Below are 72,089 nucleotides of genomic sequence, written 5' to 3'. Positions count from 1 at the left end.
AAGTGGGATGAAAAACACTGGGGTGTCTCTCAAGGGGGCGTGGCCAATGTAGTTAAGGGCGTGGCTTAAAAACACGTAAGCTAAAAGTTTGTGCTTAGCATAGTGTGCCGCCCGACTGGTATTTTGTTGTTTCTGTCATTGCATCCAGATATATAATACCGCAAGTAACATCATACTTACAACAAGTCATGACTATTGGCTTTGTCAATGGTTGTTAGTTGCATACACTAAATAAGCAGCAACTGTGGCATGTATATAATATTGAAAAAGCTTCCACATAAAGTATATAATATTGAAAAAGCTTCCATATAAAGCCCTGGTGACACCATGACAATGTTGCTACTCCTTAGTTCTGAAAAGAGAAGAGTAATCCAAAGAGAAAATAACTCTCCTTAAACGATTTCCCTTCCCCTATAACGCTCGATCAGTGGTTAGCGTTTCTTTAGGATTGGCTAGAGAGAACATCAGCTCTCTTACAAAGCCAATGTCTGTGCACACCCTCTAGAAAGACACTTACTAGCGGCTGAGGCTAGCTTAACTTTTCATTGGTTAAAAGTATGTAGCTTTCTGGTTGGTGGAATGAATTCCCTCACCAAGTGCACCTCCAGCAAGCAACTATATTCATCATTATTGCACCAGTACGCTTTGTGTGCAATGTGGAGGTCATGTTGTAGATATTTTATGTACAAGACCACAAGATTTCATTCCTATAGGAAATGTACTATAACACTCATTAGTGTATTATCACCCTTAAGCATTGCATCACTACCCACTGCACATCCTAAAAAAAATGCTATCACCCATCAACCCAGCACTACTACTCTTGCCACCAATATGTCAACTCCAAGAACAAAACCATCACAAAGGCCCACCACAACACTAAGACCCTCACCATCACACTACTACACCATAATCCTGCATCACAAGCCCAACTGCTGCACAACTTCTCTAAACCTGTATTATCAACCCCTACACCATCTTTGCATTGCAAAGAAAAAAAGGTTCACTTGCCAGTATGACACTAACTATATTTGACATCATACCCTTCGAGGAGACTTGGGTTACAGTGGCAGACTTATTAGTAAATGTCTATGCCTCAATTTACTGTAAAACCTTGCCCTCGCCACGTGGAAGCTATAGACGGGGCTAGCCGTATGAATCAAACTGGATCGGAACTGCGGTTTTGAGAGAATTTCTTGTGCCTCATCCTCTAATCTCGGAGCCCTTCTATCCTCTCCAAATGATTTAAAAATGTTATCCATCAACTTGTGCAATTCAGTATATGGCGGGTCAGACCAAGATGTTCTTAAGGATTTGAACATGTTAATGAATTGCTATTTCTCTCGTGCCTCCCAATATACAGGATCGCTTTTGATTGGGGATCCATTATACATCCTTGCCTTGCTTAGTCTGCTATTTCTAGAGTGCCCCCGATTTGGATTTGGTTACCAGCGACCACATGCATCTTAAGCACTCGCCTCAGAGCGACTTATTAAATAATTTGATTTTAGATTGTGTGATAAGTAAATAAGACTCTTTAAAGATGCAAACTGTGTGGTTTATTAAAGATGAATCATCCGAGTGGAAATGCGTGGCTCTCCCTCTGGCTGGACAGCAAGCAACTGCCAGAGAGTAGAACTATCAGCTATCAAGGAATGTAGAATGCACTGGGCACAGTGCTCCACAATCCATAGCTGACATACAAGATTACAACAGATTTCAACCTGATTAATTAGCTTTGCATGAGAGATGCCATTGTCGAAGGGAGCACACCTACGTTTAAAGGCTTGGGGGCAGGACCTATTGGTGATTATATCTTTGTCTCTCCTGGCTTATTTTCTCCATTGAGAACATATAGTATTTATTGGGATATTAACATTGACTGTAATCCCCTTCGGCCACTTTAAGTGGGATTCGAAGTGGGGGCCAGCCCATCCGCACATTGACCCCAGTCACTAATAATGATCAGGACCGAAGAGAGAAATGGACATGGATTATCCCAGAGGACATTAATTTTAATATGCCTACTATTGATCAGTCGGAAATTAAGATTTGTCTCGATGTGGATGCATCAGATAATCACATTCTTCTGCGTAGGCGAGTGGTCACGTATGCTCGCGACCGCTCGTGATGAGAAACTACCAGGCCGTGTTGAGAAAGCTGCCGCTCGAGTAAAAATCTCCACGAGTGGCAGAAAACTACAGCTCGCACTGTGCAAGATGCCTTTTTCAATGATTGCACAGTGCCAGTGATAGAGCGAGCAGGTCACCCGACTCTTTATTTTACCAAATTGTACGCACTTGGGCCCGTAACATGTTTATCACTGTACTCTTGTGAATCCGGCGAGCTTACACATCACTATCAGTAATTCTCGTGTTTCTTTACTATTATTTCCCGCGTACCTGATTTACCAATCCTTGTCACAGGTACCTATGTTCCCGATGAATCAGGAGCTTGCAGGGGTAGGAGATAAGGCTAACCCAAATACCTTGTACATTTGAATAACGATTTATACCTTTTGTAATAACCACAGACACCTGAAGGGTTTTAAAGACTTTATATAGTAAAAGTCAAATTTCATATGCCATGAGAATAAAGTTTATACAGATTTGAATATCAATAACTAGAATCAGGACTATAAGGTAACTATGAATGAGAGTGAGCACCATTGAGTGCGAGCAAACTACAGGAAAAGGGTAACAGGGAACATGCTATTCCGTTTACAGGCTTATACTAAGGCAGGTAAAGTGAGACCTTATTCTATCTACTAATTAAAGCCTAGATTCTATAGGTGGGTAAAAATAAATCACACTGATTAAGTAAACAGTTCATTAATATCCTACAGGTAAGGGGAAAAATGGAACATAACTTATTAAACAGTTTGCATGTAAAATCTTTTGGAAAAGACAGGGAGAATAACATAGGCAATGATGCTTTATTCAAAAGGAGAAAAGGAAAAAGTAAAGAGAGACGGACACCCACAGATATATATTTACCTAGGATGGGAACGAGGACTAACCCTGGCCACGGGTCAGTTGGGAAAACGGCGAGGACAAGGACCCTCTAGGACTTAGAATGCCAGTAGGCGAGCAGGTACAGCTCATGGACCGTCAATAAAGGATACCCCTCAGGATTTGGATCAGGACTGGGCTCATCAAAGGGTACGACCAACACCTGCAGCTTCGGATGCAACGCCTGCGCTACTCCCTCTCTGCATGGAATCTGCAAATAACCCCAATTGGCTTCTCGAATCTCCCAGCAAAGTGCTTCGCCAGCACTTAAACTATTCCACCCCAGTGAGTTTGTGGAAATTACGGACAGAGTGCTCCGCAGCTCTCTGCATCAAGCACCTATAGAGTTCGTAGGGTCGGTGACAGGTCAGCTACTCGGACAAGTCGGACAATTTCTCTATCTAAAATTAGGCTAGTTATACTGTTTTCGGGTCAGTGGGCCACCCACAAATGTTGCAATGACAGGATCCCCAACTTTGGATTGGACAAGAGAGGTGGTTAGGTCATTGTCACCACCTAGAATTCGGTGTTCTCATAATTAATATGTAATATTTTGAACCCACCCCTTACATTCCAGTTCCCATGGCATTTGGAAGGTATAGTACAATAGGACAAACATAAAATATAAACATTGTTTCAGTTTCAGGTACAGCTGAAATCTTCTCCTGGAGCAAGGGTCACTTTCCCAGGCGCATCTCAGCTCCGGAAGCCAGCTGGCTTAGTTCCACTCCTGCGCAATTCGTTTTCTCCCTCATCACGTGATTAGGGTGACATGGGTTTCAAAGATGGAGTGGCTCCCCTTCCCCAGGCCCACAAATACGCGGTACATGGAAAGTAAGCGAAAACAAACTAGAAACACAGAAAAAAATGATTACACTGTATACCGTGATTGGCTATACTACATCCCTTACTTCATAATATCTATAGCATTAGGATTTAGGCAGAAATAGACAGCTGTGCCAAAGCAGCGGCAGCAAGCAAGATGCATGTTAAAAACAAAGCGGTCATGTTTGCAATAATGCGCATGTGCGAAATAATCCATCCAGAACTACGAGTGCGTCACATCACATGGGTATGACCGACGCATGCGCAGACTGAAATCCAGCATAGCAGCGACCAGTCAGTGTGCAAGCTTTGTTAGGATTAGAAAACACATAAGCAAGCGTCTCTGGGACACCCGCGTGTAGTGTGAAAGTGCAATATTAATAACGGAACAGGTTGATTAATAACGTTATTGATTATGCGAGGTTCTTGAATTCAAGAAAGTCGCATTACGTGCGAATCCTTGCTCCATCCATCTCCTCTTTGATGATATTTACTATCATCACTATTAATGAAACAGATGCCAACTTTCTCTTTCAGATCTCATTCATTTCAATCTCCACAAACTTGTTATTGAGCCTTTTCTCTGCATCCTTATTAGGATGGGAATTCTTGACTCTTTTGTAAATTTGATTTCTCAGCTCTTCTAATTCCAGTTCATCAACATTCCTTTTCACTCCTCTCTTATTCACAGTATACTTCTTTCTGCATTTTTGACATTTGCAGCACATTATCATGATCAGCACAATCAAACTTATTCCAGCTATTGGCATCAGTATTTTACTCACAAGACTTCTACCTATGTTAGAAAACCAACTACCTATTGAGGAGAGACCATCAGTTAGTCTCTTCCAGGCACCATCAACCTCCAGTGGTTTGAGTTCCTTTTCCAAATTAGTTATGTTTCTCACATATTTCTTAATTTCAATGCTCTTATCCGGAATGTAAGTGCAACAATGTTGCGCTTTCAACATTCTACAGACTCTGCCCTCTTTTGCCAATAAGGTATCAAGAGCGAGGCGGTTTTGTAAAACCATTGATCTGATCGCAACCAATTCGGTATTGACCAGCAGCAATCCAGCAGCAGTGTCAGTTGATAACCGATCCACTACTGTAGACAATTTGCAAATTCGATGTGTATTCAGAACCACTCCCACTCCGGGTATCAATGCACTAAATATATCATTTATTATTTCTCCTACACTTTCTCTTCTACTGCGCACTAAACCATTAGTATTTTCATTGCTTCCAGCGGCGTCATTCACATGGCATATTTTCGGGAAGACAATGCCAAAATAGCAGCTTCCATGCCAGTGATCTGGCAATTTGAAATAAGCCTTGTTTCCACATATATAATAAATTCCAGGAAACACAGGTTCTGACCCATTTTTGAATCCCCAACCTCCAATTACCTTATAATTGTGTTCGCATTCACTGGAACCGATGAATACATTGTTATAATGGCTAGTCTTTTCTCTATGAAGACACAGTTTCCCCTTTCTTTCGAAATCCAGTAACAATGCAGGATTAGCTTCACCATTTGAGGTGCTTTCCATGTTTTCTGCCCATTTAGGAGTTCTCTTTCTTTTATGATTCGCCTTCCTTTGGAAACTGTCTCTTCTTTTCTCTGCCATTTTTAAAAACATTTTCTCTTGTTCATATAATGAACAGGTCAAATTATTTCTGTGTGCTTCATTTAAATCTATGTCACCTATAGTCAGAAAGTATTCTCCCATATAACGAGTCACATCACTTTTAGTATGTACAGTATTCAGGTTTCCCCGAATAGGAAGTTCAGAAAAAACTATGTCACAGTTTGAATAGTAATACTGTAGGGTGCTTCTGTAAAATAAGCTTGCTAAAATACTACAGGAAATTCCATAGGATAGGGGTAAATGGTGATAGGTCACACCTTCAGCTACAGAAGTGGGTAGCTTCATACAGACATAACAGTCTTCTATTTCCATAGCTTCTACATAGTGTACTAAAAGGTTTGCAAATACATTTAAATGTGTTCTGTTTTTGATTCTGTGATAATGTAGTCCTCCCTCATCTGATGCATCTAAGTCAGGTCTAGTTTGTTTCATGCTAAATGTATTCTCACGTCCTTCTACACTTCGTGGTGTTTCTTCTGTCAGTTGAATGTCTGAGTCCTCCGTCACTTGTTTAGTAGGATACAGGTTAGATTCTTTACTTAACATGAACAGGATTAAGACTGTTAGTCCTAATCATATTATCAATACTATTGCTACACTACATAAGCATATTTTACAGCATGTTTTACAGCAATTCCGTCTAGGTCTTCCATTCACATTTGAATCAGACATTGTGGCTTAAAAGAAGTTTTCCAACCCCTCTTTGTTACTTTACACAGGTAGCTTATGCAAGTTAACCTTCAGGTTGGGTCTTCTTCTTCGGAACCCTGATCAGTGACCAATTCTCCGTCACTTTCATCACTTATTTCGAGGTCTTCAAATTCTTCAAGCACTAAGTAAGTCCATTCAGGGCCTCGATAGTTTTCGTTTTGTCTTTTTATTCTGCTACTCCTTCTTTTAGGTTGGACTCCAGTTCTTTCTTTTTCACTGGCAGCCTTTTTCCGGTCTTCTAGTTTTTCCTCTACAGTTTTCAATCTTAGTTTCTGTCTTCCTATGTACCTGGGTACACACTTCTTCCTTTGTAGTCTTTTACCTGGCACTGTGATCTGGCTTTCTTCACGTGCTCTTTTATTTTCATTCAGTTGTGGTACATTTATTTCGACAGTGTTTTCGTCCCTTCCTGTCTGACTAGTTCCAGGTCTTACTTCAGTTTCTTCTGCCTGGTCTCTAAACTGGCCTTGTTCAGGTGTACTTTGGATTTGACTTTGACTTTCAACTATTTCAAACCCGGTCTCCTGAACACGTTCGTCTATTTCTATCTGTTCCTGTTCATTCACTTCGAGCCCTTGATTTTCTTCTGCATGAACCTCAGCCCAAATTTCTATCTGTCCCTTTTCAGTTTCTGGAGTCTTTGGAGGTGTGTTGATGACTTGGTCTGTCCCTATCTGACCTTGTTCTTCAGCAGGTCTGACATGAATTTCGATGACCTGATTATCTCTGTCAATTCCTGTCTCGTCCTCACTATCCCACTCTCTATCTAGGTAGGAGTACTTTCTGGTTCTTATTGGATCAAGAATAAGATCGTCTGCTGGGAACCATTCGTCCTGACTGGTACTCGGTTGTTCGACATCAGCTAGTTCCGGACCCTCATCTGGAGACCCCTCAGCTGCACAACCTTCACCCTCAGTCGCTTCTTCTCAGGCCACCCGCTTAGTATGACTGGCATGGATCCACTTTGGCACTCCTGCACACTTTACTGCAGTTGTGGTGACAAGGATCACTTGTCTGCGTTTTCCCCACTTTGGTGCAAGGCGACTCTTCCGGGTGTGTTTCTTTAACACAACCCAATCACCGGGTTTCAGATTATGGACTGGAGTTGTTGGCCAGGCGACGGCGTCCTCCCCAATCTGGTGAGAGATAGAACGCACTTGGTCACCCAGCTGCTTGCAGTATTCTAGTACCAAATCATCAGAAATACTTAGCAGTTTGTGTCCTGGTACCCATGCCTGTTGCATTACTCTCCCCATTAATATCTCCTGGGGACTTGGGCCTGTCTTTCGGTCTGGAATGCTTCTCAATCCCATCAGGACAAGGGGTAAAGCGTCTATCCAGTTCAATCCTGTAGAGTTACACATCTTTCCCAATCTTGACTTTATAGTGCCATTCACCTGTTCAACTACTCCAGAAGCCTCTGGATGGTATGCACAGTGTAGTTTCGGGGTAATTTTGAATGCTTTATAAAGTTCATTTAATATTTCATTGGCAAAATGCCCACCTCTGTCTGATTCAATCGTGTCTGGAAAACCGTACCTAGGTATCAGTTCCCTTAGTAACAGTTTGGCTACAGTAATAGCATTATTTTTCTTTGCTGGGTAGGCCTCCACCCATCTTGAGAATAGGCAGACTATAACCAAAATGTACCTATATCCTTTGCACATGGGTAACTGAATAAAGTCAGCCTGCAGTCTGATAAAAGGACCTTCAGCCTTTCCAATTGTACTTTGTAACACTACGGTTCTCTTCCCAGGGTTAAACTGCTGACAAATCAAACACCTCTGGCAAAGTGCATCTGCAATGTTCCTGAACTTTGAATTGTACCATACTTCTTTGAAAACACGGACCATTGCATCCCTCCCTATGTGTGTATCAGTCTGGCCATTGGAGCAACCATACTATCTGGCAACACAAGCAATGACACCATCTCTATTCCTGGGCCGGCAGCCATCTTTCTCCCATCTTCCCTGTTCTTCTGGTTCTGCGGCCATTTGCAACCCTTTCAGTTCCTCCCAAGTAGATACACTCTCAAACACCATAAGTTGGCAGCTGTTTCCGCCAATTTGATGTTTAGTGACATTTTGTGTCGTGAACAATATTGGGCAATTTGGTCAGCATATCTATTTCCAGCTGTCACATCGTCATTTCCAGATTTGTGAGCAGCACATTTCACCACCGCCAATTCTTTGGGTAACTGGATGGGTTCCAGTAGGTTCTGTACCACTTTCCCATTTCTAATAAGGGTGCTTGAGGAAGTCATGAATTCTCTTTGCAGCCATAACTGGCCGAAGTCATGCACAACCCCGTAACCATACTGGCTGTCAGTATATATGGTTACTCTTTTGTTTTTCCCTTGTTTACAGGCTCTAGCCAATGCAATCAATTCAGCTACTTGTGCAGATTTTATTTCACTTAAATAGGAGGCTTCTAGTGTCTTTTCCAGAGTGACTACAGCATAGGCAGCACTCCGACCCCCATCCTCATGTCTTAAACATGAGCCATCCACAAACATTTCAAGGTCTTCTATTGGCAAGGCTGTTTCTTTTATATCCGGTCGTGGTTTAGTGCTATATTCAGTTAGGTCAATGCAATTATGCTCAATTTCACCCTCAATTTCTGCACTTTGGGTGTTTGGTAACAAGGTTGCTGGATTTAGTATGTTACATCGGGAAATTATCACATTTTCTGCACCTATAAGAATTTTCTCATACTTAGTCAGCCGACTGGGTGTGAGATACTGAGTCTTGGTTCTGGTCAGCAGAATCACAACTGAATGTGGAACATATACAGTTACAGGATGTCCCATAACAATGTTTTTACTTTGTTCTAGACTAGTGCAAGTTGCAGCTACTGCTTTTAGGCATCCAGGCAATCCAGCAGCCACTGGATCTAAAGTAGCCGAAAAATAGGCCACTGGACGTCTGGTCAGACCATGTTCTTGTGTTAGGACTGAGAGTGCACAATTGTCGCGTGTATCACAAAACAGGTCAAAGTTTTTCGAATAGTCAGGCATTCCTAATGCAGGAGCTGAACACAGACAGTTTCGTAATTTTATCCAGGATGTCATACTTTCATCATCCCATTCAACTGGATCTTTTGCTCCTTTCTTGGTCAACTTTATTAATGGTTTTGCTAGAACAGCAAATCCCACAATCCACTGTCTGCAGTATCCTACAACTCCTAAGAACATTCTAACTTCTTTCTGGGTTCTAGGTAACTCCATGTCTCGAATTATTCTAATTCTTTCTGAAGTGACCTTCCGGATACCTTTTTCTATCTGGTGCCCCAGATATTTCACTGAGTTTTTACAGAACTGTAATTTGTCAGGTGATACTTTATGTCCTCCTTTGCCTAGATGATTCAACAATGCAATGGTATCAGTAACACAGTCGTTCCGACTTTTAGACGCCACTAGGAGGTCGTCTATATACTGGACCAAAACTGATTCTCTAGGCAAGATTAGTTATTCAAGACATCTTTTTAAAATCTGGTTGAAAATTGAAGGACTCTCTGTGTACTCTTGAGGAACACGATTCCAGACATAGACATGACTGTCAAATTCAAATGAGAAAAGAAATTTGCTGTCTGGATGCAATGGGATGGAAAAGAATGCGTGACATTAGTCAACAACGGTAAACCATTCAGCATTCCATGGAATTTGGTACAAGATCACTGCAGGGTTTGGCACAATAGGACAGCAAGGTACAACAATCTGGTTTACCTTTCGCAGGTCCTGCACTACCCTGTACTTTCCACTAGGCTTTTTAATTCCAATTATGGGTGAATTACAAGGACTGCTCATTACTTCCTGTATAATGTTAGCTTCTAGCAACCTTTTTACTTCAATAGCAACTCCGGCTTTCACTTCTGCATTCATTTTATACTGTTTGATATTTGGGTAAACTGCATTTGACTTAATGGCTATTTTAACTGGGTCTACATTTGCCTTTAATCCCACATCTTTCCCAGTGAAATCCCACACATCTGGTGTCACTTTCTGTTGGAGTTCTTCAGGTAAGTCCTGTATGGTCAGTTTCTTTATTTCTGAGTCAGGCCTTAGTAACATTAATTTGTAAAGTCCATATTCATCTGGGGTCTGAATTTCAGCACCTTTTGGTGTGCAAAAGATGGTGCAGTACATTTTGCACAGCAAATCACGTCCCAGCAATTTCACAGGACTGGAGTCACAGAAGACAAATCTGTGCATCTCTTTAAAGTTCCCTATAGAAATCTCCATTGGTTCAGTTACAGGAGTTCTAATTATCTGGTTTGACAAGCCCACTACTTGGATAGCTTCTCCCAAAAGGGGTAGGTTAGGAACGTCTGCTGTTCTCACAGTAGAACGGGTAGCACCAGTGTCCAACAGAAAGGTGACGTCATTTCCTTCAACCTTTCCTTCAATGTATGGCCCTGTCTGGTCTACCGGTAAGGAGGCGCCAAGCTCGCACTCCTCGCCACCCCCCTCAGGCCCGTCAGTATGGTTCGTCACAGAGGAATGTATCATTCAACAGAAATTGCGAGGTTGCTGCATTTCTATCCTCCCTTCCTTCCCATACCTCAATCTCTTCATTCTGCTGAGCCTTGTGTCTAAAATTTTGCCTAGGAGCACGAGGCAATTGATTCTGTTTTACCTGTTGCTGGGTTTTTCGTGGCCCCTCATTTTGCACCTGTGGATTTAAATCATTATTTTTCAGGTTACCATGCTGCAACATTGGACACTCGTCTCTCCAGTGCCCTACCTGACCGCACCCATGGCAGGGGAACTTCTTCTTGGCCTCTTCGCGACTCATTTTTACTCGGGGCTTCCCTCCTTCCCCAGAGTTGGTGTTCGGGTTATTATTATTATTCACTTTACCTAACTGTTTTTCCTGTTGTTCGGCCAATTTTACCTGAGCCCACATCACCTTCTCCTTTAGGGCCTTTCGCTTATTTTCCATCTCGTCCTCGCAGTACTTGGCGTACTTCAGGACCTCATCTATAGGTTTTCCCTGCCAACAGATTTTATTGTCTCTAATCCACTGTGAGATTTCAGGCCTCAATCCCAACACAAATCGGTAAATGAAATGAGTCATATCCTTCATTTCAATATTATCGATTCCACTGTAGGTCTTGAACACCTGCAACAGTCGCTCATAATAGGACTGCACAGTCTCATCACGATTTTGGGTAGTTCTATCTATACGGGTCCAATCAGTTTCTTTAGCTGGCACTTTCTCTTTTAAGTATTGTATTACTTTATCATATTTTCTCATTACCTCCGGTGAGAGAGCTCCGGTTCTGGAGTCTCTCTCATACTCTTCACTGGGCCAATCAACTGCCATTTTGCATTCTGTCCACAAATCTACAGGAACTACAATGTCAAAGAACCCATCTAGGTCTTTCAGGAGACATTTTTGGACCTTAACAAATCGCTCAACCTGCCTATACCATACCATAGGCTTCTCTCTTAATTTTGGGAAATCATTTGTGAAAGACACAATATCCTGTCGGGACCATGGAACATGCACATATTTCCCACCTGGTACTTCTCATGGGATATAATTTTTCTGTCTTGTCAACTTCTTGTAGGACATATTCAGAAGTCTTCGGTCTGGCCTTACTATCTTCCTTTTACTTTGCCCACCTGGTTTTCCACTTTTCTAAGTCCCCCCATTTCTGTAACAAATTCAACAATTCTTTTATCTGTACCTTTTTCCCTGACACATTCATGTTCTCCAGGTCTTTATCTGAAAATTCGGTTCTGTAGGGCTTTTGTAAGACTTTGGATTTGCTAACATCTATTTCCATACTGGCTGCAGTGTCCATTAGTTTCTCATGGAACACTCTGGTGTTTTGGGTAAGGCTTTTGCTTATAAACAGTAACTCCTCCTCATTAAGAGTGTTTAACCTGTCTAATCCCACATTTCCAGCTATAAGTTCCTCCATTTCTAATCTTAGTTTGTAGATATCTAAAGGTTTGGGCTGGGGAGTTTCCTTTTCTATTTCTCGGGTCCATCGGTCTAATTCCTCCGGAGTTACTACTGTGGCACTCCGGGTCCCTGAACCTGTTTCAATCAAGACTTCCTTTGCCCTAGTCTGAGGCCTCGTCCTGGGTATACTGCTTTCCGGCTCTCTTATGGGCAGATCCATTAGGGAAATCACAGATTAACATTCGCTTGCCTGGTCATCAACGATGAGAGGCTCTTTCCTGGGCTGCGCTACGGCAGGAGAAATAACTGGAGTTCTCGTACTAGCCTGTCTATCCCCATAAAGAGGGACAACGGGACCAATAGTTACTGGAATTGTCAGAGCTTCAGGACTGGGATTTATGTGTGCTATTGTCTGAATGAGTTCATTTTGCTGTTTAATTAAGGCTTCTTTTTCTCTTTTGTGCAAAACCTTTTTAATGGATGTGTCATGCAATACTTGCGGAAGTAAAGGTGGATACAGACTTGGGGCTGTTGGGACTGTCCTAACTGGTCTTTCATCACCGAATGGTCTATAATTTGGGACAGTGGTATCAGGTCTACAAAACCTGTCCCTATTGGTTTGCCTATTACCTATACCTGTTGTATCTGTCTCACTGGCCCGTCTACTTCTAGGACGTCTGAAAAATGGGTTTTTGGTACTTAGGGACCTTGTCTCCTCCTCATAAGGAGGTGGATTTTTCATAAATAAATCCTCCAGATACTCATCTTCTGAATCACCTGCAGCCATCAGGTGTCGGGTTTTCTCTGTGCATTTTCCTCCCACAGGTTCCTCTACCCCAAATACTGGAAACAGTCCCTCAACCATCATATTCTGTCTCCACTGTTTCATTTTTTTCTCCTTGGTTTCTCGCTGCAATTTGGGATACCATTTGCTTACTCCCTTATCCATTCGGGGTCTGTCTCGCTCTAGAGCCTCAATCTCCCATTCCTCTAAAGCCTCATATTGCGTTAATCTGGGTCTGGGGTGTAGGTCATTCATTCGGGTCCTCAAGTTAAACAGGATTCTACTCTTAAAAGTACCATCGAGAGGAAACGCTAGGATTCCGTCATCTTCGGTATACTTTACCCAATTCTCCAACCATACACAGGTAGGATACCCTTTGTCAAACATCATAAAGGATGCGGGAGTATTAGGTGGTGGAATGATTACACCCTCCCTAGTTCTGACGGGCTTGTCTTTCTTGAAATAATTCTTGATCTTTTCGGCAAATGACATTTTCCTCTTGCTTCCGTACATATTGTAAGGTCTACCTCTGAGCATCTGCTCTTTATGAAAACCTAGATTTTTCGGATCAGGTAAGAATTCGGGATACCACATACACCTCTCCAAGCTATCCTCAAGCTCCGAGTGTGTGATTTTGTTTATAAACGTGCTTCCAATGCTAGCGCGCCTTTCAATATTCAACAACCAATCAACACAGAGGTTGCAAATACTCTCGACCAATGGGTGCGCGGCCTTTTCGCGAGACGAGGTCTCAAACTCTGGCACTCACCCCTCCTTTACAATAATAACTTCGTTACACGCCCGCTGTTTCAGCAAATCTCAGCGCGGCACGGAGTAACGTCAGTGCAGCTTTGCGACCGACTCCCTCCTTCACAAGGTAACAGAAACTTTGAATTTTTCTTAAAGTGAAAGTGCTCAATTTAGTTAACAACGTATAACATTGGCCACTGTGCTCGAGTGTTTTAAAAAGAAAGAAGGTTTTGGTTTCGCTACAAGTAAACCACTTCTGTCTACTTTTAATTCACTACGGATAGACCCTTCTGCCTACCCTTCACACAAGCCTTAGAGAACCTGTTACTTCTTTTGACTCATCCACTCTTTCCGGGATATATACTAAGTCTAAAGTTTCACCAATGTACTCTTTGGCTCTCACTCAAGCTCCGATGAACCTACTACTCCTTCCTCGTGTGACCCTTACTAGGTAATATCACAACTGAAGTTTCATCAATGGACTCGTTGCTATCATTTATTCAATTATTCACTCAGGAAAAAATCCTAATTAGCGCTTCCGGTTCTACCTAACCATGCACTAATCTTCCTCGCAGCCAATGACCTTACAGCTTAAGTGGATTATGCTCACCACCCGCTATACTATTCCCCGGGGATTCCATACAACATTGAACAATCACTAACAATTTGTTAATCACATATAATATTATAGCAGCATTTCATAAAATATAATTTCAAAACATTTTATAACATTTTCAAAGCAAAAAAAAATGTTTTTAGCAGCAATAAATTTTTTGCAGCACATATTATAGATTCACGGTTTATTCATAAAATATCTTATCTGCCTATCTTAACTAGTCCTAACCATACTACTGCTACCAGAAAATTACTGATTGAGCGCGCAGGTCACCCGACTCTTTATTTTACCAAATTGTACACACTTGGGCCCATAACATGTTTATCACCGTACTCTTGTGAATCGGGCGAGCTTACACATCACTATCAGTAATTCTTGTGTTTCTTTACTATTATTTCCCACGTACCTGACTTACCAATCCTTGTCACAGGTACCTATGTTCCCGATGAATCAGGAGCTAGCAGGGGTAGGAGATAAGGCTAACCCAAATACCTTGTACATTTGAATAACGATTTATACCTTTTGTAATAACCACAGACACCTGAAGGGTTTTAAAGACTTTATATAGTAAAAGTCAAATTTCATATGCCATGAGAATAAAGTTTATACAGACTAGAATATCAATAAATAGAATCAGGACTATAAGGTAACTATGAATGAGAGTGAGCACCATTGAGTGCGAGCAAGCTACAGGAAAAGGGTAACAGGGATCATGCTATTCAGTTTACAGGCTTATACTAAGGCAGGTAAAGTGAGACCTTATTCTATCTACTAATTAAAGCCTAGATTCTAAAGGCGGGTAAAAATAAATCACACAGATTAAGTAAACAGTTCATTAATATCCTAGGAAAAATGGAACAGAACTAATTAAACAGTTTGCATGTAAACTCTTTTGGAAAAGACAGGGAGAATAACATAGGCAATGATGCTTTATTCAAAAGGAGAAAACAAAAAAGTAAAGATAGACGGACACCCACAGATATATATTTACCTAGGATGGGAACGAGGACTAACCCTGGCCACGGGTCAGTTGTGAAAACGGCGAGAACAAGGACCCTCTAGGACTTAGAATGCCAGTAGGCGAGCAGGTACAGCACATGGACCGTCAATACAGGATACCCCTCAGGATTTGGATCAGGACTGGGCTCATCAAAGGGTACGACCAACACCTGCAGCTTCAGATGCAACGCCTGCGCTACTCCCTCTCTGCATGGAATCTGAAAATAACCCCGATTGGGTTCTCGAATCTCCCAGCAAAGTGCTTCGCCAGCACTTAAACTATTCAACCCCAGTGAGTTTGTGGAAATTACGGACATGGGGGCACATGCATCAACCTATTTAGGAAGTGCAAACGGTGCGAATCGGTAAATTCGACCGTTTGCGCTTCCTAAATACGTTTTTGGGATGCATGAAACAATTTTTCAAAATTCGTTTTTTTTTGCATTTCCTAAAAATCCGAATGCATTTAAGGAATCACATTTGTGCGATTCCTTAAATGCAATGCATCAATTTAAAAAAAAATGTGAATTTTGAAATAGGAAGTGCAAATTAACACGAGGTTGACCCTCGTGTTAATTTGCGAAATTGTTTAAAAAAGCACAAAAATGCATTTTGAAAAGTGTCATGTTACAGACACACATGTCCTTAGGACATGTGTGTGTGAAACATGCACTTTAAAATACATTTCAGGAGTGCAGGGGGGGTCCTTTGGACCCCCCTCTGCACCCTTGTAATGCATCAACAAAGTGCGATTTCCTAAAAAAAGAAATGCAAAACGGCATTGATTCCTATGGGCCTCTAGGCCCATAGGAATCAATGTAATGCCATTCCTTAATTGCGATTCGCAATTAAGAAATCGCATATTCCGAAATTTAAGAAATCCTAAAAAAAATTAGGATTCCTTGATGCATAGGATTTTGCAATTCCTAAATAGCGATTCCTTAATTTTCGCTATTTAGGAAATGCAAAATCCTAGATTGATGCATGTGCCCCAGAGTGCTCCGCAGCTCTCTGTATCAAGAACCTATAGAGTTCGTAGGGTCGGTGACAGGTCAGCTACTCGGACAAGTCGGACAATTTCTCTATCTAAAACTAGGCTAGTTATACTGTTTTCGGGTCAGTGGGCCACCCACAAATGTTGCAATGACAGGATCCCCAACTTTGGATTGGACAAGAGAGTTGGTTAGGTCATTGTCACCACCTAGAATTCGCTGTTCTCATAATTAATATGTAATATTTTGAACCCACCCCTTGCATTCCAGTTCCCATGGCATTTGGAAGGTATAGTACAATAGGACACACATAAAATATAAACATTGTTTCAGTTTCAGGTACAGCTGAAATCTTCTCCTGGAGCAAGGGTCACTTTCCCAGGCGCATCTCAGCTTCGGAAGCCAGCTGGCTTAGTTCCACTCCTGCGCAATTCGTTTTCTCCGTCATCACGTGATTAGGGTGACATGGGTTTCAAAGATGGAGTGGCTCCCCTTCCCCAGGTCCACAAATACGCGGTACATGAAAAGAAAGCGAAAACAAATTAGAAACACAGAAAAAAATGATTACACTGTATACCGTGATTGGCTATACTACATCCCTTACTTCATAATATCTATAGCATTAGGATTTAGGCAGAAATAGACAGCTGTGCCAAAGCAGCGGCAGCAAGCAAGATGCATGTTAAAAACAAAGCGGTCATGTTTGCAATAATGCGCATGTGCAAAAAAATCCCTCCAGAACTACGAGTGCGCCACATCACATGGGTATGACCGACGCATGCGCAGACTGAAATCCCGCATTGCAGCGACCAGTCAGTGTGCAAGCTTTGTTAGGATTAGAAAACACATAAGCAAGCATCGCTGGGACACCCGCGTGTAGTGTGAAAGTGCAATATTAATAACGGAACAGGTTGATTAATAACGTTATTGATTATGCAAGGTTCTTGAATTCAAGCAAGTCGCATTACGTGTGAATCCTTGCTCCATCACCAGAAGCTTGTCCGCCCTGTGCAATCATTGAAAGTGTCATATTGCACAGTGCGAACAAGGTACTACGTAGTTTGCGCAGTGCAACGCGTAGCTCACATAGTGCAAAGTGCACTAAGCTTAGCGCTACTTCGCGAACTATGCTCAGCCCTAGTTATATTAAGACTGGCTTGACTTCTAAAACATAAGTTGCTTAGGCACCCCTCCCATACAGGTGGTTTGACCATGTTTGTTCAAAAGCCCATACAGAGCTGCTGGTGGCTCTCAAAAAGAGACCCAGTGATAGAGGTGAAGGGACAAACGCTAAGGACTCATATTGCATGGTACTGAAGGACAGGAAGAGCAACATAAAAGGGAAATGTGGGAGAGCCATCAGATGATAGTGAACTGTGGGTTAGTGCCTCATTTTGGAGGGTTGTCAGCGACCTGCTGTTTATCCCACCACAGGCTGCAGTGCAGGTTTTGACTGTCCCTGTTCAGGTTTGGACATATCACTTTTGAACCCTGTATGATTCTGAGGGCATTGATCTTCCAACCACATAACTGCAGAGAGCTATGAGCCTGGAAATACATTGAGAAGAAGTCAGGGAAGTTACAATATCCTTACCATCAGGGAAGGTACCCCGCCCAGATGGGGTCCCACGTGACCTGCTTAACTCTTTGTTGGATCTCTGAGCACCCTCTGGGACACAGCATATAAACACAGCATATGCCTGTACGAGTGAGTGAGTGAGTCGGTATGTGAGAGGCTCTATTCATGAGTGAGTGGATGCATGAGTTTTTCTATGGGTACGTGAATGGGTAAGTGACTGGTTGTCTGGGTGTGTGAGTCAGTGAATGAGAAGTTACATGGAGGTCTGACTGGATGTGGATGTGGTTCTGTGGATGAAGTCATCAGTGATGTCACTGAACATGTCATGAGTGATGCAATATGTAAGGTCATAAGCAGTGCATTACAGGGGCATCTAAGGCTTTTAGAATTCTGTTTTCTAACCTCAACATCCCTGTAACCTGGTTTTTACAGTGAATTTCTATGTTTTCTTTTAAGTAATCTGTAATCTTTGTTTCTTTAAGTGAATTTCTACTGTTTTACAATTGTATGTCCTAACCTTAACCTGTAACCTTTTAGAGTGAGTGTGTGACCGAGTGCATGAGTGGGTGTGTGAGTCAGTGCGTGAGTTGGTGTGAGTGACTGAGTGGGCCTGGGAGTGGCTGCATAAGTGTCTCCCTGAGTATGTGATTGGGTGCATGAGTGTCTCTGTGGGTTTCTGAGTGGGTGTGTGAGTGTCTAAGTGGGTGCATTAGTGTTTAGTGGGTCTGTAAGTTTCTGAGTGGGTTTGTGAGTGCCTTCATATGTAAGAGTCAGACTATAATTGAGTGCATAAGTGTCTAAGTGGGTCTTTGAGTGGGCGCATGAGTGTGTAACTGGGTGAGTGAGTAGGTGTGTGAGTGTCTGAGTGGGTCTACAAGTGATTGCGTGAGTATCTCAGTGGGTCTGTGAGTGGGCGCAAGAGTGTCTCAATTGGTCTGTGAGTGAGTGCATAAGTCTCCAAGTGGGTCTGTTAGTGAGTGTGTGAGTGTCTCTGTGGGATTTTGAGTGAGTGCATGGGTGTCACTGCAAACAATAAAAATACAAGGGCTTGGTTAGGAAAAAGTCCCCATGTGGACTCAGTCCTGGGGGCATGTCCGTTTATTTAAAAAAATTAAATGAGGAAAACATTAGAGCCTCCTACATGGGCATTTCTATGCACTGGGGACCACCATCTCCACTGCATTTATGTTTTTTATTAATATAGGAAGGGCAAATGGACTCCTTGAGACCACCGATTTCAGCCCCAAGAACTCCATCCCCCAGGGCCATGCAATGTCTTGTGGATGCCCCCTAGGGCACCCATTGTGCAATGAGACTGTGGGGGGAGCCTCAAGGACCCCATGGTCCAAGCTGGCTCCCTGTGGGAGCAGGCATTGCTGCCACAAGCAGAGAGGTGGTTTAAATAGCAGCTCCCTGCTTACAGGATCTGTGTTTTCATCTGTTTCTGCTTGATAACTTCAGCTTGCAGGAAGTGGAGTTTTGTTGTTTTTGCTTGGTGGAAGCTGTCAGCTCATATGAAGCAAAAGCAAACATCTACATCCCTAGTGTTGGCACCTCAGGCGGTAGCTGGAGCTAGCCCTGGGGCATGGCTGTCCCCAGGGCCATCCATGGTTCCATGAGCGGGGCCAAGAAGCCCACTCCATTGTACTATTTTGCACAGGAGAAGTGGTAGGCCCTGTGGCTGGGGGTCCATGACAGGCCCCCTGCAATAATTTATATCACCCCAAGAGGTGGTGGTTCCCAGTGCTGCGATGGTGCAGGCACCTTGTTTTTAATAAATTGCCCCAGGGAGTTGGAGGTCTCCGGGGCTGCAGGGGGTTGTGATGGCCCTCCTACATTCTTTTAGTGTAATTTTCCCAGGGGTCCACCCACCTACACATTTTCAAGTGCTCCCGTGAGGTGGCAGGCTTTGGGGCTGCCAGGTGGCTGCATGGTCCCCCTTGCATTTATTTAAACAGATTTGACTCGGGAGCTGCTGGGGTGGCCACACAGGCCCCCTGCATTCTTTATCGTATTTAGGCCCAGGGAGGTGGAATCCCAGTGGTGCAGACAAGCCCATCAGGCCTACCGCATACATATTTTCAAGTGTCCCAGGGAGGTGGCAGTCCTCCGGGTTGTGGGGAGCCATGTGGTCCTCTCCGAATACATTTCCACAGATTTGCCTTGAGGATGTGGTAGTCCCGAGGGCTCTCATAAGCCCTAGGATGGTGGGCTGTTAACCCTCCCTCCTATTGTTATAGTTTGTTCCCGGGACCCAGCCCACCCAGGGGCTATGATAAAAAATAAGGTTCAGGGTATTAATTCCCTGCCCAGGGTACCCACATCATAGGCCAGGCCCTGGGGGATTGGGCTCCAGAGCCAAAATCAGCCCAAGAGGGGGGCTGCCTGGCCCCATCTCACTTAAAAAAAAAAAAAAAAAAAAGGCTTGTCCTGGGGGACGGGGTCTCTGGGGCCGAAATTGGCATGGGAGGGAGGTCATGCTACTCCCCTGCCTTATTGTTTAAAAAAAATAAAGACCGGGCCCCAGGAGATGGGGTCCTGTGGACAAAATCAGCACAGAGCATTAGACCCCTCTCCTTTTTAGTTTTAAAAAAATATATAAAATGAAGGTCAGAGTCCGGGGATGGGGTACTCCAGTATAAACTTGACCCAGGGAAGGGGGGCCATGTGGCCCCCTCCCATAAAAATAAAAGTAAAAACATAAGGGACTGGCAAGTCAACTGAGCCCATGCCCCATTCCTCAGTACTTTGCAAATGTGCCTCCTGGTGCACTGCTGGTTAAGGGAGGAAGTCCCCTTCAATGCTGAGGATCCTTGGGGGTCAGGCACTCCTTCTGTTCCCTCCAGTAAATCCGAGACAGAGGGATTGCTGAGAGGTCTTTTGAGATCAAGCCCCCTTTTCTCTACTGCTCTGCAAATAGGCTTCATGTAGCACTACTGGTTGGGGAATGAAGTTCACTTTACTCCTAAGGGTCTTTAAGGGCCAACTACCCCTCCTGTTACCACAGTAAGCCAGTATAAAGAGAGGAATATCCTTTGGATTTAAAATCACATATCACTTGCCATTCATATATACATCACAATTCCGCTAGTGTATACTCACCCTCCATAAACAGTCACATATATAATCAAGAAAAGTGTACCATATATCTACCAAAAAGAGACATAAACCCTCAAAATTATAAAAAATATAAATCGATTTATTGATTAAAAAGAGCAATTAATAAAAATTCTGATTAAAAACCAAGTAATAACCTTGTATTTAAGACAAGCCAGATATCAAAATGTCACATCAAAAGTATATACATGTAAATTCTAATATACAATCACATTTAGATACACAATACATTCAAAGAACAAATAATACATACAAATAATACTATAAGATAGTACATAACACAGACAGTTTCAATATGTCCTTTGTTTGTTACACATCTGTTCTGCAACCAAAATTATGGTGTTGATCTTCATACTCAGTACTTCTGCAGATTTCTTGCAGATTATGTATTTGAATGGGTGCCAAATCGTTTCGATTGATTAATATTAATTTTCACCATCTTTAGCAAGACAGAAACAATTTGCACTCTCTAAAATCGCAAGATTGTATCAGAAGCAGGTGTTTCAAATTTACCAGTGCCCGTGTGATAAGAAACAAATGCGAGCTTACTGGGATCTTATCAATTAACCTTTCACAGCCAACAGGTTTACTAAAAAGTAGACCTTAATACACAAACTAGTACAGTTAGACAAACCCACTTCTTTTATTTCACATCATGTATTACCTCCCAAAAAAAAACACTTAAATCATCCTGTTATTTAAAAACTAATTTAATTTCACAGAGAGTACGTTTTAGGATCAATAGTTCTGTATTCCGAAAAAGAACCCCAACACAAACTTAAACTGGTCTCTGTTGAACTAAAGACTTGTATGATACACTTCATTCACTCTCACTTCATTCATTCTTATAACCCAAGGCAACTTATATTCGTCATAGAATTTGTTACAGTGCATCCACTTACTCAGCCACATATCTCTATGTGCCTTAAAGTCACTTATGTGATACCACCACACTTGGCAAGGAGAGGAAGCACTAAAATAATGGTCCTCAACTTTTGATGACAAAACTACAAGCCGCCACGTTGTAGGTCAAGATAGTACGAGATTAGGTTATATCTGTATTATGTTCGTTGTTTTATCCCATTAAAAATCCCTGTGGAGACATAGTGGTAGCAAATTAAACATAGACTAGTCTTAAATAGTGACATGGCCTAAGTATGACGCACTGAGGGGATAGTGGAAGGAAAAACTCACCTAGATAACAAACGCCTTATTGCTGTCAGTAAGCCTTTAAATTGTTGTTATTGCCGTAGAATCTAAAATAAGCATGACAATAGTTCTAATTGTTTGTATTTTTTTTTTTAAATTAAAGAACCAAGTGGGCATTAAATAATTCATGTTACCTTTTTCGCAGTTCCCCACAGCACTTGAAATGAGCGTTTAAATTAGAGGTTAGAAGTCTTCTTCGTCAGGGTATTGGTATCCCTAGGGCTCATTAGCTGGACTAATAAAATCGATTACTCGTCCTCCTTGCCTCCATTTTACAATTTGGGTCTGTAAAAAATATTATAAAAAATAACCTTCTGTCGACCCGCATCCTCGATAATGAATGACTATAGGTCGGTGTTGTTAATCTATACAGCTAATGTCTATACTTAAAAAAATAGGCATTAATTGCGCATGAATATAAGCTGCACCACGTTTGATTTGTAAAGAATCAAGTAGTCTAATATACGCCGGGGTATGTTATGATTAGCCCATTCTTTCTTTCCTTTACCCTCCCATGCGCGTGCTGTTCCCTGCGCGTCATTGGTCAGTGACCAGCTGGAATGTTGACAACTGAGAGTTTGACAGTTGACAGTTATTACCGGGCTGTGCTCCCTGCCTGGCTCACCTGCCTATGGTGTGTTGTCTTAGTGAATAAAATACTTGAAGTACAGCCTGTGTCCAGAACCATACTTTACAAATTGGCGACGAGGTCGACAACACGCCAGAGAACCTACGGGATTACATAAAGATTAAAGAACAAGAAGAAAAAATACGGTGAGAAGAGCCAACAGAGATAAAGAATATAATTGGCAGCGTGACAAGAAGTGAATGAGAATTAAAGAAGGGAGAAGAATCCTTCGTAATGTAAAAAAAATAAAGGCGGAACAGAAGAATGCGACGGAACATGCTAAATGTGCAGCTGTGAAGAGTTGTGGAACAAAAAAACTATGATCACATCAGGACCGTGACTGAACAATACTAATAACCTACACGTAAAAATGACCAACAACGAAAGAATGCAGCTAGCTGTTACGTGGTGAGAGTTTGGAAGCGGCGCCACTATATTATACAAAAGAAGCGTCACTTGGCATTTCGGAAACAACTGCTTGGTGAGTGACATTCTGTGAGGAAAAGAATAGGAAAGAAAACTCACTCCGTGTGGAACTTCCATGTGGAGAAAGTTCGCATGAGGAGCTGTGAGGAGAGTCTCTCAGTGTGAGTTCGCAACAGCACGTGTGACGTCATCGTGCTGGGCACCATCTTGGAAGAATAAACGGATCCTTCTAGTTGTTAACACGCATCTGTCATTAGCGTGCAACGCAATTTCTCTTCAAAGACACAAAAAAAAGTCACATTGGGTGCATTGAAAAGTTTGAAACAGTATCCTTTTTGTGGTAAATACAAACATAGGTTTATCAAGCACAAAGATATACAGGAAGTGAAGGAATAAGTAATAAAGGAGAACTGTATTATACCCAGTAATTGTAGGCAATAACAGCGAGGGAAAAAATAAAAATAAATAAATAACAGGCACAAGCAAACATGGCAAACAGCAACATATACAACCTGCAGCCACCCAAACCATTTTTATAAGGGGCTGGTACTCCTACAGTAAAGTGGGAAGAGTGGAATGAGTACTTTAGTAATTACATATCCACATTTGATAAGGAAGATATGGGGCCATATGTATGAACACATTTTCCCATACACACAGAATGGTTAAAACCCTTTGATACATATGGCCCATGAACCATTAAAACCTGAGGAAAAGAAAAAAATATTACTACACAGTTTAGAAGCCGGTGGTCCAAAGATGTACAATAACATTGCTAAGAAAAGCCATGAGGGGGTAGACAGAAATGTGTTTGAGGATGCTATGGATGATTTGGATTGTTATTATAAACCTGTGGTGTGTGTCGCTGTACACAGGCACAAATTCTACAGGAGAAAACAGGGTAAAGAGGAGAGCATTAATGACTATGTGGACGAATTGAAAAACTTTGCGCTGACATGTACATTTGAAAATTTGCACGATGACCTTATAAGGGACCAAATTGTTATGTGTGCAGCGAATCATAATATCCTCTCTGACCTGAGTGACAATGTCATCTGCTCTGATAAATTTACCATATTGGGAGATTTTAACTTTTATTTGGAAGATCAGGACAACCCAGACACTGCCCAACTCATGACTGATTTTGCCAATCTTGGACTACACCAACTAGTCAAGGGTCCTACTCATCAAGCCGGACACTCCTTGGACGGGCTATTTACTAATGATCCTGATATTATTGTATCAGATACTATCCCAATTTCATGGTCAGACCATAGGGCTATTATCTTTCAATTAGATACACGACTCTCCACCTTTCCGCACCCCAGACCTCGCACCAAGATAGGTGCCCGCGCCTGGAAAACTGCAGATCTCCCTCAGATGCTGCATTCTTTGGCCTCCTCCTGTCCTCAGGGAGGAAATAGCTTATCACCATCAGCTTCAGAGTTCCAGGACTGGATCAGAAGTGCCGCTGATTTAGTGGCCCCAGAGAAATTTATGCAACCTAATAGAGTATCTCCTTCAGCCCCCTGGTATAATGAAGATCTCCGCCTACATCGTCAACATTGTAGGAATTTAGAAAGGCGCTGGAGGAAAGCTTACTGTGACACAGCTAGACAAACTTATAAAGATGCTCTTACGATCTATAAAAAGGCGATCCTGGCCCGAAAAACAGTCTTTTACTCAGCACAAATTGAGACTGCTGCCAACGCTGCCAGAGAACTTTTCGCCGTTGTCACTACCCTGTCTACCCCCTCCACTGGACCTGGAGTGGAGCCCTCACAGACTTTTTGTAATGAATTGGCCATCTTTTTCACTACTAAGGTTGCAGATATCTACGCTTCATTTGGAAACGATATTAGAGCTGAACATAGAGGTGACAGCAGGAAAGAAATACTGTCACACCCTAATCCCAACTCCTTCTCCTGTTTCTCACCTGTCTCACATCAGGATGTGATCAAAATCATTTCAACCATTAAATCAGGCTCTCCTTTGGACCCCTGTCCCCCGTCCGTGATGCAGAAACTCACAGAAGTGATTTCACTCCCATTGATGGAAATCTGCAATAACATATTCCTAACAGGCCAATTCCCCAGTATATGGAAGAAGGCTGTTATTAAACCCCTCCTAAAAAAACCATCCTTAGATCCTACTGCTGTTGCAAGTTATAGACCTATTGCGTGCCTGCCCTTTCCTGCCAAAGTATGCGAATATCTGATGAATCAGCAGCTCTCAGAGTTCGTCGAGACTCACCAACTTCTCGACGAAACGCAGTTTGGTTTCAGGAGAGGGCATGGAACAGAGACTGCCTTAATAAAGGCCTCTGATGAGATCAGGACGATTATGGATCAGGGAGGGGCGGCTGTCCTTATCCTTCTGGATTTGTCAGCAGCCTTTGACACGGTCGACCATGTCACTCTTGTCGACCGTGTCACAACCCTGGGTATAAATGGTCGGGCTAAGGATCTTATTTCATCCTTCCTGGCAAACCGTACCCAGACAGTAAGGCTTGGAGACTATTACTCTCCCATCTCTGCACTCCCTTGTGGAGTCCCACAAGGCTCCTCGCTAAGCCCCATGCTCTTTAACATCTATGTAGCGGACTTAGCGAGGATAATAAAGGCCTATGGGATACAGTTAACATCGTATGCAGATGATACCCAGCTGGTGCTGGGTATCTATAAGGATGGCCTTACTGTAGCAGCCAACTTCCAGAAAGCTATGCTCGAGGTCAGTACCTGGATGGCCTTGAACTGCCTCAGGCTTAACTCGGACAAGACCGAGATCATGACCTTCGGAAAACTCTCCCCTGAATGGTCTCTCGGTTGGTGGCCGGATAAGCTCGGCCGTCCACCTGTCCCAGTGGAAAAGGCCAGAAACCTGGGAGTGACTTTCGACAACAAGCTGGTCTTTGACCACCATGTTAATAAGGTTGTGTCATCTTCATTTTACATCTTGAAAAAGAGTAAGAAGCTGCTACCTTATCTCCCTCCGTCAGCTGGGAAGACTCTGGTTTCTACCTTAGTCTTCTCAAAAATAGACTACGGGAACGCTCTCTTCCTCCACACTCAGAAGCGTGTCATCCTGAAGCTGCAATCTATTCAGAACGCGGCTGCCAGGATTCTTCTTAATATCCCTCGCCGCAAATCTACCACCTCTGCTATTCGCCAGCTTCACTGGCTGAGAGTCGAGAGCCGTGTCAAATTTAAGGCCCTCTGTATTGCCTATAAGGCCATACATGGCACAGGACCCAGATTCTTGATCGAAGCCTTTCAGCTCTATACCCCCAGAAGGCACCTTAGATCGGCCAATTCCAGTCTTCTGCCGGTGCCACGTACAAGATCAGTTACCTGGGGTGATAGGCGCTTTCTTGTGGCCACTCCAAAACTTTGGAACCTTCTGCCAACTGCCATAAAAGCCGCTCCGAATCTGATTAGCTTCTGTAGGCTTTTGAAAACATGGTTGTTTAACCAGTGAGAAGACGGTAGGATGATGAACTCTTGTTGCTCCACAACGCCGAGACACCTCCGGGTATTTGTTGCGCTATAAAAGTTGCGTAAATAAATAAATAAATAAATAAATAAAGGTGAGAAACCTCTACAACAGGTAATAGACACTGTAAAAAAAGCAGAACTTACTGGGCGATGTGCAAAGGAAGTAATCAATGAGAGCAAGAGTAAAAGTGAAGAGACGAGTGTGGTGGCAAAAGTGAGTGCAACAAGGTAAAAAATTGCAAATTATAGTCGCAGAGCTAAGGATAGTGCAGGAACCAACAGTAAAGAAAGAACATTTGGTGACCTAAGATGTTATCGTTGCAACAGTAACAGGCACTTAGCAAATTACTGGAACTGGCCGGCAAGAAACAACATGTGTAGCAAGTGTGGGTTGGTCGGGCATTTCCAAAAAGCTTGCAGGAGAAGTGGAAAAATGAAAGTAAAGTATGTTCAAGAGGAAGAAGAGGATGAGGAAAACTCATCAGATGATTCGGAATATAATTTGTGCGTACTAAATGTGATGGAGGTAAAAGATAACAAGGGTGACAACAAAGGCAACAAGAAGAAACCAGTTTGCAAAGTGGAAATAAGGGGTGTAGAGCTTGAAATTATTGCAGACTCAGGTTCACCATGCACTATTGTCAACCACGAAGTGTGGGAGGAAAAGTTTCGGTGTGTCTTGGGGAAAAAGTTAGAGAAGCCTGACATAACGTTGAAAACTTTCACAGGGGAACCTATAAAGCTTGAGGGGTTCAGAGAATTACCTTTCTTATTCAAGGAAAGAGAAATGCACAGTAAATTGTATGTGGCAGCCACTGGTCCGTCAGTATTAGGATGGAAAGACCAGGGGAAGCTTGGCATTACCCTTAACCCCAACAGCTCTGAGCCCGTCTTAGTGGTACAAAGGGACACATTACAGGACAAAAGTATTATGGAGAGGTTTCCTGGTGTATTTAATGGTAAAATTGGGAAGTTGAAGGCTTCCAACACAAAATAAAACTCAAGGAGGACGCAATTCCCTGCCTACACAAGGTAAGACATATACCCATAACACTAAAAGAAGATGTTAGGGAAGAGACTAACAAACTATTAGAAGCAGACATAATTGAACCAACTGAATCTGCAGAGTGGGTCGCACCATTGGTGGTCACAAAGAGACCTAATGGCAAACTCAGATTGTGCATGGACCTTCGCGATCTGAATAAAAATATCTAATCGACCAATACCCACTACCAAGAATTGGGGAAATGTTGTCACTCACAAAAGGAATGAGTGTATTCTCTACAATTGATCTGGTGGCAGCATACCACCAGGTGCCATTACACCCAGAAAGTAGACACCTTACAACCTTCATTTCACCCTTTGTGTGTTTCAGGTTTAAAAGGGTCCCTTTTGGTCTAGCGTCTGCGGCTGCGTTATTTCAAAGGCTTATGCAGGAAATTTTTAAAGGCGGCAGGAACATACTCATCTTCCAGGATGACATCTTGGCGATGGGAACAAATCAAGAAGACCACGATAACAGACTTCTACAAGTATTAAAAAAATTGGAGAAATGGGGTATGACCGCAGAATACAAGAAGTGCAAATTCAGCAAAAATAGTGTAACCTACTTGGGACACGAAATAACACATGAGGGCATAAAACCAAAGAGAGAACTTGTAAAAGCAATCAAAGATGCACCGGTACCAGTGAACAAGGATGAACTAATGGCATTCTTAGGATTAGTAGAGTACTATTCAAAATTCGTAAGAGATTTTTCAGCCAAAAAATGCCATATTAGAACACTGCTAAAAAACAAAAACAAATTTCGAGTGGACACTGGATTGTGAAGAAAGTTTCATAAGACTAAAGAAAGAAATTTGTGAAGCACCTCCCCTGCAGGGATTCGATGGAGAATTGGAGTGTGTTATCACCACAGATGCCAGTGGGAGAGGAATAGGAGCCGTACTATCACAAATAGAAAAGTCAGGAAAAGAGGTGACCATCGCTTTTGCCTCCCGTTCTTTGACGGTAACGGAATAGAGGTACTCTGTAATAGAAGGGGAGGCACTGGCCTGTGTATGGGGAATGGAACATTTCCGCCAGTACATCTGGGGCAAGAAAATCATACTGCGATGCGACCACAAACCTCTTACCAAGGTGTTAACTGTGAAAGGGTTGTATACAGCGTCTCCCAGATTGGCACGTTTGTCCATAAGGCTCCTGGACTATAATTACAAGATACAGTAATTGCCGGGTGTGAAAAACGTGGTGGCAGATTTTCTGAGCAGATTGCCTTCGAAAAACTTGGAGAATGAGGAACAGGAAGAAGAGTTGTGCGTGGCAAGTATCTGCAAAGAATTCCCAACCATTCAGAAAGAGGAGTGGACTCAGGGTAGTCTCAAGGATAAAACACTACGAAGAGTACATGAACTCATTGTCAAGGGTTGGCCAAAGAAAAAGTGTCAGTAGGAAGAATTAAGAACATTTTGGGAATTGAGAAACAAACTTTCCGTTTAAGACAACCTCATCTTTAGACAAGGTAATGTCATACCTCCTAAGACTCTTAGGGATAGAGTAATTAAAATATGCCATGAAGGACATTTGGGCGTAAACAAAACAAAGCAAAGGATTAAACGTTGGTACTGGTGGCCAGGCTGTGACATAGAGATTGAAAGAGCAGTAAGAGACTGTGTAGATTGTGAAAATTCAGATAAATCGCAAACAACTCTCCGGCCTCCGCTGAAACCTTTGGCGTGCCCTAACATGCCATGGGAAAAGGTTGGAGTGGAAATAATGGGACCTATAAGATGGCAGGATGAACAGGTGTACATAATAATAATCGTGGATTATCTGTCAAAATGGCCAGAAATAAAAGTGTGCAAGAAGGTGGACACATGCGACATATTGACCTTCATGGGCAATGTGTTCACCAGGCAAGGGATTCCAAAAACTATTGTTAGTGACAATGGCAGCCAATTCACTTCAGATGCATTCAAAGGGTTCATTGAAAGGAATGGCATCACCCACAGAACAACTTCAGTCTATCATCTGGCGGGAAATGGCGCAGTGGAAAGATTTAATAGGGTGATAAAAGGGACCATCCAATTGGCGAACAACAGTGGAAAATGTTGGAGAAAGGAGGTAAAGAAAATGATATGGGGGTACAGGATCACTCCGGGTGAAAAAACTTTAGTGAGCCCATTCGAGGTAATGAGAGGAAGAACCCCCATTTTTAAAGACAATATCGGATGGCTCAAGTCGGCAAGAACAAAACAATGGTCCATGGAAACCATTAGGGAAAGGATAAAGAACGCACAAGAAGCTTACAAAGAAAAGCACGACAAGAGCAAGAACTGCAAAGAAGTGTGCAACAAAGTTGGGGACAAGGTGAGGATTAAAAAAGTGGACATGTAGCCAAGGGGAGAATAGATATTCAACACCCTTAGAAGTGATTGACGTTTTTTGCAACTCTGCATTACTCAGTGATGGAAGAGTATGGCACGCATCAAGAATGGCAATGTGTCACTGATCAGAAGTAAAGTAAGGGATAGAAATAGAACAAAGTGATGAGCAGGGCGGACACAATCTGGAAGGGTCAGAAAGTGAGGAAGATGAAGTAGATTACCAATTCGGTGCACCGATGGAGGGTATAAATATCAGAATGAGGCAAGACCAGGAATGCATAGAATCTATTGGTATGGGCAAGACTTTAGGCTCTGACGAGTATGTTGAGCCACTAGAAATTTCGGAGACAGGAAGTACGAACTATGAACATGAGACTTCTGGAAATGCGAAGGTGGAGTGTGATTTCAACTTGAAGGAGACAGGGGACACTATAAGTGTGGAGGAAACATCCACTAAGGACACTGGTAGGAGGCCCATGGACTGTGTCGGAGAAGCAAGCGCAAGCACAAGTAGCTTTGGCCACATTCTGAGCAAACCAAGCAAATATAAAGACTTTGCTTGTGACTGGCCTCTTTTAAATGTGTTACAGCTTTGGGAGGGGGTAGTAATTGTTCTTACCTCCTTTTGTTTCTTAGGGAAGGAAATGTGTTGTGATTAGCCCTTTCTTTCTTTCCTTTACCCTCCCATGTGCGTGCTGTTTCCTGCGCGTCATTGGTCAGTGACCAGCTGGAATTTTGACAACTGAGAGTTTGACAGTTGACAGTTATTAGCGGGCTGTGCTCCCTGCCTGGCGCACCTGCCTATGGTGTGTTGTCTTAGTGAATAAAATACTTGAAGTACAGCCTGTGTCCAGAACCATACTTTTCAGGGTATTGATATAAAAACTTAAATTAATAGATATACCCCACTGCATTCTGAGCAAGATACAAACGATTCTCAGTAAAGCCGCGGGGACGTTCCCTTTCTGACCCCGGCAAATACACAGCAAACAACTCCTGTCGGACTTACTTAATTCAGGCTGTTACTGCGGCAAGGACTAGTCGTGGCAGTCTGGATCAATAATAACCTCAACTCCGAACTCTTGATGGTTATATACTCCTGTTGTATAATGGAAGTACTTACACCTGTTTCTGCATTCAAGGGGCAACCATAGAAACGGCGAACTCTGCTGAGTTTGACCCATCTAGTATTTGTGGGTCGAATCCAAAGAAAGTTCAGTGCGCCGCTCGACCATCTTAGATTGTACTCGAGGTTATCTAAATAGAATATAATGACCATCATATTCTACCGCATATGGACCTAGTGGCTGGAAGTTAACATTTTCTACTCCTAATCTACGAAGTCACCTATTATGTATTTTTCTCCCCCTTACCACCCATAATATTAATGTGATAATCAGTTCCCGAACTTAAATATAGAGTGGTATAAACATTCTAGCGGGGCAAAGGGGTTGTTTCTAATTTAACTGGTCTATCTCGGCACACATTAATTCTAAAAACCGCTAATATTTCTATTTAAGATCCAATAGTACAGTGAAGGACACAGTAAGTCACACACAGAATTATTGCTGAGAGGTAGTTGATGGCCATGTCCTCTTTCTCTACAACTCTGCAAATGCACCACCTGGTGCACTACCAGTTGGGGGATGAAGTCCCCTTGGCTGCTGAGGGTCCTTGGGAGTGAACAACCCCTCCTGTTACCTCCAGTATATCCCACAGAGCAAGATTCTTGTCAGCTGGTTGGAGGCCCTCCCTCTTTCTCCAACACTCCGCAAATACAACTACTACTTAAATAACAACTGAAATTCAGTGAATAAACAAAGGTTTCAGGGAGAATATATTGGGGAATTACCATCTAAAAAACTTTAGAAATTCACTTAATAAAACAAAGGTTACAAGGACGTAATAGTTAGGACAAGGAATTAAAAAAATCTTAAAAATTCACTGAAAAATACGTTTTAGTTAGACTCAGGTTTCACTTGTGCGAAACCAGTGAAATTCATCAACTCGGCCCCACAATGCACTGCTCATGACCTCACATATTGCATCACTAATGACATGGTCAGTGACATCCTGATGACATCACTGATGACATCTCAAATGACATCTCTGAAGACATCATCCGCAGAATCACTGGCACACTGACATAGAGCCTTTTATACATGAACTCCCACTCTCACACAACCTTTCACAAACCCATTCACATACCCATACCACTGCTTACAATATTACATAGAGACCTCCTGTTACCTCTAGTAAGACCCACACAGTGGGATTGCTGAGAGGTGGTCGGAGGTCACCCCCCCTTTCTACACCACTCTGCAAACCTGCCTCTTGGCACACTGCTGGTGGGGGGACCAGGTCCCCATGACTCCTGAGGGCCTTAGGACTAAAGTGGAAATCTTCCCCAAGCAACAGTGCTCTAGCAGGTGTGTTTGCAGAGTGGTGGAGAAAGGGTATGTGGCCCATGATGGCCGCTCAGCAATACTGCTTTTGTGGGTCATTCTGGAGGTAACAGGAGGTCTCTATATAATGAGACCCAATGCACTGACACTTTGCTAAGTGCCAAGCATAATCCTTCATCCTTAGTGCAGGGAAAGAACTTTGGATAATCTCTCACTAACTCATTGCTATTGAATTTGATTTATATCTTTAAATACTGTGTAGCTCTGTTTTATGTATTTTAAAATTTGAACTCACCACTTAGGTAGACTGCTTACTTTGTCAAGGAGACCCTTGGAGATGCCATCTTTGTTAGCGCTCCAGTCTCCCGCGGTTCTCTATATAATGAGATCCAATGTGAGTATATGTGGCTAAGCCCTGTACATAATGCCTTGCAGAGATGTGTAAAGAGGACACGCCCCTTTTTACATCTCTCTGCAACACAGCCCCCTGGCACATACTGGAGGTTCCTGGTGGGCTAGTTGGCCCCCAGGGACCCCCAGTATTCAAGGGGACTTAATCCCCCAACTTATAACGTGCCACGTGGTGCGTTTGCACAGTGGTGAAGGTAGGGGGCGGGGCATGAGGTGATGTGTGTGCAAACACGCCCTGTGGCGCGTTTTAAGTTGGGGAATTAATCCCACGGAGCTTCGTTGCAGAGTTTTGTAAAAAGGGACGTGGCCTCTGAACACCTCTCTGCAACACAGCTCACTGGCGCATACTGGAGGTACCTGGTGGGCTAGTTGGCCCACAGGGGACATCAGGAATGTAGAGGAATTAATTATCTAACTTAAAACGCGCCACAGGGCGTGTTTGCAGACATGTCACTACAGGCAACGCCCTCTACCTTCATCAGTGTGCAAACGCACCCGTGGTGCGTTTTAAATTGGGGAATTAATACTCTTTCAATACTGAGGGTCCCTGAGTGTCGAATAGCCCAACGGGTATCTCCAGTATGTGTCAAGGAGATGCGTTGCAGACAGGTGTTCACAGGCCATGCCCCTTTTTACACCTCTCTGCAACGCAGCTCGTGGTGCTTACTGGAGGTACCTAGTGGGCTAGTTTGACCCTAGGGATCCTTAGGATTGACAGGGACTTAATCTCTTAACTTAGATTGGTGACAGGGCGCATTTGCACAGTGCTGAAGGGAGGGGACGGAGCCTGACGTGATGTGTGCAAACACGCCCTGTGGAGCTTTTTAAGTTGGGGAAAAAATTCAACTTCAAAGTGGGACCATGGGGGCCAAGTAGTCCACCAGGTGATTCCAGGAAGTGCCACTGCGCTGCATTGCAGAGAGGTGTTGCATGCCGTGCCCCTTTTTACATCTCTCTGCTATGCAGCTCTGTGGCACTTACTGGATGTAGTGCAAATTCCGATTTACTCACCTGTTATCAGGAGAAACCTCAGTACTGCATCTTTGAGCCCAGTACTGATCCTCAAAAGTAATTCTAACCATACTTACCAGTAACTTGAATTTCGTTCCATAGGCAAACAATGACTGGTTTCACTTAGAGTTTTGGAACTTTAAAATATTCACCTAAAATCATCCGAACAATGAATTCCGATTTACTCACCTGTTATTAGGAGAGAACCCAGTGCAGCTTTGTTTAGCCCAGTACTGACCCTGAAAAGTAATTCTTACCTGTAACTTGTATTTCCTTCCATAGGAATACATTGTCTAACTTTCTAAGTGTCTATTTTCACAAATTAAAAATATTCCTTAAAAATCGCCTGTATGACTTGAACACATTCTTTCAACTGTTTTCAGGAGATGCACCAGTGCTGGATCCAGGATCCACCACTGAGTAAGAAAAAGTATTGATAACACTACTTTCCTGCTAAGTGAATGTACTTCCATAGTGTAGCATTGAGTGCTTTTAGTTGGAAATTCTTCTAAGTGTCGAGTTTTGGAACTTTAAAACATTCCTCTACATTCAGCCGAACTACGAATTCTGATTTACTCACCTGTTATCAGGAGAGACCTCAGTGCTGCATCTTTAAGCCCACTACTGATCCTGAAAAGTAATTCTAACCGTATTTACAGTAACTTGAATTTCCTTCCATAGGATTTCTTTACCTGCTATATAAAATATTTATAAATTGGAAAAAATATAAAATAAAAAAAATATATATTACAATTTCAAATTTTTAAACAAGGTACTAAATCAATATAAAAAAATATAACAATTAATACATTTAAAAATTATCATTTACAAAACCTTTGAAATTCACTGAAAAAAAAACATAGATTTCAGCCACGTTATAGTTAGGAATTAGCATTTAAAAAACATTAGAACTTCACAGAAAAAAACATAGGTTTCACACATGTTATAGTTAGCTGGACATTTCACTCATACAAAACCATTGAAATTCCCCCGTTATAGTTAGTTCAGCTAACTATAACTTGCGCGCCCACAATCCACTGCAGATAATGTCACATATTACATCACTCATGGCATGGTCACTCAAAACCAGAATGTGTTGGCAGCCACTTTGTGACTCAGTTGATCCGAGTCACAAGAAAACAGTTATATTAGCATAAAAAACAAGAAGATTGGGCAGGGTAGAAATGCCCTGACCGCTAGGCCTGCTCAGGGGGTCTCACATAGATCCCAATGGCCAAAAAAAGCATTTTTTTAAAACAAAAACCAGCTGAATTTGCGTAGGGGTGCACAAATCCAGCTAAAATTTAAAAACAACAAAGCGCAGGCTCCCACTCTTTGTTTTCTATTGGCCCCCGGGTAGGCCAGGTCCTGGCAGCAATGCCCAAGGGGACCACCACCACCCTGGGGCTTAGATAATTATTTGCAGGGGCACGTGGCTCTCCTCAGCCCCGGGGTTCACCACATCCCCGGGGATTTAAAAATAATAAATGTGTAGGGGGGCTCCTTCCCCTCCAAGCTGCCCAGGGGACCACTACCTCCCCAGGGCATAGTTATTTTAAGGCATGGGCCTTATGGGCCCCCCAATCCCCAGGGACCGCCACCTCCCCGGGACTATCATTTATTTTGGGTGGGAGCCACGTGGGCCCCTCAAGCCACAGGGACCACCACCTCTGTGGGGCTATCATTTATTTTGGGTGGGGGCCACATGGGCCACTCAAGCCACGGGGACCACCACCTCCCTGGGGCTACATGATTTAAATGGGTGGGTCCAGGTGGCCCCTGGCAACCCTGGGGATGGCCACCTCCCTGGGGCTATCATTTATTTTGGGCAGGGGTCACATGGGCCTCCCAAGCCACGAGGACCACCACCTCCCTGGGACTCTATAATTCAAATGTGGGGGCCACACATCCCCCACTCTGCCCTGGGGACCACCACCTCAATGGGGCATTTTTTAATAAAATTGTGGCCTCCCCAGCCCCGTGGACCATGACCTCCCCGGGGACCATGACCTCCCCGGGGTTTCAATCATGACGGGAGGGGGGTTCACATGGCAAACTCCTGGAGCTCTATATGGCCCTGGGGACCGCCACCCACCAGGGCCGGCTCCTGCAATGTCCTGGGGTGCCCACCTCTGGGAAATGGCATTTTGCTATGGCAGGGTGGGAGCATGGCTCCTGCCCAGCTTTAGCATACCCTGCCTTGCTTCTTGGAAACAAGAGCAGGAAACCTGATCTTGCTTCCAAGAAGTAAAGCAGAATTGCTTTTGGACAAGGGGAGCTGCATGTTAGCAGCTCCACTTGTCCAAAAGCAATGCAGGCTCCCACAGGAGGCTGGGAGCCGGCAGGGCCCGTAGGGGCATTGGGGCTCCCCCCGTGGTCCCCACTGTTGAGGCCCGGCCCGAGGGATGTGCTCCCCGGGGCCAGAAGTGGCCCAGGGGAGAGTGGCCATGCAGCCCAACTCACTGGAAAAAAGTTTAAGAAACGAGGCCAGGCCCCAGGGGATATGGTCCCGGGGCCAGAAGTGGCTCAGGGGAGGGGGCCACGACACCCCCTTCCCAGGAAAAATGAAACAGTTTCTTATTTATTTATTTATTTTTAAACAAGGTAATGTCCCAGGGGATGGGGTCCTGGGGCAATTTTTGAATATTTGAAGTTGGGTGTTTTTTTTTTTTAGTTTGGAGTCGCGACCCCCCAACTCAGCTCTCAGCACAGCCCCCCCTGTAACGTCACGTCAGATTTGCGATTCCTCCTTAAATAAATAATTTAGTAGTATATAATTTAGATTGTAATGTTGCATTTGTGAAGTTGTTTTAAAAAAGGAGTATGGTTGAATTTAATAAGAAGATTAAAAGTGATAGTTACAAAAAATATATAAAATTCAAAATTAAACTTGTAAAGTGTATTGTGTTGTAGTACATTGATTTCATGCTTTTGTCCTGAAAAAATTTAATTAGTTAGTAAACCTTTTTTGAAAGGTACAGTAGATAAAATAAGTTCATATTTTACAAACCTCAACCACTTTGCTGCTGCTGTTGTCATTTGTAACCTTGTGTGCTGAACTTGCAAATATGGTAAACTTGTGACCGGTCAGTTCAGTTGAATGTACCATGAATTGTTACCATGGAAACTGGCATTAAGCAGAATGGGGGAAGGGTTGAATGTTATTTGTGGTTTTAAAATATGGAATTGTAATTTTTTTTTATTTTTTATTTTTTAAAATATTTTTATTAATCATTGCAAGAGAAACATACATAAGAAAAAAAAAACATAAGAGATTCATAAAACGTTAGCATCTTATACGGTAATCAATGATACAGAGGAACACTTGAGAAACAATTGGTTTTTTCAGAATTCAGAGATGAATAAATGATGATTGTAGCCAGCATTACCCAAACAATAATATTACATGAAAGGTCTCCAAATTTTCTCTCTTCTCTTTAGAGATTGAGGTCCCCTAAGTTTTGCTAGTGAGAGTTCCATCAACTGACGCTTTGCTGATTGAAGAGCACTCTGCTTGGGATTTACTTGCCTTGCCCGTCTGCCTACTGCTCGCGGAACCCGCTCCGCGGGTCCCGCATCGCGCTGTGTGACCTGTAGCAGCCTTGAGATTGGAGGGTCAGTTGGGGGTGATTATTGACGGGGATGCGAGCGGCATGCGCTCACGGAGGGACTTCAACTCCCAGGAGCGCCTGCCAGCCCGGAGGAGCAACACCTGGGCCGCTCTCCCCGACCCCTCCCACCCTTCCACCGATCATTTTAAAACAGCATTTCCCTGTTAGCGAGTGGGACGCTTTGCTGATTGAAGAGCACTCTGCTTGGGATTTACTTGCCTTGCCCGTCTGCCTACTGCTCGCGGAACCCGCTCCGCGGGTCCCGCATCGCGCTGTGTGACCTGTAGCAGCCTTGAGATTGGAGGGTCAGTTGGGGGTGATTATTGACGGGGCTGCGAGCGGCGTGCGCTCACGGAGGGACTTCAACTCCCAGGAGCGCCTGCCAGCCCGGAGGAGCAACACCTGGGCCGCTCTCCCCGACCCCTCCCACCCTTCCACCGATCATTTTAAAACAGCATTTCCCTGTTAGCGAGTGGGACGCTTTGCTGATTGAAGAGCACTCTGCTTGGGATTTACTTGCCTTGCCCGTCTGCCTACTGCTCGCGGAACCCGCTCCGCGGGTCCCGCATCGCGCTGTGTGACCTGTAGCAGCCTTGAGATTGGAGGGTCAGTTGGGGGTGATTATTGACGGGGCTGCGAGCGGCGTGCGCTCACGGAGGGACTTCAACTCCCAGGAGCGCCTGCCAGCCCGGAGGAGCAACACCTGGGCCGCTCTCCCCGACCCCTCCCACCCTTTTCACCTGTTACTATAATAAGCCAATACTACTCCCGCAGCGCGGGAGAGCGCGCGGTAGAAGCCCGGGACAAGGGCGGGACCGTCTGTGGCCGTCCGGGACCGGTAGAGGCCGGGCTGGGCCATACCCCTAACATTTTCTCCCCTTCTCTTTAACTATTGGTCTGTATAGCACTATTTAATTGGTATTTTGTTTTCATTGCTTTTTAATTAACCAAAGTGCCTAGATTTAATCCGGGTTGTGATTTTGCATAAGCCAGAATATATTTGGCATATTTTCACATTATTGACAGTATATTTCTGAGGTTGGTGTTAACTGTCTCTCGTTTAGATTTAAAAATGACTTTAAGATCGGGTAAAGAAAGACAAGTTCAGGTTTCCACCTCTAATGGTACCTTTTCAGGGACTATTGATCAGTTTTTTAAACGTTCCACAGCCATATTGGAGAAAGAGATCGCATTAGCAGAAAAACGGCTCTTGCTGGACATAATTACAGGCAAGCGATCCTCTCTTGGGAGAATTAACGAGGCTGTCTCCCCTGTTCCACTCTCTGTGTTAGATTTAGATAGTGACGTTGTTAATGCTGATTTAGGATCTGTAACTGTTTCTGAGACCCAAACTGTAGAGTTAGTAGAGTCTGGTCAAGAAAGTCGATTTAACACTGCACATGATAATCTGCTAAATGGTGGGACTATTTCCTTAGACCAGTCCGTAGAGAAATCAGGTCTCTCGGATTCTCCAAACCTCAATATAAGTAAGGAGCAAATGAATTCCCTCTCTGGTTTACAATGTTCACCCTTGCAGAATCCCGGGAAACGTAAAAGGATAGATTCTCCCGACTTAGAGGTACACAGTGAGAATATAGGAATTGTTCCTGATTCCCCCATACAGTTGGTTAATGCAAACGAGGTTATCCAACCAGAAGATCACAATACCGTAATTAGCATAGTGGAGGGAGTATTTTTGGCTAAGATACAGTTGTTACTTAAATCCCTACTTTTACCGCTATTTGAGAGAACAAGACTCTTAAACACTAAAATGGATTCCTTAGAGTTGATGGTGAAAGACAATATAGCTACCTCAAACAGAATCCTCGCTAGTTCAACTTCTAAAGGATTGATTCCCCCTGCTTTGCCCCTTTCAAAGGTTAACCTGGTGAACAGTAAAACAGGGGGTATTATTACAAAAGAGGGACCCACTGTGCCCAAAGTTCAGCAGAAAACTACTGTATCTGCTCCCAAGAAAATAGCTTCTACTGAGGTTGTTCCCAAGTCTAAGGCTGTTAAACTACCCCAGGTCAAGAAAAACCCTATTCCCCCTAGTAATCAAAATCAAAGCTCTGGCCCAAAATCTAAACCTATCCGAAGGAGACAATGTGTGAACCTTCCACCAGAGTCACAGCCATACACCATCATCTTAACTGGCGTGGCTCCTCTTGATGATGGTAAGAGAGAAACGCACATGGACCTATATAACAAGGTTATTTTTTGGCTTAATAAAAACCGCCCTCTTCCACCCAATGTAAAGCCGGAAATCCTTAATGTAAGGAGAGTGGACTGGGTCGGCTTTAGCAAGAAAGATCTTGAGGGGGATTGTGTGGTAATAAGCTTTAGAGAGCCATGGGTGGCAGAACTCATTAGTAGAGAACCAAGATTCGGAAGAGTGGGGGATGTGCAAACCTTATTGTTGAATTATTTCTACCCTGCCTTATATTCAACTAGACCCCAAACTCCGTTTCATCATCCCAGAAGAGACAGGCAAAGAGAGAGATTCCCTTTTGACACTCCTATTTACCCATTGTTTCATCCACATCTCACAAATCGGTTCGCTCTATTGTCCGGTCTGGAGGGCGTGGACTGACTCAATAAAGAACCACCTGCTTTGGGGTTGACGAAGGATGTAGGGAATTGCCCTACTATCTATTCTTTATCTCCCAGGGCAGAGATAACTTTAGGGACCCGTAGAAACGCTCAAGTGGAGGTAGGAAGGGAAACATCCCAAAATCTAACCACAAGACTCTCGACCTGTGGAAAAACAGTGAAATCTTCTATTAATCTGCAAACAGATCCCACTCATTCCCTTGAAGTCTTGTCATGGAATATAGCGGGACTAAAGGGGAAAATGTCTGGGGATGATTGGGGCTCCTTTGTGGATACCTATGATATAATCATTCTGCAGGAAAGTTGGACCACTGAAGCCATACATCGGGCTGGTTACCTTAATTATTATAAACCAGCATGCAAAGGTCCCAAAGGACGTCCTTCAGGTGGTCTTGTCATCTGGATTAGACAATCTTTGGCAATTACAATTACTACTGTTCCCACTTCTAGTAATGATATTTTGGCCTTAAAACTTTCTGGTAAAAACAACCCGGATCTTTTTTTGATAAATATATACGCAAGAGGGCAACCTGGTGGGAAGCCCACGAGAGCGGCCAGTGACCTAGATTTCTTACTGAACGATATTAGCAGAGAAAAGTGTGTCATGGTGGCAGGCGATTTTAATTGTTCCTTCGAACCATTCCCTACTCTTGATAAAGATGGGTATGGGGAAATTGATTTAATTTGGAATATTCCACATCTATCTATTCCCCCAATTAAAAAAGTTACAGAGGCCGCTATGCAGTGGTTAGGCCTCTGCCTTGAATGGGACTTGCGAGCTGCCAACGGCAGAACTAAATCTGACCTGATGGGCAAGGTCACTTTTGATAACTCTATGCACTCTAGTCGTATTGACTATTTTCTAATCAGTATAGTGTATTGGAAAATCCTAGAGGATATGGAAGTAGTTACACGACCAGAAAGTGACCACAATCCGTTGGCAATAAAATTATTATTGAATGAGGGATTAAATAGGGACTCATCAACATCTATTACCACAGCTGAGGCCATTCTTACTAATGATTGTAGAAGGGTTCGATGGGCTAGGTTTTTAGATAACCCTACCACCATAGACAAGATTGCAGCGGAGGTCTTAGCTGCCACTGATTTGATGGTACCCATACTTAATGATGGCACTTTTTTAGAACAAATAGGGATGATTCATGACTCCCTTTTTAATAAAATTAAAACCTTTTTTAATAAACCTGTAAAGGGGAGAAATAATGGCCCAGCTCTAAGGAATAAATGGTATAATAAAGCTTGTCGCACTGCCCATAGTTCCTTGTTAGATGCTATTAAATCTAAGTCGGTCACCGACATAAGATTAGCTAGGGTTAATTATAAGAAAGTTCTCAGAGAAGCCAAAATAAACTGGGACGATCAGCGCTGGTCGGACCTATATCAAGCAAGCTCCTCTTCCAATCAACAAAAATTCTGGGAGGTTGTGAGATGGGGAGGATCTGGGGATCAGAAAGTTCCTGTTAACCACGTGCCTGCCGAACAATGGGTCAAGCACTATGCGACGCAGTTTAGTAACACGGAACGGATCTCCCTATCTAGGGAAGATGCCAGTGTGCTGACTGCAGAGCTTTTGCCCGATCACATTGTCTTCACTGAAATGGAAGTCGTTGCTGCTTTAAAACAAGTTCAGAATGGTAAAGCCCCCGGCATGGACTGTGTCCCAGCAGACCTTTTTAAGTACGATCAAGTGCACTGGGTCCTATATATAACTACCCTAGCTAATGCAATAGCAAGAGGAGCTAGCATTCCAAAGTCGTGGAAAGGGGCAGAGATCTTGCCCGTGTACAAAAAAGGGGATAAAACTGATGCGGGAAATTATCGTCCCATCAGTCTTATTGACGCCTTACAAAAGGTATTGGCCAGAATGCTACTAGGGAAAATTGAATCATGGATGTTAGGAGCTGATATTCTGTCTCCAATGCAGGCTGGCTTTAGGGCAAATATTAGCACTGTAGACCAAATATTAAGATTTGTGATGATTTATTGGAAAACTGTGCTACTTGGGGGTGGCAAGATATTCGCTGCATTTGTAGATCTCAAATCAGCGTTTGATTTGGTCCCCAGAGGTAAGATGTGGGCTGCCCTGAGACGGATGGGTGTTCCACCTGCGCTACTTGAACTTACCATCAGATTGCACAAGGGGAACTTTGCCAGAGTGAGATGGGGTCGTCAGGGCCAGGTTACTGAATCCTTCCCCGTAACTCGTGGAGTGAGACAGGGCTGTGTCCTGGCCCCCACTCTTTTTATACTCTTTATCAATCAGGTGGTTAAGTTCCTGTCAGCTATCCCCACTGACGCCCCATCACTGGGGGGGACTAAATTTCCCCTTTTAATTTTCGCAGACGACACACTTATACTGGCCAAAACACAGAAGGGACTGCAGGCAGCTATAAATAAATTTGTGGACTTCTGTAACGAGAATGATTTAGAAATTAATATTAACAAGACCAAGTTCATGGTGTTTACAAAGAACAAACCGTTGAGGGGTCACGTTACGATGAATGGGTCTACTTTGGAGCAGGTCGAAGTAATGACTTACCTTGGTGTAGCAATGGATTACAGGTTACGCTGGAAAGAGCAAGTTGCGGCGCTTAGTCTGAAATTTGCTCGTTTGTCCGGCTGTTTAGTGAAGGAGCAGCGGTGTTCTTTGACTAAAAGAGTTTTGCCCGCACTTAAAATTTATAGTGCAAAAATTAGATCTGCAATATTATATGGGGCTGATATTTGGGGTTGTGTGGACCTGGCTGTCCTTGACAGGATCCAGAACAAATTTCTCCGTAATTTAGTTAATCTTCCCCCCTCAACACCTGTATTACCACTCCAGATGGACATGGGCTTTTATTCTATAAAACTCCAAGCTCAGTTTAGGATGGTGGCGTTATGGAGGCGCATTTGGTCTACCCCGGATCTTGCTATGTTTGCTCAAGAACTACAGGACGTTAGAAAGCAACCAGGGGCAGCTGAAATACCATGGCTTAAGTTAATCAGAAACACTCTCACTGGAATGGGCCTTCCCCAGTTATGGTCAGATCCGGGCTCCCATATCTTTCCTTCAAAGAAAGATTTTAAATTACTCTTTTGGTCCATGGTGAAAGAAGAACACGTTGCTCTTTCAGCGAAACCGAATCTGACTGGTCAGTTTCTGCTTTATAAAGCAGCTCCACATACTGAGACCTATTGGGATGTAATTCCTAAAACCTTAGACAGGAAACTCTACCACCAGTTTCGTCTAGGTACACTACCACTAAGGGATTTCACTAGTGGTTGGTTGAAATCGGAGTCATCCTGCTGTCCTTGCTGTATTGGACATAAAGAAACAATAGGTCATTTTTTGTTCGTATGTACTGCTTACTATGAACCACGCCATAAGTGGTTAAAGCCCATCTGTACTAGATTAAAGACCAGGGTGAGCAAGGAAGCTTTATTTATCCTAAAAACTAACACCTCCGAATGGCTATCCATTGGTCTAGCAAAATTTCTTGGTTGGGCTTGGTTAATAAGGATTAAGTCAGTTCGCAGTACTATAACTTTAACTTCAACCTGAAACTGAAAAAGCATGTTAATTTTATCAACTCTTGACCAGTATTGTTGTTGCTGCTGTTGTGTTTATAATCAAATATAAGAAAATTACTATTATTCGCATATTTAATTGTGGTTTTTAACAAATCTTTTAACTAACTTTTTACACACTTTTTTCTTTCTAGTTATATACATTTATGACTATGTTACTCTGATTATATATACGTTACTCTGATCATATATATTTAAGTTTATGATTATGTTATTCTGATGCATGTAAATACTTTGTCTTTTATGAAGAAATTTCGAAATAAAGACGTTAAAAACTGAAACTGTATCTCCTTGCTTAAAGCCCACCATTCCGAAATGTGCGGGGGATTAGGAGAAATCCATGCCCTCGCTATGACCAATCATGCACAAGCAATTAAGATGGTAATGAGGTCTTTAAATGTGTTACTTATATCTTGCAAATCGAGTAAAATCAGCTGTGCATTGAATTTCGGGCTGGTTATTTGTTTATGGGAAAGTATGTCTTCTAGACCTTTTCGGACACGAGGGCTTCTTAGATTTTACGTTATTAAAAACTATATATAAATTGGATGATGGCTTGTACTTTAAAAACATACAATTGGGAGACTTTCTAGTGAGAAAAATGAAAATTAAAGAAACTAGCCAATCAGAGATTTTAAATTGTTTATACTCTAACAAAACTAAATCAATTATTAGTGAGGGGTACGCATGTCTAATAAATTTAAAAATGGACGACTGTGACAAACTTGCTATTAAATGGACCAATAGGATGGGTACAAACATAACACCAAACCAAATTTCGTGTTCTTTACATCAAATCAATCAGGTGGTCCAGTCCTCTAGCCTAAGATTACAGCACTATAGAACTATTTGCCAACTTTACTATACTCCGCAGAGAATATCTAGCTGGGCAGGCAACAATGATGTTAGCAGCCACATGAAGTGTCCTAAATGTGACTTACATGCCGCCGATCTAGTGCACATGTTCTTTTCATGCCCTTCTCTAACTGAATTTTGGAAAAAAATAGAAGACATTCTTTCCCATAAACAAATAACCAGCCCGGAATTGTAATTTCTATATAAATGACATGTTATTAAAGTAAGATTTCCCAATTCAGTACAATCTTTAGAAGTGGTGTGTTCCTAAAAATTATTGGTATTATTATTTGTAATATAATTTTGAACTCCTGTATGGATTTGCGGCTCCATCGCATTGGTACAAGGTAGAGTTGCGACTCCAGAAAATTCCAGAACCAGTTTGGGCACTTTTAGAAGTCAGTTGGTAAGGGTTACTATGTCTAACCAATAGAAATGTGTTTTACAATTAGAAATTATGTAGGAAGCAATGTGATTTTTTGCTTACATTTATTTATTCTGAGAAAGAGAGGTAAGGTTTTCCATTACTGGTTTAACCTTGTTTAGAGTGGTGCATTACAATAATTTTGTGCAGAAGAAAATCTTTTCTGAGTTTCTGATATTTGATATTCTACAAATCAATTTGGAAGGTGAGTTGTGTATTTTGTGAGGTGTATTACATATTAGTTTTATTTTAAACTTTAAAAAATATTCATAAACTGTGATGTTTGAAATATAATATTAAATGTAGAAATGTGTACTGTTGATGTTTCATTGTAGTTCAATGATGTTTGAAATAATTCTGTATAGTAATATGTGTATATTGAAAGATGGATTACTGATTATGGTAGATTGTTTTAGTGTGTAGAAATGTACATTTGAAGTATACTGCTTAATTTTAGTTGTCACTTTGAAATTGGAAGTGCAGTCTGTCAAGTTTTAGGGTGTGAAGTATGTTTTTTTATATGTATTTTTATATGTCTTATAAATTTGAAGCTGCATGATGTATAACAAAGAGGTGTTGTTGCTTTTTATGTGGTATGCTCAAGACAGTGAGTGGTAGTAGAATGGTGAAGATGCAGCACAAAATTGTGCTTTAAAAGATGTTGACATAGGGTATTAGTGCTTAGGGTACTTTTTATAAGTCTCTAGAAAGATACAGTTAAAATATGCTGCATAGGGTTTGGTGTTTGCTTGAAATTGGAAGTTTGTTTTGGAAATTTTTGAGCTGTGGATAGTGTTGTGATGGAGTAAAGTCTGTACTAGGAGATATATTCTTATATGTGTTATTTATACGATGCTGGATGTATAAAACACATGTATGCATCTATTTGTATACTTCTTTTATATATAATAGTGTTAGAAAAAGTTACAGAAATATACATGTATGCTTTCAGGAATATGATGAGTCTTATAGCAGCGACATGTAAAGGATTCTTGGTTTGTAGTTGGCTAGGTGTAACATTATAAATAGTTGCAGAATGGTGAAGCAGCATCACAGAAGTGGCGTTTGAGATATGTTTGTAGAGATATTGTTTATTAGAGTAATTTGTATGAGTAAATGTAGAGTGCAGTCTGTCAGTTTTAAGTTTAAGGTTTCCATGGTTTTGTGACTGTTGTATGTCTGTACTTACACATGTGTTCTCATGTCTCCTATGCATGTGAAGATACAGGTAAACATTTGTTTGTATATTTAGATATGAAGATGATTTGAAAAAGTAGAGATGTATGCATGCATGCTTTTAGCAATTTGGAGAGTTACAGTTGAGTCATGTGATATAGTGCTGTTTTATATTTGCTAGGTCCAACATTCATGCAGTTGAAAAAACACCCAAGCACAACCCAAGCAGTCTTCTAGTCATCGAGGCACTACCTATGCACTGCTGCAATCACCCATGCACTACCTTTCCACTCATGTAGTCATGCAGTACTACTTATGCAGTCATGTAATCACCCAGGTATTACCCATACACTCCTTCAATCACCCAGGTACTGCCCATGCCCTTATTTAATCACGTAGGCACCATCCTTGCAGTCCCTTCCACTTGAACTTCGTTCCATCACCCTCTACTCACAATTCCGCAAGTGCCTTAAAACCCACTTATTCACAAAGTCCTTTGAATAAATACCCCCTCTGCCCTCCCTGCTTTTAACCTCACTCCCCGTTAGTTATAGCGCCAAGAAACCGCTGGTATACGTGCGCTCTAAAAATACTTTCAAACTCAAACTCAAACTCAAACTCCAATCATACTGGCACTATTTTTGTACTTATATAATCACTCAGCCAGTACTCCTACACTTATACAATCACCCAAGCGCTATGTTTGCACTCTTCCAATCACTCAGGCACAAGCTCAGTACTACTGCAATCATCCAGGCAGTATCATCCAGGCAGTACCTATGCACTTATAAAATCACTCACTCACTTCCTATGTACTCCTGTAATCCTCCAAATATTACCAATGCAGTACTGCCATCACCCAGGCATTACCTATGTACTACTTTAATCCCCCAGATGTTACCCCTGTACTCATGCAATCACCAATGCATTAGCTATACACTGCTTCAATCACCCAGGCACTACCTTTGCAATCTTTCAATCACGCAGGCACTACCCTTATTCTTATGCAATCACTCAGCCAGGACTCATGCACTTATCAAATCACCCAGGCACTACCTTTATCATGTTAATGTTAATGGGATTTATAAAGCGGGCAAAAACCAGAGGGTGTCTTGGCACTGAGAACACATTAAGCCCAACTAAGAGGGAGAAGTATGGCGCCGAGGCCAGAGCGACTGACGCTGGAATCTGGGGATCACGGTTCGATCCCCGGCACCCGCGGCAGATTAGCCCAGCACCATGGGACTCTGGGCAATAGCTTTCTTAATCTTCCCGACGGCCCCCAGCACCTAGAGACCCTTACAAATGATTGTTCGCGCTTTACAAATGTGGATTATTATTATTATTCTGGAATAACCAGGTTTTTAGTCCTTTCCTAAAGATGGTAAGGGAGCTGGCACTACTGAGCTCACACAGGAGTGTATTCCAGAGTTTAGAGGTGCTGTATAGAAAGCTGTGGCTGCCCCATTGAGATGAACGAATTCTAGGCACTGTCAGTAGTCTGGCCTCTGTAGAACGAAGTTGTCTGGCTGGTTCATACCAGACAAAGAGATTTTGTAGAAAAGAAGCTCCTGTGTGGTTCAGTGCTTTGTACGCCAGACACAGGACCTTAAATTTGATACGTTGTGAAACAGAGAGCCAGTGCAGGCCGCAAATCATTTTGGATATCAATTTGTGCCTAGGAATGTTGACCAGTAGCTGTGCTGCTGTGTTTTGAACAATCTGACGCTTTTTAAAACATTGCTTTTGTACGTTCAAATAAAGCTCATTGCAATAGTCCAGTTTGGACTGGATTAACGATATTACCACTGTCTTCCTTGTGTCCGCGGGGATGTAAGGAAAGATATTCCTTATTTTCGTGATTAGGAAGTGGGACGCGGAGACAATTGCATTTATCTGATGTGAAAGTGCTAATTTGTTGTCGAACCATACTCCCAAGTTCTTAGCCTTGAGTGCAGGTTTTGGTGGTTCACCCATCTCTGCCGGCCCCCACAGATTGCCCCAGCTTGTTTGCATATTACCAAAGATTAGGACCTTGATCTTTTAAGAATTGAGTTTGAGACAATGTGTACTCATCCATCTATTTATTGCACTCATTCAATTCTGAAATAGTTGAGCAGGAGAGGCTTGATTTCTATAGGCAATCACCACTATCTGGGTATCATCGGAGAAGGACGTCAGACTAAACCCAAAGTCCCGAATCAGAGGGGCAAGTTCGGAGATATAGACATTGAAAAGAGAAGGGCTTAAGGAAGAGCCCAGTGGTACTCTGCACGGGAAGGTATAAGGCTATGAATGATACCCATCTACCTATACTGTTAGTCTCCAATCCTGGACAAAAGAGGATAGCAGGGCTAATGCCCTTCCCCTACCCTCCAAACTCTCCAGCCGCTGTTGCAAGAGAGAATGATCTACAGTATCAAAAGCAGCTGACAGATCGAGGAGTAAAAGGGTGGCTGTGCATCCTCGATCCATCACCACGCTGATCTCCTCTGTGGCTTTAATAAGTGTAGTTTCCGCACTATGCTCATGATGGAAGCCAAACTGGGAGTGATCGAGCAGATTATTATCACAAATAAATTGAGACAATTGAATATTCATGATTCATGGTTAGTCCCATCCAGATTGTTTTTTTTAGCAATGAAAGGATGGAGGAATCTTTCCATCCGGAAGGAAAATTTCCAGAGTCAAACAGAGAATTGAAGATTTCTGTGAGTCTAGGACTCACCACTACCACTATTTCTTTCAAAATTCCAGTGGGTATGGGTCAGAAAGAGATCCCAACTTTGCTTCTCCTATATATTTTTCCACTACTTCCGATGAAGTAGGGGCGAAGCTGAGAAGGGTGTTATTTTTAAACTCAGGACTTGTCGGTCGAATGGTGGGAAGGTGGACTGATGTATCCTCAAAGACCTTAAAAATGTCCATGACTTTGGCTTTAAAGGCTGCAGCAATATCTTCACAAAACCTTTGGTTGCCCTTAATCCCTGTATTCTTCGGTACGCCTAGTTCGTTTACTACTGCAAATAATTCTTTAGATGAGTTTTTTGCTTTCTCAATCTGTTTAGTAAAGAAGTTCCTTTTTTCTCAGTAGATTTTTATATTGTGTTAGGGCCGTTCTGTACTCTTCCCTTTCGAGTGTGTGGTAATTCGCTCTCCAACATCTTTTTAGTCGACAGCACATTAGCTTTTCCTTCCATAGTGCGTCAGAGAACCAGGGTGCAGAAGGGGTACTCCTATTCCCGGAGATTCTTTTGTAGGCACAGAGGCCTTAACTGCGTCATTAAGCCATTCCGTATGTTAGATGACAGCTAACTCTGGGTGACCTTTTAGCAATGGTTGTGAGTCCTCCAAATAGGTTTGGAGGATCGTTTTATCTACTTTGTTCAACTCTATGTAGGTAGAGGGAGGGGGCTTAGTGGTCCCTCCATGCCCAACTGTGTTGACTGGGAGATTGAACTTAACTAACAAATGGTCTGACCAATACAAAGGAAGGGATTCTTTTAGTGTAAGTCCTTGGGCCAAGGTAAAGATGCCGTCTAGTGTATGCCCAGCCTCATGGGTAGGGGTCTGTACTAGCTGAGCTAAGCCTATGACTCACAATGTGTCTAGCAGTGCACTTGTCTCCCTGTTATCCTGATCTTCAAGGTACAAAATTGAAGTCTCTGAGAATGGTGAATTCATTGTTTAAAAGAGTTGGTTCTAGAAGACTATCTAGATTCAGAATAAAAGTGTTTCTAGCGCCTGGAGGATGATACAATAAAATGCCTCTAAAGGTCAACCTTGGGCTGAGTTTGAGGGTAAAGTAAAGACCCTCATAAGAGGGCGTGGAGGTAGGTTGAAGTTTGCTGTGAACTGCTCCCTGAAAATAATTGCTACTCCACCCCCCTCCTTTTAATAACCTGTCAACCCCGATAGCCCAAAATCCAGAAAGGGGTTGCAGTAACTAAATCTGGGTCAGAGGCAGCATCTGCCCAGGTTTCTGTAATAAAAAGTATGTCTAAATCAAGACTGAAGATCATATGTGCAATGTCATACTTGTGTTTTGCTAGGAACCTAACATTAGCAAGGCCACTGCGAATATCTACCCTCTCTGAGTGTTTGGATGAGTAATAACTCAGGGGAAGTGGAGGTAACTGGAGTGCTCTAATCATCCACCAGGACAGTCTGTCTTCTCTCTACCAAGGATTGAAAGACAATTATTATCCTTGGATTTGTTGAGGAGGAGTAGATCTGAAGTGTATCTATGTATATGAGAATTCAGAGCGCTAGGGGTTGTGGCCCTTGGCCCGGTCCAGGTGCAGATGGGCTTGCCTTAGGCATGCTTTCAGTCCGCCAGCAGTGTGCCTGCTGCGTGCATCCGCTCCGCGTCCGCACCATCTGGCAGTAAAATGTGAAATCACCAGTGGACAACTAGACTGCAACCAACTGAAAGTGCCTGGTGGGTGGAAGGAAGGGAAAGAATCATACACAAAAAAAGGCAGCATAAAACATACACAAACGAAAGCAACACAAATAGGTCATCGAATCTTGAATACAAACTGGTAAGTCACCAAAAGAACAAAAAGGCTAAGAACACTGCAACGGATGCTTAGCTGTGGAACTCATTGTGAAGAAAGCTAGAAACATACTGTAAATAAAGCGGAATTCAAATAAAGAAAAAGTAAAAAAGTACATGGATGACAATGTCGCTGGAGTAATACTCTGTTCCCCAACACAAAAAAAGAATTTGCAGAAGTTATATGTATGAATGTTTAAGGAACTGCAACAGGACCCCATCCCCCGGGACTCAAAAAATAACATTGGGGACCGTGGAGAGAATGCCAATGCCCCCACGGTCCCGGCCGGCTCCACGCATCCTTCGAGAGAAGGCATTGCTTTCTCAGCGAGAACAACTGACAAGCTGCTCTCTCTAACGAAAAGCAATCTGCTTTCCTACTTAAAAGAGACAGCAGATTAACTTGCTCTCTCTTTCAAATAGTAAACCAGTTTGCTGTTCTAAAGTGGGAGCTGCGGCGCTCCCGCCCTACCATATCAAACCGAGACCGCAGATGTTTGCTTCCGAGGGAGCGACGGGAAGGATCACTGATTATGTGGTGAATTCCGTGTTTGGAGCGCAATAGGAGCGTGATTGCCTTTCACCCTCCGTTTCCTGTGGGTGTATTTACGATTGGTTACCCCCGGAGTTTGAAGTAGGCGCCAACCTGTCTGCTATGAGGGGCTTGTGAATTGTGTCCTAGAGGAGGATTCCTCTTCCCCTTCCCCAGTGTGGGATTGGCTGATCCACCGAGACATTGGCTTGTAGCTCTAAGTACCCTTGTCCTGATGAAGCCATAAAGAGATTACTGGCGGAAAGGCGACTGTGACTGCGTCAACACCATTGTTTTAAGGAGTCCCAATAACTTGATATTTGTTTGTTCAATTTCATTCGCCTTGGACAAAACAGTGGTTTTGAGAGAATGTATATCTCAGGCGTTGTACGGATTCCCTTTCTGATGTGCATCACTCGAAATTAGGAGTGATCACTTTGAGTAGTATATGTGTATATATTTCTGTAGGGTACATTGTTGTATATATTTTGTATATAATGTATTTGTGATTTGTATATACATAATTGTGTTTTTTGTAGCAGTATTTGTATAATTTTGTTTTGTTGTGTGCCACTTTATCCTGTGACACGTAATATGTCCTTATAAATTTACGAATAGTGTGTGTTTTACATTTATGTGTACAGAACAGGATAATTAAATGTATCTTGGGTCAAATTAAATGTGTAATTAATCGCTCAGTACTATTGTTTCTACTTTTTCATCTTTTTGATGTCCCTTGCTCAGGTGTGGAAGGGTGATGTGGGCAGAACCCCTTGATTACTGACCACTACCATAGCAAACAGCACTGTCCCGGGGATAGGCAACCCGAGACACTGCAAGAGCCGGCCCTGGGAAATGATGGTCCCCAGGGCCATCAAGGGTACCAGTAAGGAGGCCACGCGACCCCCTCCCAACATTAAAAAGTCCTGAGAAATGGAAGTCCCCGGAGCTGGGAAATCCGTGCCATCACAGACCCCGCTATTTTAAATATTACTGCCTCAGGAAGGTGGCGGTCCCCGAAGAACGCAGGAGAGCCGTGAGCACCCAGCATACTTCAAAATAAACGATGGCTTCCAAAACTTCCTGGTTTGGTGTTCTGACAGACAGTTGACAACTAATCAGCATGCAGCTTGTGCTCGTAATTGTACGGATTTCCGTACGCGTACGCCGCAATTTTTATTTAAAAAAAATGTATATATATATATATATAGCCTAAACATCCATGTACGACCCCCTGAGCAAACCTATAGGGTCAGAATGTTTCTACCCTTCCCCCTTCCTTATTTCTCAACTTTTTTTTGCTGTTTTCTTATGACTCGGTTCTAGCAACGAACAAGATGGCTGCCAGCACTTCCTGGTTTGTAGTGCTGACAGACAGTTGACAGCCAATCGACATGCAGCTCGTGCTCGTAAATGTACAGATTTCCGTACGTGTTAGCCGTGATTTTCATTAAAAAAAAAAATGAGCCTAAACATCCATGTTTCGAATGAAAACCTGAATCTCGCGAGACGAGAACACTTTAATTAGGAGGCGTATACCCCTCGGTCTGAAGGGTCTTAATTAAATTGGATTAGAGGTATGTGTATGTGGAATCACGTCATAGAGATCCTTATGCTGAAACAAACGCGTGCGCTCATGATGTTGCACCCCATGTTAATTACTTTTCACTATGATGAACCAAACCAAGGTGTTAATAACAGTACTAGTTTAATGTCGTAGCCTAAATTATAATGACATATACCAATGTGCAAAGGGTAGAATGCTGTTTGCGCTATTTGAATGAACAATACTCAATATTAGTGCACTATAACCCTGGATCAAAATACACTGGGTATTACCTGTAATTTCAAGGGTTTCGTAAATGATCTACAACTTGATTTGTTAATATGACAACCATGCTAAGAATGAACGATTCTGATCTAATATAGACAGGTTGGACCTATGGCAATGGTTCTATTTCAGTGTATATAAATGTAGCAAATGCCTACTGTTCCTAAATGTCTAATTTATTTTGTGAAAGGTTCAAATGGAGTGTTGTGTTTATGTCTACTATGGAAGCAATGTAAATAGGAGTGATACTGCATAGGCTTGTTTGTGTACACTATTTTTAAATTAATTCATTCTGTTTTTTAAAAGAAATGTTGTTTAAATTTCAGAGCTATTGGGGAGACATTATATATTATCTTGATAAAGGTGGTCATATATATATCCACCGAAACGCGTCGATGCCAAAGGAGAAATACATTGTACATGAACTGAGGATAATACTGACCCTTTGGCTGAATTAATTCTGTTTTGTATCTCCTTTTTATTGATTCGAAAACTGTGATTTTTTGTATGTAATTTTCCTTCTTCTAATGTCTGTTTCCCAATTTTAATAGAATTTTAATTGTGTATAAATAAACTGTGCAGGATTATTTTATAATAGTTTTTGTTATATTTGTTGCATTGATTTTATAGTTCAGTATATGTGTTTGTTTAACATTTGTCCTATGTGGGTGAGAGAATTGTCATTTCAAGTATAAGGTGTCCAAAGGGAATCTTTTTTGACGAAAGTCAGGTGTGGTACCCTATCCCTTTGGTATTGTGGTCCCTCTCTCTTTAACTACACTAACTTAATTAAATACATTACTGACTTTTAATGGCCAGTTTTTACTCTTTGTGGTGCTGTGCTCTGTTTTTGCATCATTCAAGATGGAAAGTGTCTTCAGAAGGATTACATCTTCTCCTAATAAACATTGAAGGGTATACTGTGATCACTGGTCATGGGATCTGAACTTTGTGTCCATCCATTGTTTGAAGTGCACTGCTGGGAGCTTGCTACACAGTCCAACCCTGGGTCAGTACCGTCCAAGAAGGCATCTAGAGAGTACTCCCAAAAGGGTGGTTAGGGTTCATACCAGAAGAAAGAGGGGGAGATAAAAATATAAAAGGAGTTATTTTAATGCCCCCAAAATAGTTCACAGGGGACAGAGACCTTACCACAACCAGCACACAAGAAGAATTAGTTTAAAGATAAGAGTAATGGAAGGTTTGTCCCCTGAGTGTTACAGGTATACGCATGCAAAAAGGTATCCCAAGTGGGCCTAGCCCCCCACTAATTGGCAGACCCAAAGGTTGGTCAGTGTAGCACTTGGGGTGAAACTGGCCATGTTAGTGAAAGGGGGGAAGAGCTAAGGTTGCCCTACTGTCCCTGGGTGACAATGAGATGGTGTCCAAAGCCCATATGCTGTTCAAAATATAGGCAGTGGGTTAACACCAACGGTAGAGGGAGTAGGCACTGAGGGAACTAGGAGTGAGTATGACTATGGTAAGGTGTCACTGTCACCTGTGGTCCTCAGAACATGCAATACAGTATACATTATGTGAGTTTGTTGTAGCAGAAAACCTGTAAATATTACTACCAAGTGGGTCTGGTACCCTTTGAGTGGGGGGTCTTAGATTCTCCTAAGGTAGCTGTTACTTCGGTCATGCTTGTGGATTGCTTCTTAGGCAATGACTTAGAAAACACTGCTTGACAGGAAGCTGAGCTCAATTCACTCCTGCAGATGTTGGGTTACCTGAGTGGGTCTGCATGACCACACAGTCCATAGCAGCTGTGTATAGGGCAACCCATATGTTGGTGGTCTCCCAGTGCTATATTGCCTTCCTACTGTGACTGGCTCATGACATACTCCTGGCATGATGTCTGGGACAGTACAGGACCTTTGCACGGCACTTAAATTGGTCCTGGATGAAGACAGCCTCAGATAAATTTTGCTGGACATTTCTCACCTGCCACACCAGGGGAAAAATAGCAAGAATGCTGAAGGTTCCCTTAAACCCCTTCCTTATCATTGGTACCCCCTTTAAAAGGGTGAAAATCAACATTGTTTGACCCTTGGACCCCAAACCTGCCTTAGGCAGCAGGTTTATCCTGACTTTGGTGGACCATGACTCCAGATACCCAGAGCCCATCCCTCTGAGTTCTGTAACGGCACCTGCAGTAGCCAGAGCCCTGATGGAGGTTCCCTAAGGAAGTGTGTCTGACAGAGACTTAAACTTCATGTCAGCTTACATGAAATCCATGTGGGAAGAGCATGAGTTAACCTACCTGTTCTCCATACCCGATCATCCTCAAACCAATCAGCTTGTTGAATGATTTCACAAGACCCCGACGGCCATTATTACGGGTCTAACTGAGCCCATGATGCAGAATTGGGACATCCTCTTGCCATGCCTGCTTTTTGCCTACTGAGAGGCACCATAGAAGGTACCTGAGTTTAGCCCATATGAAGTTCTCAATGGATACCTTGTTAGGGGACTTTTCAGTCTTGTAAAGGAGTGGTGTAAGCAAGCGTCCAAGAAGTCAACATAAGAAGTGGTTGGCTACATGCTAGTCTTCAGAAAGCAGATGCACATATTCAGTAAGAAGGCTTCCGAAAACCTGGACACCAGCCAGGAGTTCATGAAACTCTAGTATGACCAGAAGGCCACTCTGGTAGAGTTTCAGACTAGCCAGAAAGGGTAGATAATGGAGCCAGTGGAGGCCAGGGCTCTCCAAAACAGTTGGACATGATCTAATGAGGTTAAGGAGAGAGGAGGAAGCCACCTACTTTGTGGATCTCCAGGCCCACAGAAATACCTTAAGGTACTCCATGTGAACCATCTCAACCCACACTATGAGAGGTCTGAGGTCACCATGCTCCTGGTGACAGATTATGGAGTGGAAAAGGAGTCTGAGCCTCTCCCTGACCTCCTATCCTTCAAAGAGAAAGATTAGTCAGTGGAAGGTGTAGACCTCTCTCCCACCTTGGCCTCAGAGCAGCAGAGGGTCTGTCACCAAATGTTGGTGTAGTTTGCATCCCTATGCTCCCTCACTCTTGGGCTTACTCACCTGTGCGCCCATGTCATAGGCATTGGAAACAGTATGCCTTTAAAGAACAAAATGTATATGCTCTTAGATAACATGAGGCCCATCTTTAAGGAAAAAGTCTTCAAAATGCTTGTGTTGGGTTTGATTGAGCAAACCCAAACCTCCTGACTGAGCATTGTCCCAGAATTCAGGTTGTGTGTTGACTACAGTGGGTTCAACTCAGTCACCAACACTAATCCACAACCCATACCCCTAGCTTGGCAGCCCGTAACTTGGGGGCTGCCAGGTTCTTGAGCACTTTTGAACTCCCTTTAAGATACTGGTAGATTGATCTAACTGAGAGAGCAAAGAGTGATCAGCATTCTCTAACCCAGAGGGCCGCTTCCAATTTAGGGTAATGTCCTTTTGAGAAAAGAATGCCCATGCTGGAATTGAGGCCTTCAATGCTGCTTACTTGGATGACATAGCTGTCTACTTTAGTAGTTGGGAGGACCACCAGTTTCACCACCAGAAGGTACTTCAGGCACTTCATCAGGAAGGCCTGTCGATCAAGGCCTGCAATTGCCAGATAGGTCAGGGTTCTGTACTTGGGACAACTCATGGTTGGGGGAAAGGTGCAATCCCTCCATGCCAAAATAGAGACTATACTGGTCAGTGAACCCCTAAACCCCTGAACAGAAGTGAGGGACTTCCTAGGCTTTAGTAGATATTACAGGAGGTGTCTTAAGTGATGTGGCACCACTGTTGCCCTCTTAACTGAACTAACTTCTAGAAGCACCCCAAACAGGTGAACTGGACAGAGGCCTGCCAGAAAGCATTTGACACCCTCAAAGGGGTCATGTGTACAGCCCCTGTATTAAGGGCCCTAAACAAGAAATTCATTGCACAGACTGATGATTAGAGCATGGCATTGAAGTTATGTTAACAGTTGAATGAGGTGGACCTGGACCAACCTGTAGCCTTCACCTGCAAAAGGTTACTCCCCAAGGAACAGAGGTGGACTGCTGTTGAAAGTGAACTCTTTGCTGTTGTCTGGGCACTGGAGAAGCTAGGACCAGACCTGTTTAGGACTCCCTTCTAGGTTCAGATGACCACAGTCCCCTGAGTTAGCTGAGTTATGGTTCAGTAAACTAACCATATTTTGTTTTGTGTCATCATTTGATTTCAATATCACATATTACATCACTCATGACATTCTAGTTGACGTCATTGAGGACTAGGTGTGGGCACGACATGCATAATGTCCTTCAGCACAATGATGCAAAATGATAGCAAAATCATGGGAGAATACACAGAATTGCACAAGGAGTTTAACCCTACATTTAGTGCGATTTTCTAAAATGGAACAGAGGATACATTTTGCTCAAGGAAAATAGTGCTAATTGAAACAAAACAAGAACAGCAGCAGTTGCTCGCTTCTGTTCCTGGTCTGTTGGGAAGTCATTTTTCCTCAAATTTTGCATAATTAGGCAAGCGGGTGAATGGCATAACTTTTTCCAATCTCTCATCATGAGAGTAACACAAAATTACTATAATTACTCCACCCAGGCCTGGTGATCACATCATCAATGAAACTAATGTTGATTTGTGATATCAGGAGCTTAAAAGAGGACACCACAAATGTATACAACCTCGTTAGCGACCTAATAATGTACTACTAATTTTAGGAATGGCACAACTGTGGTTACAGTATGATCTTCTTTAGCTCTGCGGCAAACTCTGGGAGACTAATCCTTTGGGTTCTGCCATGAGGCACAAGGTGATTTGTTTGAGGGCATTTCTTTGACTTCTGATGTGGTGGAGTCTGTGGATCAGGATGTGATGTTAAACGTGGTGGACAGGTCTGGGAGGATGAGCGCTGCTGTTTCCCTGTGGTCTAGGATGGCATCAGTTGCTGCAATTAGGGCTGTCTTGGTGAAGTAGTTAGCACAAATACAAGATTGGGAGGAGTCTAGGTGGTTGTGGTATTATAGGTGTCAGGTCAGAGTTTTTTAAACATTCCTTATGGTGTTATGATAAAACTTAACTAGAACTCATATTAACCCATTCAGGGTGGGTGTCGGCCAAAAGCTGACAGTACCTCCTCAGTGCATTTGCCAGCCGTTGGCTGACACTGGGGAGGCACATACATGCCCCTCTGGTGCAGAGAAGTAGAGGGATTCCTTTATAATTTATTTTACTTGGGCTTTTCAGGAAGAGTTTCCTCAGCAGTCTGAGTATTTTCTTTTCTTTAGTGTAATGATATCAGCACGCAGGGTGTGCTGATCTAATTACACTACTGTGAAAGTAAAACGAGTCTATGGCACTAATTGGGATGGGAGAGATATTGCCTGGAAGGGGAGAATCTCCCCTTTCCAATGATATCTCTGGCAAGTGAATCCCTGCTTGAGGATCGCCATAGGAGAGCAACCCCAAAGCAGGGATCCACCCACTAGACACCAATGATTTTGAGGGAGTGGCCCCCTGGGCAAAGGCTTTTGCTTCCAAAACCCATACTTTAAAAGTATTTTTGGCCTCTGGGGCAGCAGATTGAGAAAATGACACCCGATCTTCCCCCAGGGGGGCAGAAAGCCCACTAGACACTAGGGCCATGCCCCTCCCCCCGGCCATGTCCTCCCCTCCAAAAATATTATGACAGTATTTCTTCCCCCGTAATGAGGCCTGATAGGGTGATTACCCTCAATATGCCCCCAGAGGCAAAAAAGCCCACTACACACCAGAGATTCTTTTTTTTAAATATAGGGGTAGGGGCTGCCCACCATAGGCATGACCATGCCCTCCTTCCAAAAAGAATAGAAACTGTCTTTCTGAAATTCCCTACGGACTCTGGGTAACAAAAACTTGGTGAAGGCCATGCAAATCACCCAACCTGGATTCCCTCTGCTGTCTAGTTTTTAAAAATGTGCAGGTTTGCTAGGTTGCCCTAGGTGCAGACTGGGCTAGAGCCTAAAATCAAATTATTAACTGATGAACACATTTCTTAAATACGGTCCATTCCTGCTTTCACTTTGTTTTAGAGCAGCACAGCAGGGTACCTTGCTATGTTGCCGTATGTTAAAATGTCATGATTGAGGACCTAAGTGTCTGCCAATTGCTGTGCAGACTTGTGAAACTTACCCTAAGTTATTAGCAAATCAATGTTTTTTGATCTAGCCCTTAACTTTGCCTCCCATGTGGTATCTACAGGAAACCTGAGATTCCTACACTGGTCTTAACTTGCTAAAAGCCTGACAAATGTCATGGAGGTGATGTAAACAGCACCAAAGTTATAGGTACACGAAGAAGAGTCTGTCCCTTTTAACTTTGCCTTTCTGTTGATGAATCTGCATTCGATTCACCACCGCCATAGAGGATATATTATGTTTAATGTTTGCCATATTTCACGTGAATTTGTCAAATGATTCTATAGTTGCTAGCAATAGAACATATTTTGACACTACATTTAAACTGTGACACCCTTGACTGATCTGCATAAATTAAATAGTATCCAAAGTAAACCAACTAGCTACTTCTCTGCCAAATTCTTGGCAAATAATAATAAAAATAATTCTTGCCATATAATAATGAATAATAATAATGGCGCTAAAGTTCTAGGTAAATCACACAACACCTTTTGATTTTCATAGTTATATCCATGTTTTGATCCTCTTAAGCACAACCTACATCCTACATCTAGTAGCTCGCAACTACTGAACAGAATTGCATCACTTCTCTTGGTGCAATGTTTCTTATGGCAGGTATTCTGTGAAGTGCAATTTTTTGACCCTTTCTTTTTTCACCCCACCCCGAACAGATCTTCTTAACACTATTAAGGAATTGACCAAAAACTTTATAGTGACTTTGAAATACCTTAACTCTCAACAAATGCGTACACAATTTCATACATCTCAAATTAGCCAATGTATAACATTATAAAGTACATCTTACTTGAAAACCCCACCCTCATATATTCTTCTTGCAATTAATGCACCTTTGCCTCATACCTGCAACCACACCATATGACAACTCAACGACAAACATACATCCAAAATCTAAACATCATATGTGACAGCAGAAGCACCATTATATGTACACAAGTTGCACTATACAACCACACATCCCCTATCACACAACCACATTATTAAGTTTATTCTCCCATACTCCATAAAATCTGTTTACAAAACCAGGATGAAATGTCCGAAACTGCCACCTACCTATTGCAATAAATGCTATATATATACAAAGTATTCATAAATCCACAAGCAATAGTAGGGGTTCCGAACAACCATATTAAAATAGCACACACAGACGCACTCATATAACAACACCACTGCCATACATCCACACAGTCATTATCCACTGCTTTACAGTGTGACAGCAAGAAATTAAGGTCATGCAATCATATCCCCTTTAACACATTTACTAACCGAATAATTTACTGACTCAAACACATCACTCTCCAAATGTACTCAGTGACATATGTACTAGCCCCTTTAGCCACAGGAGCGTTTTGTCTAGTGCAAATCACAAAATCATACCAAAATCATATCAAGACCAGGCAATGCCATTAAGCATGGCTTTGATTGGTCTCATAGATATGGATTAAGTTAAGGCAGTGCAAATTGCTGTGTTGCCTTACTATGCATTTAGGAGGCGTTCCATGGGCATTGTGGAGGGTTTTCTCAAGCAACACCTATGGAAGTTTTCACTTCCCCAGATTTACGAGAGGCATAACTGGGAGACTTTATTTCTCCTATTTTTCCCTCTTTCCACATGTTCTGCAGCACACACAGACAGAGGGAAACACCTCTTATGATTGTTTCTGTGCAGGAAGCTGCCCAATCATGCCAAACCCCCATATCAGTTTATAACTGAGTTGACATAGCCACCATCCTGGTGTGATTGGTTGCTGGCCTAGTTTTTGGACTAAGATTAGGGTTAGGCTTTCTATTGGAAGTAGGAACTAGGGCTACCTGTTCCATTGCTTGCTTGGACTTGGGTTCGGCCTACTGGTAGGGCTAGTGCCATTATTGGTCGTAGAGATCAGGGTTTTTGAACTGATTGGGTGCTAGGACTAGGGCTAAGATTGGTTGTAAGGTACTGGTCTCCTATTGGTTCTAGATCTTAGGGATAGTGTTGTGATTGGATAGTGTTAGGGCTAGGGTTCCTATTGGCTGAAGGGGTCACCAGATTACTAGGGCTATAAGAGGCCAGGCTTAGGATGTCTCAGCCCGGGCATCGAGGCTAAGGGCGGAGAGGACAAGGGCAGGTGCCTGTTCGAGACTGGTCGGGACTAGGGCCAGAAATGCTGCCCGTTTTCCCATTCAGTAATACCCAGCCCACACCACCCACATCCACAAACAGAGCAACACACTCACACCAAATGTATACCACGCACAATACTATGCACAGCTTAATGTACCAGCATGCACCACAAACCCAACCAAACCACACCTACACATCCTACTATCCCAACTACCACACATATCCACCATCACCTACAAACAGTATACAACTCTATCCTATACCACTAACCAATACACTCATCACTAATACAATGCCAATCAACTCCATACATAACTACATCCCATTCAGAAACACTCTCCCTGCTGTAATTACACCTAACAGGCCACCTTTTATCACTAACAAACATATAATCATCCTTCCATCAGTTGTCCAACAAACACCCTCCTCTCCCTTCTACCATAATAACACTAACGCACAACACAAACACTGCACACCGCCACACTTTGTAACTCTTGCAACAAACCAGTCTAAGATAAACACTCTCACCTCTACTTCATTCCCTCCTACACAAAACATACACTCTACTCATAAACACATCATCACCCCCTCTACGTCACAACCTCCTCTCACAAACAATACTATACAACCAAATCCATTGCATGAAACATATACACCAGCACCCCTTTTCACTACTCCTCAAAAGTAAAACATATTACACGCCAGCACAACAAGATCTTCAAAGGGCAACACCTCATAATACTTACCATCATAAAATACAAACATATACCCACCTTTCAAACCACACAAAGGAACAAACTCCAATGCCAAGCTTTCACTCTTCCACCACACCTAACACAGATACAGCAATACAGCACCTCTCTTCTAACCGCCTCTCATCCATTGGACAATTTAGAACATTACTATATGACCTACATGTTGCACCACCTCCCCTGACTCATACACCTTCCGCCTTAAACACACAAAAAATATAAGCAACATTCCACACCTCACAAATTTGCTTCCCCATGTCTACTTCACAACAATGTTACACCACAAAAGCAACACAGCACTCTCAAACACCATCTCCAACTCATACACACGCAGACCCATCAAAATGCCTTCTTAGCATGCTGGATGAGGAACACGATACAGAACAGCTACACGATTGCTATCCTAATACAGCTAATACCAGCACTAAAACACACCTGCTACAAACCCACACAATACTGATCACTTTTCTACAAAACAAAGTCCCACTATCACCAAAGGCCACTCACTAAACTGTCTACTAATAAATGCTCGATCCCTCTCTAAAAACAAGCATCACATCTATGACCTTCTCACCGATGCAAAACCAGACATACTATTCATAACTGCATCATGGTTGGGAGAGGATATGGCTCCAGTCCTGCATGAAGCCATTCCTCTAGGCTATCAAATAATCACCCAAAATCATATAGCCAAAAAAGGAGTTGGTCTAGCTGTTGTATTCAGCCAAACAATATATATCACTAAAATTGACAACATCTCCATAAAGAATTGTGAGGCTCTTCTAACAAGATGCAATCCTACACTGTCTTCCTCCTGCAACTTTCTGCTCCTTTACAGACCTTCATCTAGCATGGGTGACCTTAACATTTGGTTTGATAAACCCAATATGACCCATCCAAAAACAATAATCACCGGCCTAGACACATTGAACCTGCATCAGATTGTCCACAATCCAACACACACCGCTGGACATATCCTAGATTCATTCTTGCTAATACTGAACTAGTTACCTTTCAAACTATAACTCCAGTCATATGGTCAGACCACCACTTGCTTGCTTTCCAACATAAAACAATGCTAAGCGACTCACCTAAAACGACCTTACATCTATCCAGCTATCGGCCGTGGAACAAACTCAATTTGGAACACTTGGAAATACAACTAACATCCAGTACAAATCTGGAAACCATAAATTCTGTTCAGAATCTATATTCTAGATAAGAAATAAGGCTAATTTTACAGTATTAGGAGATCTTAACCTCCACCTAGAAGATCCTGCCTGTAGAAATAGCACTAGACTTATCGCGGATATGGCTTCTCAAAATCTTAAGCTGGTTAATGAAGGACCTACCCATAGAGCAGGGCATTTTTTAGATCCCATTTTTACTAATTTAGATAAAATTATCTGCTCACCAGCATTACCAATAATCTAGTCTGACCATCACAGATACATTTCTCCTTGATATCACCCCATAATACAAACAGAGGATGTGATTCAATGCACAAAGAGAATCCGCAAAGAAACTGGAAGAGGATAGACATGGAGAAAATGAAGAAATGTCTAGAGACACATACACCATCGATGAAGCAATAGATAGACTCCCTAGCTAATGATATCCAATGCTGGTTAAACAAAGCGGTAGACCTATGTTTACCGATTTCAAAACATAATAAAATTATACATCACCCTCCAGCACCATGGTATACCGATTCTCTGAAGACGTTTAAATCTAGCTGTAAAACTCTTGAAAGACGCTGGAGAAAAACTACAACCCTATAGACAAAATAGCTTATAAAACTGCCTTAAGTAAATATCATAAGGAGTGTAAGCTAGCACGTGCCACTTTCGTGAATCAAACCATCTCTAAGGCCTCCAACTGTGCAAAAATACTCTTTAACACAGTGAAAACGTTGGCTGGCTCTGATGCAATAGCCAAACCACCTACTCTGTCACAATCTAAATGTAAAGAATTAGCAAACTTCTTCATAAATAAAGTGGAAGGTATCTATCAAGACATCATCCTACAGGAAACGGAAGCCCCAAGACCAAAGGTCGCTGCTTCAGATAGTATGCTAAATTCCAACCGAGGAAAGATCGAGTATGAACTAAAAGATTGGCCCCTTTTAACTATGAATACGGTTGAAGACCTACTAAACTCAATCAAATCTGGGTCACCAAGAGACCCTATTCCAGCCAATATTCTTAAGCAGTGAAACCCATCGGTGATACCTACTATACCACAGGTACTTAACATGTCAATTAAAGAGGCCAAAGTTCCCTCCCTTTGGAAGCATGCCATGATTCACCCCTTGCTGAAAAACCTAATGCAGGTGCAAAGGATACGAAAAACTATCGTCCCATTTCCTTACTTCCAATATTATCAAAAAATGTGGAAAAACATATTCATTTTCAGTTAACACAATATGTGGATACTCACCAATTGCTCCATCAGTCACAATCCGGATTTAGGGCTGGTTTTTCAACAGAGACCACTCTTCTGGGTGTGACAGAGACGATTCGCCAGAAATTGGATAAAGAAGAAACAGTAGCGCTCATCCTTTTGGATTTGAGCGCTGCTTTTGATACCATCTCACACAAAGTGCTCTTAAACACTCTGAGCGACATAGGAATTAGTGGGAATGCTCTGAAATGGATTCAGGATTTTCTTTCTAATAGGACAATTCAAGTCTTCTCTCAAAATGCATGTTCCGAAACGCATTCTTTCAGTCACGGCGTACCACAGGGATCTATCCTGAGTCCTCTTCTCTTCAACCTTTATGTTAAGTCTTTGGCAGAATTAGTTGAAGAGTCGGGACTCACGATAAATTCCTATGCCGATGATTCGCAAATCATTTTTTCATTGGCGGCTCAAAATGTAAATGACATCTCCACGCTCAAAACTGGACTGAACAACATTGCAACCTGGATGAAGGAAAACTTCTTAAAACTTAATGGAGAAAAAACAGAGGTTGTCATCTTAGGGAAACAGAAATATCTATGGAGCCATCAACATTGGCCAGAGAAAATGGGCAATCTTCCAAACCCAGTTTCACAAGTTTGTAACCTAGGGGTACTATTAGATGATACCTTGAGCATGCATGCGCAATCAGTTAGAGTGGCAGCCACCTGTTTTTCTATCATACGGTGGCTGAGAAAAATCTGCTGGATGCTCCCTGAATCAACGAAAAAACGGTGGTGAATGCCTTAATAACATCCCGCTTAGATTACGGAAATGTCCTTTACCTAGGATCAAATAAAGCCAACTTCCACCGTCTACAGATGGCCCAAAATACGGCAGTCAGATTACTATGCAAGGTACCAAAAAGGGAATCAGTCTCTACATTCCGACGAAAACTTCATTGGCTTAACATTGAGAAGCGAGTGAAATTTAAAGCACTCACCTATATGTATAAAATAAAAGCCAACATAGCTCCAAAGTACCTCTGCTCACTGGCAAATACTTACACCCCATCTAGGAATCTCAGTTCAGCCAGTCAGGGTCGCTTTAGTGTCCCTACATTTAAGCGTACTCGCATAGGAGGAAAATCTTTTGCCTACTTAGGCCCGTCCCACTGGAATTCTCTTCCCATTTCACTGAGGAATGAACCTAATTATCCCAGCTTCCGAAAGTTGGTAAAAACGTAGTTATTCGATAAATAAGACCTTTTCCATCTGTAAACAGCAAAGATGCGCCGGGAAACCCTTTTTGGGTAGCCGTTGCGCAGTACAAGTGCAAAAAAAAAAAAAAAAAAAAAAATATGAGTGGCTACAGGAAGCTTTTGACATTCGGATACCACTCAAAACCACACAACAGAACAAAAGAAAAAAAGTGCCTTGGAGAAACATAGAAATAAAAGACACAAAACAACAAATTAGAAAGCTGCAACGTACCTGGCTCAAAACAAACGCCAAACAAGACAAACTCCACCTACAGAAAATTAACAGATTATACAAGTCGGCTATAAAAAAAATGAAGAAAAGGTACTATTCAGACAGAATTCAAAACGCTAAATGTGCAAATAAAGTATTCTATAAAATACTCAATGAATTTCGCAAACCAAATTGCCTAGAAGTTACTCATCCGGTTACTCAAGATTTCCCAGACAAACTGACTAATCATTACACAGATAAAGCAGACACATTGGACTCGTACTTAAAACAGAAACAAAGCACCAGCACTAACCCTTGTACAAAACAACAATCCAAGAATATTCTATTCAAGCATCTGTGTAAGGGATACTGACCCTACCACCTTCTGGGTCAAAACGTAGACTATTACCCGTTCACCAACTTCTAACACAAGTGTGATTTACAACGCTAATTATAGAAGTATCACTATTTAAATAAACGCAACATTTGATGTAATTTCGCCTGGCTCCCCTGGGTAGCCAGTACTAATTTTGCTTCGCATATCAATAATGTATGCTTGACTTTTATCACATTACTTATCTTCACTACTTCCAAACCCTTCACTACCCTATCCCCCATCCTACCATTGGGCACTATAACCTTCAAAGAGTACTGTAGAAATATAATGTACATTAAGATGTTCTTGAACAGTATGTGATTAAAAAACATTGTGTTCCCAAAAAGGACAAGAAAAGTTTTTTGAACATTTTCTTAAATGTGTCCTTATGTTCTGGGACCCCTTTCTTTCTATACCACTAATTAACCAGGTCCCAGGGACTTCTTGGGTTGACACTATTTTTTGTACCATAACTATGCAGAGATGTATGACGTTACAATGCATACTTTTACAACGCATACCTTGACAACGCATTTTTTACAATGCAACATCCATTACAACGTATTCTATTACAACGCATGCCATTACAACAATTTTTTAAAAAACACCTTTACAACGCATTCCATTACAACGCATACTACCTTTACAATGCATACCATTACAACGCATACCATTACATTGCATGTATGGTAAGTATTGGATAGTGTAGGGGTAAAAATTACTATTTTAACACCAGGGGGGTACAACAGTAGGATAGTGTAAGTGTACTATGCGTTGTGATGGTATGCGTTTTAATGGTATGCGTTGTAATGACTGTGCTGTAATGACATGCGTTGCAGTGGTATGCGTTGCAGTGTCATGCGTTGTAATGGTTGCGTTGTAATGGCATTCGATGTAATGGATGTTGCGTTGTAAAAGTTTTGTTGTAATGGTAGTGCGTTGTAAAAGTTGCATTGTAAAGGTTGTTTCCCACTATGCAGATGACACGCAAATACTCCTTCAACTGGAATGTCCCAAAGACATTGGAAAATCACCGATTGGAAACATTACAACCCACTTGCCGCATGGCCTGATGAACTGGGATCAATGCCTAAGGTATTCGAGGAAGTAAGAAACCTCGAAATGACCATGGACTCCAAGCTGTCGATGAATGCCCAAGTGGATAAACTAGCAAGATCAAGCTTTGCTCCTATAAAAACGCTGCGACTAATTTTCCCTCATTTGGGATTTCCACACAAGGTTCCAGCTACCATCTCCCTTGTTCTGTCAAACTCGATTACGCCAATAGCCTCTACCACGGATCACCTTTAATGACCATGAAAAGACTACATCGGATTCAGAACTCGGCTGCCAGACTACTCTTGCATATCAAACCGCGAGACCACATCTCCCCTGCCTTGAAAGCCCTGCATTGGTTACCGGTTGCCAGGAGATCCACGTTCAAGCTGCTTTGTATCACCCGCAAAGCAAAACATGCAATAGCACTACTCTTCATCAGGAATAAAATCACCAAACACATTAAACAAAGGAACCTCCGCTCTAAAGGAGCATCTTTCCTCAAAATCCCACCATGCAAGAAAAAAACCATGGGTGACACATCCTTCTCTGATCAGGCAGTCAAACTATGGAACTCTTTACCCCCCAACATAAGGTCCACCGACAACCACCTTATCTTCAGAAAACTACTCAAGATTTGGCTCTTCCCCACATAAGCACCATACACAAACAGAAATTTACAGCATATCCCTCGGTATATAAGCATTTGTTTTCACTATAGATATGTACCTATCTTTGTGTATTACTTTGTATAAACATGTAAAATGTTATTATGTTAAGAGAAACAATAATATTAAATACATAAAAATCATCTTTGGTCTACATGTACCTACTTCCATTGTGCATCTACTTACCTTCCATGTACTTGGATCTGTGTGTCTGTTACTTTTCTCCTTAAATGCATATCCAATGCACTACACTATTTCTCATCCTGTGCCTCTATCAATATCTGAAATCTACATATACTTACCTCCTTTATGTGTCTATATACTTTCAATGCACTTATGGATCTATATATTTATCACCTTCTTATAATTTAGGATTTCCAATGCACTACCCTTTTTCTCAGCCTATACTTCGCTCAATATATCTTCTAGCCCAACCTTCTGACTCATCTCAAACTTCTTTCTACTACTCCTTCCAATGCACTACCCTATCTCTCATCCTATACATCTATCAATACATCCTCTACATCCACTCCCATTTTTCCCAAAGCCCATACCACTACTATCATCGCCAAAATAACCCTTTCTGGACTCTCTCCTACTCTACCCCTCCTTGCATCATCTGGCACCTCTTTTTACTATACCGATCCCCTAAAACAAACCTTTTTAAACGCTTACCTCTGACTCCTCCCCTCCAAAACTCCTTTTTACCCATCCAAAAGCGTCCTCCTACTGCTAAGACTTAAAAAAAATCCTTCACTCTTTTATCCCTCCACTATCCTTTTCAATCAAAATTAACAGACTAACATGTTCACTTCTCAGATTCCATATTCAACTATACTAATATACTACCCAAATAACTGTATAACAAATCCACTACTCAAATTACTTCATATTATTACTATACTCATTTTCAACACGAATCCTTTATGCAGGGATATTTGTTAAGATCACTCTTTGCATTGGGGCTTGTGCAGGGGCCCGTTTCCAGCCTGCAGCAGAAGACTCAATGCAAAGAGGCATATTTCTGATGGTCTCCACAGCAGTCAGATCCTAATTTGGTGGGTGGGACCACCGCCTACCTGTCAGTTGGTCCCATTTCGGCAACGATGGTGGTCTAACGCTTGACTGACCGCCATCGTAATCAGCCCTTCAGTTAATAAATTGGAACCAAAACCAAACCAAGAAAGCATAAAAAAACTAAAAGGCCAGCTAACTCGATCAAAAGCCTCTTTGTCATCTAAAGAAACAGCTGCTAAAGAATATTTATATGCTTTAGATTTAATTGGGACATTAAAGAATAATGTAGTATTATCTGAAATATGTCTACCTTTGATGAAACCACATTGTTCATTCCCAATAAATTGAGGTAATAAAGTATCTAAACAAAGGGCAAGTATTTTCACAAATATATCATAATCCAAATTAATTAAAGAAATAGCCCTATTGTTTTTCTCAATTTATGGTCTTTGTTTTCTTTGGGAAGGAGACATATTAAATAATCCTGAAAAGACCCACCAGACTTCTAGGAAAGTGTAAAGTAAAGAAACAATCAGTGTAAGTTAGGAATAAGAATTTTGGAGAAATGGGCAAAAATCTCTATGGTGAAACCATCAGGACCTGGGGCTTTCCCTTGTATAGAGCAAATATCCACATTGTGAGAAAAAGGAGGAGTAATCTTGAGAGATATGTTCTTGATTAGGAGGAGATTCCAGAGTATAAAAAAGTCTGAAAGAAATGGGTAAATTCTGAGAGTATATATTCATTTTTATAAACAGTGCTATTAGTAGAAGTTAGAAGAGAATCAATCTTAGTATGTTCTTTTTTAATCTTAAGATAATTAGTAAGAAGTTTTCCTGCTTGATTCTGGCGACCATGATATTTAGCACTAGATTTAAGTAAATACCAATTAGCAATTTCTGTGAAAGTTTAGTAAAAGTAAATTTAGCATTGGCTACTTCCTCAAGATAAGATTTAGAATTTTTACAATAAAAAAGCATGTTCTAATTGTTTATTACACAAATTAGGTGATAATGAAAATTATTCAAAGAAGACATCTTTTATTGACCTACGAAAGAAATAATGAACTCTCTGGAGGTAGTTTTAAAAGTGTCGAAATAGACTGAGGACAACATCCTGGAGTTTCATTTTCTAGATAAAAAGTGTTAGCATATTTTTGAAAACCTCAAGTAAAATTGTGATCTAAATGAAGGGAGTCATTGAATCTCCATCTCCTAATTTCCTGAATGGTTGGAAGTAGATCTAAATCTAGCGTGACAGGGGCATGGTCTGAAATTAATATGTAGCCTATGTCAGAGTGAGACACATGTAATGCAAGGGATTAAAAAATGAACACATAATCAATTCAAGATTGAGAAGAATGTACAGCAAAGAAAAAGAGTGTACTCTGGAAGAGTAGGATTATATAATCTCCAGGCATCAACAATACACCTCTGATATATAATAGATGTAAACTGAGAATGTACATGTGAAGGAATTAATTAGGTTTTAGAGCATCTACCAATAATTGGATAAAGAACAATTTCCATTTTTCATAATCTCCACCCACTGATAAATAGTCATCATTGTAAGACATTAGTTTAGACAATATCTCGAATGGCGTGAGCACATAAATTGAAAATAGCCATGGGTATTTTGTTAACTAATAAGAAAATAGAGACACATCTGCCCTCAGCATCAGCATCTTGACCTAAAAAGTGTATAGCCAAATGTTTGTAACATAGAACAACTACACCCTTGTATTTCCTTGAACCGGGAGAAGCAAAAATATGGCCAACCTACTGATGTTTGAGTTTAGATGCCTCCTTCTGAGTTATATGAATTTCTTGCAATAAGACAATAACACCTTTTAGACTTGAAATATGTGACAGAACCCTTTGGTGTTTTATAGGTGATCCTGATATCTTTAGCATTCCAATATATAATACATAAAGCCATCTATACTACAGATAACACATTTAAAACTTTAAACAAATGACAGCATTCAGCAAAATGCATTAATAATATATATGTAATAAGATTCAGCATGACCTTTGGCGGCAACAATATCCACTAGATCGTACATATTCCTATTGCTGTGAGGCACACAAAGTCTTCTATAGACTAGAATAGTTTCTTACCACGGCGGGTGAGATTCGAACAGTGACCACGGTAGCATACATGGCGAGATGTATATCTGATCATTCACCCCTTTGTTTGACGGTGGCACATTTTTATCTCGTAGACCTCCTATACACTCAACCTAGAGCCCAGGTCCGAGTCAATGGAGTAAAATCGGTTGACGCTCCTATCCAACGAGGAACTTGCCAAGGCTGCCCCCTCTCTCCCCTGCTCTTTGATCTGGTCCTGGAGCCACTAGCCTGCCAAATCAGGACGCATCCAGGACTTAGCAGATTCCAAGACACTAGCGGACAGTTGGTAGATGAATGAATCTCCCTGTAAACAGACGACATTCTACTTCATGTTATTAAACCCGACACAACACTCCCCTTGATACTCCAGCTAGCTGGGGAATATGGTAAATATTCTGGATACAATATTATTTGGGGTAAATCAAGTTCATATTTCATGGGAGACCACAGAGACATGTATTCAATACTAGAACATCTAAATATTACTTTAGAGGGTTTTAAATGCTTCATTTCCCAGGCCAAAAGATGCAGAATCCTTCTCTCCCATGTTGGGTAACGTACAAAGATGGTCCTGTTTTGAGCCATTTGATGTACAACGCTCATTAGTTGATCTAACCCAGGTTAAATGTGGGTCCCCTGAAGATTCCTTGCCAGCAAGGTTTTATAGGACCATGGCCCCAGTACTGAACCCAGCTCTTAATTTAATCTGGAACCAGTCACTGGTGTCTGGCTTCTACCCCTTGATTGGAAAAAAGCAGTGGTGAGACCCGTATTAAAACAAGAAAAGACCCTTTGGTCTTGAAAAATTACCGACCCATCTTGCTTCTCTCGGCCCCTG

The sequence above is a fragment of the Lissotriton vulgaris genome, chromosome 4_1 (assembly GCF_964263255.1).
Source record: "Lissotriton vulgaris chromosome 4_1, aLisVul1.2, whole genome shotgun sequence".
NCBI lineage: Eukaryota > Metazoa > Chordata > Amphibia > Caudata > Salamandridae > Lissotriton > Lissotriton vulgaris.
This window is presented reverse-complemented; position numbering follows the sequence as displayed.